The sequence below is a fragment of the Melospiza georgiana genome, chromosome 19, assembly GCF_028018845.1.
Source record: "Melospiza georgiana isolate bMelGeo1 chromosome 19, bMelGeo1.pri, whole genome shotgun sequence".
Taxonomy (NCBI): Eukaryota; Metazoa; Chordata; class Aves; order Passeriformes; family Passerellidae; genus Melospiza; species Melospiza georgiana.
This window is the reverse complement of record NC_080448.1, coordinates 10,197,423-10,260,845: the sequence shown is the minus strand read 5'-3', so window position 1 is coordinate 10,260,845 and position 63,423 is coordinate 10,197,423. Positions and strand designations below refer to the sequence as shown.

General features: G+C 47.4%; 7 protein-coding genes across 11 annotated transcripts in view; 3 read left to right on the top strand and 4 right to left on the bottom strand.

Annotated features, from left to right (window-relative positions):
- Window positions 1-8,746: 8,746 nt before the first annotated feature.
- TRPV1 (transient receptor potential cation channel subfamily V member 1) lies at window positions 8,747-20,836 on the bottom strand. 2 transcript variants are annotated; one of them, XM_058037379.1, is made up of 18 exons: window positions 20,413-20,836; window positions 19,380-19,563; window positions 18,717-18,747; window positions 16,915-17,230; window positions 16,197-16,363; window positions 15,758-15,910; window positions 15,252-15,392; window positions 14,485-14,783; window positions 13,708-13,884; window positions 13,342-13,506; window positions 12,988-13,083; window positions 12,610-12,680; window positions 12,064-12,229; window positions 11,272-11,338; window positions 10,553-10,869; window positions 9,863-9,990; window positions 9,492-9,607; window positions 8,747-9,072 (listed from the first exon to the last, which is right to left on the bottom strand). In XM_058037379.1, the coding sequence occupies exons 4-18, from the start codon at window positions 17,214-17,216 to the stop codon at window positions 8,903-8,905; spliced, it is 2,535 nt and encodes an 844-aa protein (XP_057893362.1). In that variant the 5' UTR covers window positions 17,217-17,230; window positions 18,717-18,747; window positions 19,380-19,563; window positions 20,413-20,836; the 3' UTR covers window positions 8,747-8,902. The 2 variants fall into 2 exon arrangements, with proteins under 2 accessions (XP_057893362.1, XP_057893363.1); XM_058037380.1 differs by lacking the exons at window positions 8,747-9,072; window positions 9,492-9,607 and having other exon boundaries at window positions 9,870-9,990; window positions 10,692-10,869; window positions 19,380-20,836.
- Window positions 20,837-20,930: 94 nt separating this feature from the next.
- Window positions 20,931-29,354, bottom strand: SHPK (sedoheptulokinase). The gene is made up of 7 exons (XM_058037382.1): window positions 28,813-29,354; window positions 27,463-27,604; window positions 25,050-25,233; window positions 23,737-23,889; window positions 22,541-22,716; window positions 22,223-22,423; window positions 20,931-21,386 (listed from the first exon to the last, which is right to left on the bottom strand). Exons 1-7 carry the CDS (start codon window positions 28,978-28,980, stop codon window positions 20,992-20,994), a joined length of 1,419 nt encoding a protein of 472 aa, XP_057893365.1. The 5' UTR covers window positions 28,981-29,354; the 3' UTR covers window positions 20,931-20,991.
- A 57-nt stretch (window positions 29,355-29,411) lies between these two features.
- On the top strand, window positions 29,412-36,203 carry CTNS (cystinosin, lysosomal cystine transporter). 3 transcript variants are annotated; one of them, XM_058037384.1, is made up of 11 exons: window positions 29,412-29,485; window positions 29,893-29,966; window positions 30,716-30,794; window positions 31,324-31,408; window positions 31,495-31,598; window positions 32,460-32,591; window positions 33,338-33,437; window positions 33,533-33,652; window positions 34,713-34,883; window positions 35,083-35,200; window positions 35,525-36,203. In XM_058037384.1, the coding sequence occupies exons 2-11, from the start codon at window positions 29,903-29,905 to the stop codon at window positions 35,653-35,655; spliced, it is 1,104 nt and encodes a 367-aa protein (XP_057893367.1). In that variant the 5' UTR covers window positions 29,412-29,485; window positions 29,893-29,902; the 3' UTR covers window positions 35,656-36,203. The 3 variants fall into 3 exon arrangements, with proteins under 3 accessions (XP_057893367.1, XP_057893368.1, XP_057893366.1); XM_058037385.1 differs by lacking the exon at window positions 29,412-29,485 and adding an exon at window positions 29,561-29,631; XM_058037383.1 differs by lacking the exon at window positions 29,412-29,485 and adding an exon at window positions 29,645-29,714.
- Window positions 36,204-36,495: 292 nt separating this feature from the next.
- On the bottom strand, window positions 36,496-40,179 carry TAX1BP3 (Tax1 binding protein 3). Its single transcript, XM_058037378.1, has 4 exons — window positions 40,118-40,179; window positions 38,669-38,788; window positions 38,310-38,387; window positions 36,496-38,089 (listed from the first exon to the last, which is right to left on the bottom strand). Exons 1-4 carry the CDS (start codon window positions 40,154-40,156, stop codon window positions 37,952-37,954), a joined length of 375 nt encoding a protein of 124 aa, XP_057893361.1. The 5' UTR covers window positions 40,157-40,179; the 3' UTR covers window positions 36,496-37,951.
- A 223-nt stretch (window positions 40,180-40,402) lies between these two features.
- On the top strand, window positions 40,403-41,128 carry EMC6 (ER membrane protein complex subunit 6). The gene is made up of 2 exons (XM_058037670.1): window positions 40,403-40,469; window positions 40,572-41,128. Exon 2 carries the CDS (start codon window positions 40,614-40,616, stop codon window positions 40,944-40,946), a length of 333 nt encoding a protein of 110 aa, XP_057893653.1. The 5' UTR covers window positions 40,403-40,469; window positions 40,572-40,613; the 3' UTR covers window positions 40,947-41,128.
- A 1,910-nt stretch (window positions 41,129-43,038) lies between these two features.
- Window positions 43,039-52,343, bottom strand: P2RX5 (purinergic receptor P2X 5). Of its 2 annotated transcripts, none has more exons than XM_058037602.1 (12): window positions 51,968-52,343; window positions 49,251-49,401; window positions 48,720-48,896; window positions 47,803-47,878; window positions 47,326-47,422; window positions 46,892-46,972; window positions 46,302-46,440; window positions 45,214-45,350; window positions 44,857-44,950; window positions 44,285-44,350; window positions 43,860-43,942; window positions 43,039-43,485 (listed from the first exon to the last, which is right to left on the bottom strand). In XM_058037602.1, the coding sequence occupies exons 1-12, from the start codon at window positions 52,102-52,104 to the stop codon at window positions 43,410-43,412; spliced, it is 1,314 nt and encodes a 437-aa protein (XP_057893585.1). In that variant the 5' UTR covers window positions 52,105-52,343; the 3' UTR covers window positions 43,039-43,409. The 2 variants fall into 2 exon arrangements, with proteins under 2 accessions (XP_057893585.1, XP_057893586.1); XM_058037603.1 differs by having other exon boundaries at window positions 48,825-48,896; window positions 51,968-52,340.
- A 7,904-nt stretch (window positions 52,344-60,247) lies between these two features.
- Window positions 60,248-63,423, top strand: part of HASPIN (histone H3 associated protein kinase) — a 3,742-nt gene continuing 566 nt past the window's right edge. Inside the window, exon 1 of the mRNA XM_058037650.1 lies at window positions 60,248-63,423. This exon is cut by the window's right edge and continues 566 nt beyond it. Within this exon, the coding sequence (XP_057893633.1) occupies window positions 60,248-62,986 (2,739 nt within the window). The 3' untranslated portion in view covers window positions 62,987-63,423.

Genomic DNA, 63,423 nt, shown 5'->3' with positions numbered 1-63,423 from the left:
CACTGTCACCAGAAATAGGATGTGAAAAACTCCCATGTCTTTGCAGTCAGACCTGCAAGGTGTATTTACAGCTGCTGGTCTTGAGTTAATTATTAGATAGGAGTTTAGGAATAACTATGTAGGCAGCAAAACAGGAATCTTTTTTCAGCTTGTCTACACAAGGGCAAAAAAAAGTCAAGTTTGGGTGGAGGAGTTTTGATAAGAAGTAGGTAAAAATTTGGAAGTAAAACAAAAATACCTTTGGACACTATAACACAGACATTTTAATCCAAAGACTATGGCATTAATCTACACACTTAAGGTAAGCTCCTCCTGATCATAAATTATCTTTAAAACCAGGTCTGCTGGGTGTTACATTTGCCTCAGACCTTGTGTGAAATGCCAGGAGCACTGCACAGCTCCTGCTCATCAGTCAGCTCCCAGGAGCTGTGTGGGGAAAGGGCTGTGCCTGGGCTGGTTGGCTTTGGCACCAGGGATCCCTTTGCTTGGAGGGGCTGAGCACACATCCAGCTCTGCCTGACAAATTCCTGCTCTGCTCCAAACCCTGTGCCAGGAGATGTTTTTCACATCTTGCCAAATGCCTGAGCTCAGCTGTGACAACCCAGGGGCAGATGCTTTGATGGCCTTTTAATGTAAGAACCTGGAATAAGGACTGGATCCTGCCATTCCCTCCTGCCTGGGACTGCACCAGCTTGGTTCTCAACACAAACTGCAAGGAACTGTTTAATTGAAATCACTCTGAGGGTGGAAATAGGCAAAGCCACAGGAAATCTGGGTGAAGGTGCATTTGAGGACTCTTGCTTTACCTCTGATCAACCACAGTAACAAATCCTTTTGCTAAGGAGGGGAAATGAGTTTGGCAGCAAGCAGGAGTTTGAATTTGGAAAGCAGCTATATCTGAAAGCCCCCAGATCTGTGGGGTTTAGCAGAACACAGCACCTAGCAGCAAGGTCTATTTATAATGTTGTGGCAGCCATCCAGAGAGGAAAATCCAGGACAAGCTGCAGCAGGAGAGGCAGAGCCCTGCTCCCAAGCTGCCCAGGAAAGGTGCAGGGACTGCAGGAGCTGTGAGCAGCTCACAGCAGCTCCTCTCCATCCTCCTGGGAGCAGCTGCTCCTTGCACTGCCAGGGCAGCCTTGACCCCCTGAACCCCAGTGTGGCCTTTCCTCTCAGATTTGGGGAGCAGCAGCCCTGCCTGGCTCTGGCTGATCTCCCTGCAAACAGAATTTTGGGGTGCTGTGAGCCTGAGCTGGGCAGACTCGAGGGGCAGGAAATGAGAGGCAGAGCTCCAGCCAGTCACATCTGTGCAAACATTTTCTTCCAGTTTTAATCATTAACCTGCTCAGCCTTTTTGTTCCCTGCTCCACCCTGATGTTTCTGACAAGGGCAGCATTTTTCAGGAGCCATGGAGGGTTTTGCAAGAGGATCTGTCATGACCATTTCGTAGAGTTTTACAGCAGTCACCAGCTGCTGCAGCTACTGAAGAGATGCCAGAAGGGCCAAGAAGATTATTAACATGCATCTCCTATTAAAAATTACTTTAAAATTCCAGCTTTGGACAGTCTGTGCAGCACAAATAAGCAGCAGAAGCCCTATGTGGCATTATTTTGTTTTCCTAGGAAGTGTTAGACTCAGTAGAAACCAAAATGAACAAGATGAAGGAAAGCCCAGATGGGAGGGAATGAACATTTGGAGATCTTCCATCTGACATCAGCGAGTCAGAGCAGCATTTGCTCTTCTGCTGATACAGGACACCATCCCAGGAAAACTCACATTAAAAGTTATTCAGATTTTGTATTTAATTCTGTGATTTTCAGTACCCCAACAGAGTCACTTAGGGGAAAAGCCACACTCTAGATGCATTTTTGACCTTGGATAACATCAAGAATAATTGTAAATTACTTGTTGCCATCATTGCATTCACCAAGCTCCTTAAAAATAATCCAAAATATGAGAAGTAAAACACTGAGCATACCAGTAGCATCCCACTTCCCCATAGCATAGTGTTTAATTGATTCACAGGAGTCTCCCATGATTTTTCACTGTGCTCTCCTCACCCCTCCCCTCAGAGTTAAACTTGTCCTGGGATCACCTCTGTGTGCTGCTACACAAAGAGCTTTTCACACCTCTCCAGACAACTGAGTAGCACTTGCAAATATTTATACATGATGCTCATAAATTGCAAGATAAGAGGCTGCTTTATGCAGCTGAGCAACAGGAAAATGAATTAGCCTGCAAGTGTGTGACTGTCACCTACCAGGAGACAGCCTTGTGGGAAGTCATTCCAGGAAAATCCATTCCAGGGATATCACTTACCAGTTGGTGCAGTCTGGCTGCAGGGACAAGTCAGCCTCTTTAGCAATGCTGGGATGGATTTCTGCACTGGAGATATCATTCCCAGAGATCCCTGCCAGAAAAGAACAGCCCCATGCACAAGGGGATGGAGAAGGTTTGCTGTAGCCTCCATCACAAATATATTCCCTGCAACTGTGGCACTGTGTTTACTCTTTCTCTCTTTCTGCTTGGGAAACAAAAAAAAAAAAGTTATCCTAATTATTTTCTATTTTTCTTCCACACTATACATCCTGAACCCAAGTGCAGCTGCTGCCCTGAGAGTCCTGCTCAGCACAGGGAGAGCTCCACTCATGGCACTCCTCAGTCTGTCCCTGCTGTTTTCTTCCTTTCTGCAGCAGGGAAAAGGAAGATTTTTATTCTGCATTTCAGCAGTGCCCTGCAGCAAGATCAAAGAGCCTATATCTCAACCTCCACCCACTCCCTCCAGCCAAAAACCCCCCAAACTGCCTCCCTTATTATACCCTCCCTTCCCCCTTATTATACCCTCTCCCACCTGACAGAGTGCTCACTCCCACCTGCAGCTGATTCCCACATCTGTGGCCAATTCCCTCTGCAGGCATGGGCTCAGTAATGATTGTTGAAATAAGTGCAGTAAAACCCCACTTGATGTTAGTGGCATCAATATTTGACTTCAGGCCACAGTTCTCCCTTCTCCTGGCAAAGTGTCAGGGCTACCTAAGCACGAGATCATGATAAGCAACGGCAAGAATGGATTTGTTATTTTTTTCCCAGTGTGTTTTCCTGCATTTGTGCTGTTCTCAGTGTCCCCTGCCACTCCTGAGGCAAAACCCAACAGCCCAAACCTACAGAGTCCTTTTCAGCCCTCACTGGGCAGATGTGCAGGTCCAGATGTGCAGGGTGGTGGCTGCTCCTCTTGTCCCTGTCCTGTGAGCATGTCCTGCTGCTGGTGCTGTGGGTCACAGGCTGGGCACAGGGGGGAGGCTCACCAGGCCATAAAACCTTTGGAGGATAAAATAAAATCAGTTTTAGGGGCAGGAGAGGGGCAATTTTCCTACAGTTGGCTCTTGGCTGAGGGAGCCAGGCCTCCTGTGTGACACATCCCAGCTCAGAGAGGTCTCCCAGGGCACAGACCTCCCTTGGCTGCTGAGTCTCACCCTCCCAACTAGGTCAGGCTGTTCTGCAGCTGTTTCAGCCTGAGTTTGGGACTCCTCAGTTGTGGTGCAGAGTTTCTGGTAACGCTGAGCAGCGCTGGGGAATGAGGCAACATGAAAATGCCTCAAGGAATGCTCAGTGAGGAAAGCAGGGCCCCACCTAAATGCTGCATTTTTTTTGGCTCAGGTTTGTGCTGCCACTGCTTGACTCAAGTAGTTTTTGGAGGGTGAGCACCAAAACTGGGGAGGAACTTTTTCATGTTCTAAGAAATTCAGGTTGAACTAATGGTTCAGTCATTTGATTTTTTTTTAAAACATCAAACCTCCCTTCTTAGAATGGGGATATTTTTATCTGTCTCATCCATCTAAATCTGGGGAATGGTTCATTTCCATTCCCTCTCCAAAGATCTGTTTAGACCTGTAAAACACAGAAGGGGAACAAAAATTCCCTCACTACCAGGCCTTAAACTGAGAGCTAAACTTTGTATCAGCTGCAGCTCAGGAGCTGTGGCAAACTGAAGTCCCTGCAGGCCCCTTCCACTTTTTGTCAAGTTCTTTCTGAAGAATAAATAAATGAAGAATTGAAGGTGAACATCTTCCAGTTGAAATAAACCCTCAGATGCTTTGGGTCCCCAAAACAAGAGCTCCAAATTCTGCAGGTCCCTCGTTGCTGCAGTCAGGAGGGCACTGAATAAATCTGGTTTGAAACTTCCAGTGATTCCAAAGGGAATTCTTTGGGCAGACATGTATCATATGTACCCCAGCATCTTTCCAGAATACATTTTCCCTGCCTCGGTTTCAACCCATTATTCTAATTAAAACCTCTTTCATTATGCAAATTATCTCCTCTCTCAGTTTTCAGTTATTCTGTGCATATTTCAAAACCAGCTGTTTCTATCTGTCCCTGCAATCATCCTCTAGAGAAAACATCACCTTTTTCCAGCCCTAAACTCCTGTGATGAGGGATGTGGTGCTCCTTGTGTGTTCCTCTTTGCCCCTAAAGCCCTCCAGGCTTTCCCCTCTGACAGGAGCTCCCTTTTTCCTGGGTGGGTCATTATCTGCATTCTCCTCTGGAAAAAGAGGAACTGTCTGGGTTAAACCTCCTCTGTCAGCTTGGAGAGAAGTGAGCTGGACTGGTGGCATGGCTGGAAACTGCTCTTTCTGGCCCAGTGCCTCAGACACTTCCTCCAGTTCCTGGAACAGGGAGCTGCTCCTGCTGCCTGACACAGCAATTCCACCTTCCATCCCAACATCCAGGTGAGTAAAATGTTGATTTTAGAGGCTGATTACAGCAATGAGTGAGGAACACAGCTCTGGGTGATGATGGAGCATGAAAAACTTTGATGATGCTGTGAGTGTTGGCGTCTCCTGCCCTGCCCACAGGAACAGGGAATGTTTCAGATGGAGATGGAGCCACAGCATCACCAGCACAGCAGGAGGAGAGCAGTCCAGTGAGCTCAGCTGGATGATTTCTCCTTCCCAGAGAAATAAATGCTCCCCACCACGTGTTTAGAAGATTAACATCTGCTGTGGGAGAAACTGGATCCAGATTTCCTCTGTGGAAGCTATTCCATGGTGAGAAGGAATCCCAGTCTGCATGGTGGGGCTGATGGGAAGCACTTCAGAGCCCCAGAACCACATCAAGGAGAGCCAGGGTGTCTGTGCTGACTCTGGCAGCATCAATGGAATCCTCTTCCTCCCCAGGCCTGGTAAATCCATGCCTGTGCCCAGTGGAGCAGACAGGGAGACTTGTAAGAAGCATTTTTAACTGGAAGAGGGTTCTCAAATCAGCCTGATCAAAATCAAAAGCCTGATCCCCAGCTTGCCTGGGATTTTTAATGCAATTTTTTTTGAATTTGGAAGATTTACCACAGTGTTTTGAACAGAAACAATAGGAATAAAATTCCTGTTGGTGTGATTCTGAACACTTGAAGCCTCAGAAGCTGAGAGCACTGGCTTTATCCCTTAAAACTGGGCTTGGCAGATACCCTGTGTTTTGTAGCACAGCAGCACCTGCTGAGCACACACCTTGTGGGGTTTTGAGTGTTGAGTATTTAGGTATTGAGTATTTGAGTGTTTGAGTATTTGAATGTTGAGTATTTGAGTATTGAGTATTTGAGTATTGAGGCCTCCAGCAAAGATCCTCGAGTGAGTCTGATATCCAGGCCACACAAGAGTGACAGAATGAGCTGACATGTGACGAGTTTATTTACAAAAATAAGTCTGATTGTGTGCCATGAATTTGAGCAGAGCAGCACAGCAGGACAGTGGCATCAGAGGGAGAGGGGTCTGCCACAGACCCCACTAAAAGCTGCCTCAGAAGGGATTAACATTGGTGTTTAATTAGGATATTCACACTCCAGTGAATGTGGCAGAGGCCACATGAGCAACAGAATGTGTGGCTCCAAGGTTTCCAGGCAGGGTGTGTGTTTTTCTCAATAAATCAGGAGAAAACAAAATAATTACTGGAGTTTGAAAAGCAGCTCAGTTTTCATGGCCGACTCGACCATTTGCATCTCAGGGATGGGAATGCTGACAATACTGAGATTGTGTTTTGTTTTTCCACATGTTCATGGATCCCTTCTCACCCCCCAGGGAAGCTGAGCCCAGCTCACCCCTTCCTGCAATCTCCATCCCCACACATTTGCAGTCATTGTTAATTACAGCTGCCACCCTCTGATGGGAGGGGAACACATCAACAGCCTCCATTTCTTTTGCTCCAGTTCCACTGTGGTTATTGGGAGCTGGGGGTTATATATATATATGTTTATATACAGTTGTCCAACCTGATCATCTCCTATTAAGTGTAGACACAAATTAATGTAATTAATAACTGTGAGAAGACAGATTTTTACTCCCTGCAAGCCTCAAAAACAGCACAGGAGCCATGTGCTGCTTCTAACCCTGTTCAGTGTGAAATAATTGCACAAACTTCAAGCTAAAGGTGAGCAGAACCTCCACAAAACAGCCCAAATAAAGATCATTTATTGCAGGGCCATGCTCCTCCTCAGGGGAGGTGTCAGCAGTAGGAACAGAAAGGTGCTGGTCCTAAAGGACAAACTCTTCCTGAACTGGAGTCACTGCCAAGCTGAACCTCCCCATGTGTGGGAAATAAATATAAATCTGTGCCCATTGCAGGAACTGATGATTTAGCTGGAAATTCTGAGAGTTTGGTAATAACTCCCTCTAGAAAAGTGGGATAACTTTGTTTGCTTCCAAGAGAAGATTAAGGGATTTTAGAAATGCAACCAAAACCCCACCAGCACCACCCTATCCCACAAATATAGGGCATTTACATTCTTAACCACAGCATCATTCTGATGTATGTTTTCAGCCTGAATTTCAGCCTTTCTGGCTGTAAGAAGTCCTTTGCAGTCTTGGTGATCTTTTGGAGCAGGAAGGACAGGAAGGCAGAGGTATAGGATGTGTTCAGCTCACCCAGGGCAGTGACCAACCCTTCTGGACTGGCTCTTGATGGAAATCAGGGTGGATTTTAAGCAGTGAATTAGGTCTCTACCCAGGCTGATAATTATGAAAAATGGATTCCTCCCAGGGAAAATAGAAATTTCATTAATGCATTCCAGCTATATCATAATCCTGGTGTCCCTCTAAGCATAAATTTGCTGTGGCATACAAAGCATGGAGACAACCAACCGTGTTTTTCTGGTCAGCTCCTTTCTATGTTTATTCTTAGTAGTTTAAATAATAAATTATGTCACTGTCTCAGCTTGTCTGGCCTACTCAGCTGTGCTTGTTTTACATGTGGATTGTCTCTTGCCATGCTCAGAGTGGAGCATAATGAAGCCTTGAGTGGTACCTAGAGACTGCTACCAAGGGTTTAGAGGTATGAAAATGAATACACCTACTTTAAACATCTTCTGTGGCTTCCTTGTCCACCAGAGACACTGAATTCTGATTATTTCCAGTTCAAATTCTGACTTCCTTCAAGTAATTCTTTCAAATCCTTTGTCAGTTTTCTCTGTTTATATCTACGACTCTGTGAAAATAAAATTACATTTGTCCTGAGTGATGTTAACCAGAGAAACAAGAATTATTAGTCCTCTAGATGGTGCTACTATTTCAAATAAAGCAGCTGGATGTTTAGAGATTTCCTTGAAATATATTCTGTAGTGCCCCATGAGAAAGGACCACGGTGAGAAATCCTGACTCCAGTAAAAGAAATGATGTCACATAACCCAAAATTTCATCTCACAGGGCAGCCTGTGCACAAACACACTGACTGCTTCTCTTTCAAAGCAGGGGATGTCCCAGGATTTTAGTAAATGCAGCAAAATTACAAGATTTACTGATGAAAATGATCTGCACTTCAGTGAAAGCCCAGGAGCAGCTGCAGGCCCTGGTTAAACACCTGGCTGACTCAGGGAGTTGTGTGTGCTCTCTGTTAAAGGCTGTTTACTCCAAGTGCTTTAGGGATATAAGGAAAGAAGGTAAAACCATTTACTTTTCTTGCCCAGCACAGCTGCACTGTGGCCCAGCACTGAAATATGGGGCCAGCTGTCAATAAAACAAATTTTCTTGTCCTTAGCTCCTCTATGCCCACTCACTTTTCAAGAAGATGCCAAAGTTCCTCTTATTCTTTCCTCTCTTTCCAAGGCTCCCATCTGTATTTTCAGAACATCTGCCTATTTTCCCTCTGATATTTTTCCTTATTCTCTTTATAGATCCAGCCAGATGGATTTTCAGCACCAGATTTTTCCCTGTTGCTGTCAAAATCAAGAACAAAAACTTTCTAATTTCAAGATTATTATTGTTGTACATTGTTATACATCTGACCTTTGAAACATATATTGTCTATAACCACAATCTCTTACTTTGTGCAAAGTTCATCTGTTATCTAAATAAATGTCAAATTTGGGATCTTGTTAAGCTTTTAGCTTCAGTAAAATAACTGTGAATTTCTGGAGTTTACTCAGGCAATGTAAAAGAAACATTTATTTCATTGATTTTGACTATTCAACCTTTAAAATTTCAGAGTGTATTTGTTCTTGTGTTATGAGAAAATGATTTTGTATTCTTTCCATGTCCCCATTTATTTATCTGCTTTCCAAGAAAGTTTCCCCACAGGAACATCTTGGTGACTTTTACTGCTCTTTTATGAGTGCTTTTCCACTGTCATAATAATTTGGTTGGTTGGTTTTTGAGGCAGCAAAGCCACAAAATCAGGGCCTGTGCATGCTCACAAAAAAGATTTTTTTAATACAAGAGATTCTAAAAACAGACAGAAGGTTGTATTAAAAAATAACCATGAAGACATGAGATTAAACAACAAATAGTTTATTTAGCACACTTAGTGTAATAAATAAATCCTTGCACATGGTAATTCCCTAAGTCTCTGACCTTTTTCCAGAAGTCCCTGTCCTGTAAATGAAGTGCTCTATTGTCCCTTTTGTGAGGACCAGCACAAGCAATCAGAATTAGGCTGACTTTGGAATTGACTCTTTCAACTCCTCAGAATCTTCTGCCTCAAAATAAGGTTCCAAAACAGGTTTTAATTTGACTTCTTCTGGTGGCTTGTGAGGCTCTTCTCTCCTCTTCTCTCCATCTTTTAGAAGTGGAACCAATGTTTTCCAGTGCTTCCCTGAAACTAAAAAGCAAAGGAATGGTTAATTTCTTTCCCTCCACAGAAACAGAATAAAATATTCAAGTGGTTTGAACAGGAAGCTGCTAAAAGAAGAAGAAAGAAACAGGAAGAAATGACTTTGTGGTTTTCTTCCCCATCCTGTTCCACAAGTTTTCCATATTTCAGGTGGTAAGTGCTGTCTGCACAGTGAAATGCTTTGGTGCTGGATGCTGAGCTCCCAAACTCTGGGGCTGGGGCTTTGAGTCTCTTTTACTCCAGAGAGTCTAACTGTGAGAAGTGAGCCCATTTCATCCTTTGCTTTTTGTGCTGGCTGAAAATGCCATCAGCTCAGCCACTGCATTATCAGTAAGTGCAAAGCACTGACTGCCCTCCATGCTGCTGCTTTCACCAGAGTGCAGGATTTGGGTCCCTGAAAGCCTCACCTCTGCCAGGCTTAATGGAGAAACTGAGATTTCGTCTGAGGTCCCCGGAGTACCCAGGGTCTTCGTTGATGATGCCCAGATTGGTGTTCCACGTGGACCAGTTCACTTCATCAACCCTGGGGAGACAACAACAAACCCAGGATCTATTCTAAGGATCACCAGACAGCTCCAGGATCAGTTTATACCACAAAATGTCACCTCTCAAGCCTGAGATCTGACCCAAAACCCAGATTAAACTGACCATTGCAGACACTATTAGTGTACTATTCTTCAGAGTGCTCCAGGGGGAAAGTTCTGCTTCCTACCACCAGATACTTGAAGCTGTTTGTCTACAAAAGCTTGTTGGCTTGATACACAAACAAAGAGGTTACCTGAAGCACCATCTGTAATCATCTTGGCCATCAGGGGTGATCCCCACCAGGACTTGCTTCCCAGAGCGGAACGAGTGCCTCAGACAGTTCAAGTAGCTGTTCTCAATGTCCAGGATTGTGATGGCTCTCTGCCAGGTAAAGGAAAGCAGAGCACTGAGGGACTGCTGGTCAAAGTCAAACAAATCCTGAATTCTTTCTTTGTTTTAAAAAGAAAGTTTTTATCATTGTCAACATCTTAGAGCAGACACTGTAACTCTGCAGCATCACCCTTTGTTAATATGTCACTGAAAATGCTGAATTACTGCCCTGAGAATAAAACTGTGAAGTTCCTTTCTTACCTCCAACAAAAACTGATTCTGGTAAAGATTGGTTTTCCCCTTGCATAATCTCTTCCTTCATAGTCTGACCAGGATTTTCCATCATACAAAGCCCAATAATTTAATCCAATTACAAAAATACTTCTTTTCTTACATTCTGAAAATCTATGGAACACTGGCGATATCTGCTTAGTCAAAACATTAAATATACATGGAAAAGCAGCTAATACACTTTTTCTAGGAGCTGTTCAGGTGAATCAGGAAGAAGCAATGACCTGCTATTTAGATGTAATCTCCTAAGGATTCTTTCTGAAATCTCTTCTGATTCCCCACACCTTTTTTTTTGGACAGCAGCCTGACAGAACCAACACACCTGGAGTTTCCAGATGCTCTTGCTCTCCTGTGCAATTTTGTTGACAGTTTCCCCCATCAGTGCAATGAGCATGTTGAGCAGGAGGATGTAGGTGAGGATGACATAGAGCACCAGCAGGATGACAAACACAGACTTGAACCTGTAATTCTCTGTGAACTCCAGGTCCCCCATGCCAATGGTGAATTTGAAGAGCTCCAGGCAGGTGTAGTAGAGGCTGTTGTAGGAGGTGCGGCCCCGTTTCAAGTGGCAGCACTTGGCATAGTCAGAGATATTTGTTTCCTGCCCCTCGTTGTCATCTTCAATCAAAGTCACCACAGCTGTGGCAAAAAGAGAATTCACACAATGGAAACACAGTTTGAGATCATAACTTCATTGCAAGCAGTGAAAAGGAGCAGAGAGGTAACACACGTTCCCTGCACGGCACATTGACCCCAGGGAAATTGCCCTATAAAATATTCCCCAGAGCTGACACCCTCTTAGCAGGTTCTGCCTCAGTTTTCTCCACATAAGAAAGGATGGCTGGTTTTCTATTCAGCTTTGCAACTTTGAAAAGCTGTATGAAATTACAACAAATAATTGTTATTTTAAAGAGATTTTTCCTATTAATTAGGTTAATTTGTTAGTTTTTTGTTGTGACCAAAAATATCTAAGCAACTTAAAAAATAAAATTTTCTGAGATTCTTTTAGCTAAAAAAAAGTAACTGCTAGTAGAATATTACCTGTAGAAAATCCCAAGAGGAATACAAGATAGACAAACATGAAGCGACATAAATCCCTAAGGATCATCTGTAGCATGGAAACAGATGAAAAGATTTTAAAACTTGAATGTAAACTGCAACAAAAACTGGTAGAAAATATTGCTTTGGCTCAAGAATGCATTTGCTCTGAACTAGCTGTTCATGCATTAAGCATTATTATCCAGCTGAGATAATAAACTTTAATACAGAAAACATTTTTCTCTTATCCATGCAACAATTTACACACAAATGCAACACATACACATGGGAACAGTTTCTTCTTTGTGAGCACAAGCCACATAAAGGCAGTTCCACTTCTCTTCCCCTCTTGGGCTGGCTGGCTACATCACAGAGAGGTTTATTAGCCAGCTACTGCCTCTTGGCTAATTGCTCTGGCAACATTTTATTTATACCTGGAGAAATTTCCAGCTGGTAGAAAGCTGGGCCATCTCCCACCAGAGCAGACTGGAGAGACTGCTGAGGCTTTTCTCAGTCTCCTTGCATCCATGCCCACCCAATTATAGTTATTTTGAAGCATGGCAGGTAATAAAAATAATAATAATCATCATCATCCTATCAAGACTGCTATAAAACATATGGGTGAAGAGCAGGTGGGGGGGGTTTAACATCACTTACATTTTATCACTTCACTCAGAAAATAATAACAAAGGGTAGCAGAGTCATATGAGAGGCAGGCATGGCCTGGAAATGGGGCTGCTGCAGAAGCTCCTGTGGTGAGGCTCTGCTGCCCCCTCAGGCGCTCCCTGCACTGACCTTGGCGATCATGACCGAGTAAATCCCCATCTGCTGGAAGCCCCGCGTGTAGTAGAGCATGTTGGCCCAGCCCAGGGCCAGGGAGAACACCATGGAAGCCACGTAGAGCTCCTGGCCACAGAAGTAGAGCACCACAGAGCTCAGCAGGAGCAGGGAGTGGACAAAGCTGGAAGACAAGAGTGGTGTGAGTGCAGAGGGCTGAGCTGGCCACAGGTGCTGGGAGCAGAGCAGCCCCATGGGGGAGAGAACAGAACAAGGGATTGTCCAGCTGGGAAGAGAAAGGGCCTTGGAGAGGCTTTCTGCATAAACAATGTGTAAATCCCACTTGGAAATCTATTCCTAACTCCTGCATGACACACTGAACATTCAGACACTTAATTTGCTTTACCTCCACAGGAGGTCACTGATCCAGACCCATCTGTTCAAGGATATCCACTGGCAACTCTAAAGACCCAGGGAATTATAGCAAAGCTCCTATCACAGGTGGCTTCAGCCTCAGTTACAGATGCCACACAATGAAATGCAATCAAAGATATTGGAGCTTACAAAAGAACCTCACTGTAGCCATCAACTATCAGTGTCCTCAGTGATGGGCGCCTCTGCACAAAATATTGGATCTGAAAAGAGAATAAAGACCAGGTTTGCATCAAGGAAATATTAATATCCCCTGTGAATTAATTAACTAAGCACTGACCCCTGTATCAGGGAGCTGGTACCCATAAAACACCTCACAAGCTCAAAACCAGCACTGGTGTAAGATCTATGGAGGACCCTTCCAATAACATCAGATCAAGGAAAATGATTTGTACCTCTTGACTAAAACATGGATTATCTAAGCAGCCAATGCTCACTAATAGGAAAAGCTTGTTTGATTCTCTCCTACACCTACCCAAACAGCAAAAGGAAAATTTTCAAATATCTTACCCCTCTGAAAAAAAAATAGAGGCCTCCCAGTACACTCAGGATCTCTCCAGTTACTCGAAAATATTCCCCAGTGCTGTAACCAAAGGTGAAGGGAGGCTGTAGAAGACAGAAAAGTAGATATAGTTCTGCTGAGCTGCTGGCCTTGCAGTTGCTGGAAGCAACTCCATTTTGGGGGAACAGGGGGTGGTTAAGTTTCTCAATGTGCTGCAGCAAGGGGGCAAGAGTGGGAAGCAAGGAGGGTCAAATCTCTCTCCTGCTTTTAGGGAAGGGGAAAATTTGGATGCTAAGGGCATGCATTCAAATTGGGATATCGTGCAGTGGGTGGTTCCCCTGACACAGGACAGGATAATGTACCTTTTCATTCTTCTGTACAGGTCTGTAGTAAGCAGCTGCAGTGAGGATGGTGATGTGCATGGTGTAGACAAAGAAGTTGAAGTAAAACAAGTGCTTGACAAAGCGGTCCCACTTGTCCTGCAGCAGCCTGTTAAGGGGCTCCACCAGCAGCATCTCGTGACGGTTCTGTGCAGGAGCAAAACAAGAATTTTGTTAGGACCAGAATATACTGGACTTTGAAAAAACCCATATTCTATAAATCTTCAGCAAATGATCCCTCTAGTTCCCTTAAGCTCAGGATGGAGGTTGCTGTTTTATGGAAATGAGGGAGAAGATGCTCTGTGTGGAACATGAAGCTCTCCCCAGGAAAGGAGGTGCAGTACTCACTGGTGTCTCACTGCTGTAGGCAAGGATCTCCAGCACTGAATTTTTCTCACAGGTGTCTATACAGGACAGGTCATAAAGAGAGGAGTGGACAGGTCCATAGGCCCATTCAGTGAACTTCCTGGACAAGTGTCTGCACTCGGGGTCTTTGATCTCCCGTCTGAGGATGTAAGCGAAAATCTAATTGCAAAAGAACAATACAACCAAGGTTTCAGTGCTCATGGACTTGTCACTCCTCAGTCTCTCCACAACACAGGAAGGGTCATTTCTCCCTAGTTCAACTGAGCTGAAGCCAAACCACTGGAGCACTGCAGAGATCACAGTCTAAAATAAACACAGTAATTTTCTCACTGTGTGATGGGAGATGGGAAATACAAACACCTCTTACAACTTGGAATTATCTGTTTCAAAACTGCAAGAGAAAAGCAGAGATGTTACACATCTCTGAGCAGCCACTTTGAATGGGGACTGCCAGAAGATGAGTTACATCAGCCAGCGTGAAATAAAAGAGCTCCAGTGGTTCAGATGATATCAGAGATCCACTTTCTTGTGGAAAGTGGCTGCCTTGCATACCAGTGGAGTGTGAATAAACCAGCTGGGCACAGACACACTCACTCTTTGTAGCCTTTGAGGACTGTGCAGTTAAACTGCAGCACCAGTTCCTCTTAACTAAAAGACCTCAATAATAAAGTCCTAAAATCCATTCTGCATGAATGTTTTACATGTTCTCTCTATAGTGTGACACAGCAATGGGACAGTCAAACACCTCTGTTCACCTACCCCTATCTTCCCTGTTTTGGCTGCCAGAGTTAGAGGAGTCAGCCCTTTCTTGTTGGTGAGTTCTTCCAGCTTGAGGATGGGATTAATTTTGGCACCAAGGATCAATATGTTATTGTACATCTTGGTCACAAACTTGGTGTTATCCTTGGTGTTATCTGCAATCTCCACTAGGGTGTGCAGGACCATGTTGCCCATGGAGTCCTCAGCAGCAATGTTGGCTGCCTGGTAGGGATTCTCCAGGAGGAATTTCACAATGCAGAGCTGGTTGGTGCAGGCAGCCAGGGACAAAGGCAGCTCTCCTATGGCAAGCAATGGGAAGGAGTGGTCAGAAAGCCCAGTACCAGAGGTACATAAACAGAAACATCACATTGTTTTCATCTTTCACCATGAGAAAAGATTAATTCTTCTGTCTGGAACAGCACCAATTCTTGTGATAGCTGTTAAAATAGGTTTTCTTTAGTTTAACTACATCACAGAAACACAGCTGCTTAAAAAAACCCTGCCAGGACAGGAGCAGGTTACAAAGGATACAGTGCTCAGAGAACAAAGGAAAGCTGACACCAGGCTCACACTGAACACCATCAGCTACCAACTGTGTTTCTTTATAAGCTCAGTCTTTGGGAGGAAATGTTTGGCCTAAAGGTGGAACAGCCCATCTGGTACTTCTGAGCCTCCAGCCCCACATAAACAGGATTATTTAACAGCTTGCACTTGGGATGCTGCTAGGACAACTCCATCAATAAAGACCATACTGTGCTCACTCCTACCAAAATAAAAGCCAGATTTCCCTTTGATTTTCCTGAAGAACTCCCCACAGGCTCTGGCATGAACATCTGCTCCATTCTGGACCAGGAGCTTCACCAGGTACATGTTCCTCCTCTCGATGGCAATGTGAAGAGCAGTCTGGCCTGCAGAGACACCCATCAGACAGAAATCCTCAGCATTTAGTACAGACTGAGAGCTTTCAGCACTGCAATTCCCTCAGCTCCATGTAAGATGCTGGAACTGAGAGCTCAGCAGGCTAGAAAGCTCTACAACTGAACAGGAAAAAAACCACACAAACAGCAAATGCAAGTCATTAAATCACTCTATATAAAAAATGGCAGAATATTGCACCTAACAGGGCACAGCCCCAGCACAAATACACAGATTGTCAATCACACACCAGAACTTTGGTGTGCACAAGGCCTCGTGGACAAGACTTTGAGAGCCCTGCCTGACCCCATTTCAGTCTGAGCACCTAAGCATTCACTGCAGCAGCTGCTTCCCTTACCCTTGTAGTAGTTGTCAGTATATTCTGCATTAACAAACTCCTTCAGAGTTCCAGTTTTCCTTGCAATATCCAGCAGCAAGGGAATGGTATCATTTTTCCCATCATGTAGATTCAGCATGGCTTTCAGTAAACAGGTTTTGCCAGTTTCAGGCTCTGTAAAACAAAAAATTGCAGGTGTAAAGAAGTGATTACAAACCCACCACCTATACCCAGGCAAGCAGGAATTAATGAGGTTCTTTTCAAAAGACAAGAAACCTCATTTAGTGTTTCACAGAAAATTTCAGCTCCTGTAACCTTCCAATCAATGGGTTGCCCAATCAATAGGGCTATTAAAGGACCTCCTGCAGACATGGAACATAATTATCTTTTTTATTTTCATCTCAGGAGCACTACTGGGAGAAGAAGAAGGCAACTCAAGGTATGTGACACTAAAAGGTACCTTTGAACTCCTCATCTGTGAGATGCTTGAAGGTTCTGTTAAGGTAGAGTAGCAGGTCACTGAGGTCCTTTGTGTTGCCTTGGGCTACAGCATCAAAGATCCTTCTGCGGTCATAAAATCTGAAAGCTTTTTCTGAGCAGCCTGTGATGGAATCTGTAGACAGGAGCCTAACAAGGGGAAATGTCAGTTACCTAAAGTCAGATATTTAGCATGCTTTTTATCAACTACCAGAACACTGCTCTTCATTTGCTCAGGTGAAGTAGTAAATGCTGCAGATCAGAATAGGTACCTCTGCAAAGACTAAAAGAACAAAGTCTGCAAGCAACTCTCCTGATAAAATTGCAATTCTGTTGCTGAAAAGCTGAGAACAAGTGATCAAAGAGGCATTGAAGCTTGGCAGTGTAACTGCAAGCCTGGAGCCAGGCAATCCCTTGTTCTCACTCTGAACCAGGTCCATTCACGGAGCAGCCTCAAGCAAGTGAACTGAGGCCTACTGCCAATTTTGGGCATAATATCCATGGAGACTGAGATTTTTAGAGATGCCAAGAGACAACAGTTATTGTCACTTTCATTTGCAACATTCCTTAATTTGGCATAGAAAACAGTGAAACTGAAAAAATGGTCATGCTCAAGTGGAGAGAACAAATGCTGCGCTAAGAACCATGGCCTGCAGCTGTCAAACTACTCATCACAACCAAATCTCACCAGGCAGACTTACTTGTGAAGTTTGCCCCTCTCCAAATTCACGTGGAATTTGATGACAGAAGGTGCCATCAGGTGATCCATCTGGCAGAAGGAGTCCATGGGAGCCATGTCCTTGTCGCTGTCCCCCATCACAAAGCGGCCCCGTCTTGCAAAAATGTTGCTTTTGGGTGGGTGCACCCTGGAGCTCAGTGGGCCCTGGGTGTTGTCAGGGGCTTCCTGAACAGAGTCCTCCCCATCTGTGTGTTCATCTGTCACTTCAGATTCCTCCATGTCAAAACTGCCAAACTTCTTCATCTTCCCAAGGATGGAGGACATGATGGGCCAGCAGGCTGTGAGGAAGGACACAAACACCTCAGGTCAGCACGTACAGGGCCACGAGTCCCCTTTTGGCCAGGAATGTTTTCCACAAGCAGCAGGGAGTGGATTGGTTGCTCTCATCCCAGAAATGAGGCAGATGGACACGTTCTCACTGTGCCCATAGCCAGAAGAGTTTAGTAGGGTCTTTATTCCATTTGTTTCAGTTCCCATTGCCCTCACCCATTCCAGAATGCAGAAAGCAAACCAGAGCATCCCAGAGCTTCCTGCCCATTTCCCTGCAGAGCTGAGCCTCAGCTACCTCAGCCTAAAACCACTGCCTCATCCTCCAGTCGTCGCTAAACCCTGAACAACCTCAAACCCCCAAAATCTCTGCTTTTCTTCTCTACTTTCTGACTGGTTTGTGCCACAAACCATTCTCATGATTCTATCAGGGATGTGAAAAAAGCCCTGCTTGTGCCTTAACCTGATCTCTGGGGTGCTGAGCACAGAGGGCTTCCTGCACCCAGGAAAATGATCCTTAAGGGCTTTGCCAGAGTTGTGGCAGTGCCTGATGGAAACTGGAGTGGGAGATCCTTGAGAGGTGACTGTCACCCCAGCCACGAGGCACGGAAACACAGAGGAGAGCTCACCACTGATAAGAACAACCACAGCTGATCTTGTCTGATTCACAACCACACAGAACCTGACACAAGCAATAAATACACAATCAGAGAATGCTTTGGCTGGGAAAAGACCTTAAAGCTCATCTCATTCCACCCCTCTGCCATGGCCAGGGACACCTTCCACTATCCAAGGTTGCTCCAAGCCCTGTCCAGCCTGGCCTTGGATACTCCCAGGGATGGGGCAGCCACAGCTGCTCTGGGCAGCCTGTGCCTCCCCACCCTCACAGATAACACACTGCTGAAGGTAAAACAAGTTGCCTTTTCTTTGTTTGGTTTCTTATCAACCTGTTTTAATCAGACAAATATTGTCCTCGTGCCACTGAATGGAAAATAGGCTGGAATTCCAGCAGTGGAGACTTGAACACATCATATCTGAGCTGCTGCACAGCTGGCTTGAGACATGCTCTGAAACCCCACAGTGCTTGGAAATCCTACAGCTTTGAGCACAGGAATGTCACCAAATCTTTAAAAAGCCTCAAATTATAAACCACATTAGGGTGGTCAGTAATTTTCTCTGTACAGTCAGGGTGAAAACAACATGAACACACTTCAAGGTTGTTTCTCTTCACAAGAGAAACATTGCGAGGGTTGTGTGCAAACATGCATTGAAGCTGGATTTTCAGTTCTGTGGGAATAATTCATGTTTACATCAAGGGTCACATTTTTCTGTGAAAGCAGGACAGGGAAGAAAATTTTGTCATTTGCATTTTCTATCATATTGTACAATACACATATAAATAAAACATCAATTTGCAAACTTGCACATTTAGGGTTACTGGAAACAATCTGTCTTAGCACAGATAAAATGCTAATGACTGCAATTTAAATTGCTCACCTTTCAAGTCCTTGGTCTCCTTAGAACCACTCTGAAAAAATAACATAATATCTTATTTACTGAATTGTCCTATAAATAAGAAATAAAAATATTTCTAGTTGGAACAAGATACTAAAATTATAGAAGAACTATTACTACAGTGAAAAAGGAATAAAAACAGATCTATAAAATATAGAAAAAATATACAGGGAATATAGTAATGTATAATTTTAATTTTTTGTCTATTTAAACTCAAGTGGATTGAGCCAAAAACATGAGTGGCTACAGAACACACAATCAATTATTTTCCACAAAATAAATATAAATGTGCAGAATAGGCTCAATCCTGTCTCCCTGGCAATTGCTCAAACCTACATTATACATGCTTTCCTTTCTAAACTCTGGTAATATATTTGATAATGAAGACAAAGCTGCATTTCCTCATGAGTAGGAATTTGCAAGGGAAAGAACCTTCACAAATCTGTGGAAGGATTATCAAAAAACCCCAATAAGCATTATCTAGTTTAAAAATACACAACATACTTGATCTCATTGAAACCCATGTACACAGAAGTTTGATCCAATGAACAAGGAAATATTTTGGCTAGAATGCCTTGCCACATCACAAATAACAGAGTTTAAAAATAACCAACCATGCTACTCAAATATACATGCAGAACTTACAAATATTGACAAAAATCCTCTCTTCTGAGAAATGGTCCAGTCTCAGTGAACACCCACTGATCTACAGGAATTTGGTGCCAGATATTCCTCCTCCAAGGTGCCTGGACTGCAAAGCCCTCAGAGTTTGCTTCTCCACTTCATTTGTCTGCAAAATGTGATGATTTTTAGAACCAAGGGAAGTTCACTGGAAAAACAGAGAATAGAGCAATAAGATAATTAAGAACAATTCTGGAACCAGAAGCATCAGTGGCTTCTATTCCCAGAGGTTTAGCAAAGCTCTTTACAAGAATTGCAGTAAGTTGTTGTTTTTTCCCCTCCCCTTTAATTGCATTTAGTAATGGATATTCTTCTCCAGATTTCCTCTTCATAAATACACTCAAGTTTGCAAAAAAGAAAAAAAAAAAAAAAGAAAAAAAGCACCTAAATCACCAGACAGCAACTGTTTCTGGTGGGGTCACAGTTTCAATTCTTGAATTTCAATTCATTTTAAAAAACTTTGTAAAATCTTTCTCGTGTGGCTGATTTAAAGATAAATATTTTAACAAGGAGCTAATTCAGAACAAAGTTGAGGAAGAACCAGTAAGTCCTAAAGTTTTTTCATTGTTTCATGTTTCTCCTATATTTTATTTAAATTTTATATATATGTATGTAAGAGTCAGCCTCTAAATATTAATGTTATGAGGAAAAAGAACCCCAACTTATCTAACCCTGGATGGATCTAACACTGTGTCATATATTGCTAAATATATCATTTACATAAGATCTTTTTGACATAAACTAGTCTGGAGAAACAGCTTTTCCAGAGGCTGTTAGGCTGGGAGCAGCCCCCCAGCTTCCTGAGATTTTGAGTAGAATATGAAATTATTCAATGAAATTATCAGCCTTTTGTTTTGTAAAAAGTGGCTCTCTGGTCTTGCCTTGAATATATAAAAGAATTATGTATTTACCTATTTAATAGCAAACTAATTAAACTCCTCACATCTGTGGTACTCAGAGTAACAAGGCTCTTTATTAATGCATAAATATAGATTACCAATAGGCATCTCCTCAGGAGCATCCAAAATGCTGCAAAGCTTTTGATGTAACGGCATCATCAGCTCTTGCCTGTTATTCAATAAAAATGAAAGCAGACTTGCTGATAAAAATATATTTATAATAATGCAATGTACATGTAGACAGAAAGTATAAATATTTTAACATTAAAATAAAGACTAGGAGAAGAAATAATTTCTAAGAGCATAAGATAGGGGATAAAACTTGGAAATTTTAAGGGAGTGCACAAAAGCATCAGACCAAGTTACAGGCAGTAGCTCATCTCTCCCAGCCCTTTCCAACAGATTTCCTACCAGGAAAATGAGCCTCACAAGAAGTGTCTTTTTATGTAGAAAGTTAATGGATCTTTCCCAGTCACTCAGATAAATTTAATGTGATAATTACTCCTCATTTCACAAATGGGAATGACAGAGCAACAAAATGTGCAGACCCAGGAGATGCAGACCCAGGAGAAGCAGTGAGAGTGCATGTGGAATAAAGTTAAAAAAAAAACCCAAACAAACATTATAGTGTCAGGAAAAAACCAGAAAGCTGCATCAGGCCACTCCAAATAATGACTTTATTTACTATGGAACATCACCATAGCTGCCCCCACAGCAGCATCCACATCCTTCCCATAAACCACAGGGAATGGAAAAATCCTCTCCACTTCCTGCCTCAGCACCTCGTTCCTGGCAAGGGCAGTGCCACTGCCCAGGACCCTGCTGACCCCCAGCTCCTGCAGGTGCTGCACAGGGAACATGGAGCTCAGGTTCTCCACCAGGCCACGGCACAGGGCTCTGGTGACATGGCCCAGGGACAGCTCAGAGGCACCAATGCTGCTCACTGATGCCAGCAGCCCAGGAAGGTGTCTCTCTCCAAAGATGGTTGGGTGGATTGAGAGCTTGCTGTGCTTTTGGGCCAAGGCTGCTTGGATTATCCTTGGGTAGATGGCAGACTCCTGAACCTGAAATCCTGCAGATGGGAAATATTTTGTTACCAATCTGAAAGGGTCTGGTGTATCTTACATGTGGACAGTTACAACAGACACTGATGCACGTGTTCAGCACAATATTGGATATCTTTTTCAAAGGTAATTGTGTGTCCAAGTTTATGAACCATAATTCTCCCATCCAATTGTACCCAGAATGTGCAATAGCAGAAACTTTTTTCTGATTACAGCAACTGCCTGTCCTGACAACAACAGCTACTCCTCATTGCCTGTACTGTCCCACAAAACAATCTCTTTAAAGGGACTGACAGCAGGGTTCAGCTTCAGTGGCTGGATTCCACGTGAATGCAACATTCACCTCGAGTACTTACTGAAAGAACAATTTCAGAGCTGATTTCTGTAGTGCAAAACTCAAGAGATTATTAAAAAAAACCTGTCAATGCCATGCTTAAAGCTCTTAAAAGATATTCCATGAGTTTGAGTCTTAAAATCCATTAGTGCTGCAAAATATGCACCAAGAGGACTCCTTTGGACTGCAGTCACACAAAATTACAGGCTGCTGTCCTCAAATCTGCCAGCCTTGCCTTTTGAAAATCAACTGGCACAAAATAACTCTGTGCTTGAAACAAAAGAAGGCCTAGAGGGAATATGAATGTGGAGTCCAACCATGACTGTCCCAGCATGTTCAAAAGCTTCAGCAGGAAATTCCAGAGATCTGGGAAGCATGACCCAGGAATTCCATCCTTGTTCCCTTTATGGCATGATGGAACAGCTCCAGGCTTGTCCCTTTGCTTCAGCTTCCTTTTACCTTGATGATCAACCCCAGTTTTGTGCTTCAACTCTCCTTGAAATGACTCACCCAGCTCTTGTGCCCACTGTGCCACCATTCCCACAAATGTTGCAAGCACATTGCCTCCATTGAGTGATGCTGCCACTGCCAGGTAGTCACCATTGAAGTAGGGAAAATAAGTGACAGTTGAGGAAGGATCTGGTGCCTCAGGAGGCTGGAAACCCAGGGGCATTGAGATGGTCAGCTGAGCAGAGGTGCTGATATTAAGAACTGAAACACACCCCAAAAAAAAAAAAAAAGAGGAAAAAATAAAACAATCAGTGTTTTACTACGCTACCCTGAAGGAGAACAATGAGAAAAACAAATCAGATACCAAAATGACCATACCTGCATCAGTCCTCTCAGTCAGACAGGAATAAACAGAGCACTGGAAATCTCCCAGGGCAATTCCCACTTTTGCTCCTTTGGGTATTCCATGCCATGCACAGGTTGTCCTGCCTGCAACACTGCCAGGGTCTCCCACCTCTGGAAGCAAGTGCACAGGAAAGCCAGATTTTTTCAGTCTGGAAGCAGAACAACATTATTGGAATAAAGCAGTTGGGGAATGTGTGGCATTACTACAAAAAACTCTTTGAAGTCACAGATGAACCTGGCCACACATTTGTGGCTGCTGCATTTATGGATGCTTTCACCAGTTTAGAAAGCTTGGTCTTGGACTGGGGCAGCATTGGGCTGGGTAAACCAGTCTGGAAGAACAAATTGTTTTCCTTTCTATGCAATCTGAGCACCTCAGATTATACACTGCATGTTCAGTTTAACCTTCTGATGTCATATGGACAAGCAGGTCCAGGGTGAAGGGACAATCACAAAATCAGCAAAAAATGCAGCTAAATGTCAAAACTTCAGTTGTCATGCAATTAGTAGTTCACAACAAAATCATGAAGAGTTAAGTCCAACAAACTCCTTGCATAATCAACTGCAGGTGCTACAGCAACACCACCACATTAGTAACAGTTCAGTTCAGTCAGCAAAATGCAAATTTCTGTCACTCTTTCATACCTTGATGAGGAGATCTTTCACCTTGGAGTCCTGGCCTAACCTAAGCCCTGCAATATATAAGGCCTTAGCACTCAGCCCTGAAAGAGCAAATCATTAAAATAAATAAGTAAATAAATAAACTGATTCTTTCTAAGATTTCCTGTAGCTCAATAGCTCTTAAGTATTATCATAAGTAAATCTTAGAAATTATGAAGCTCAGCTCAAAGAACTAGAGTGGTAACTGTTTACCATGGCACAGGTAACACTGTGGCTGCACTTGTCCCTCCCACCCCACCACAGAAAGGGAGAGAACAGCTTGGAATCACTGATAAATCTCTCAGCTCTGCTGTGTGTAGATTTTGGACCAGATTTTATCAGATTAAATAGAGCAAATTCTCAATAGCTCCTCAGTACAGGCCACAATTAATTAGGAATAACTTTCAATCCCTTATTATCTGCAGCACATCAACAGTCAGGGCCCAAAGAGGGGCTCACACTGCTGACACAAGCAGTGCACAAACCCCACTGAATGGCTCAGCACTTACATGTCAGTGTTCCAGCTCTTGCTCCTGCAGTTAAAATATCCCCAGCTGGCAGCATTCTGGACAGACATCAGTGGCTTCTTCAGGTCACACAGCATGGCCACCACATAGTCCTGGATGGTGCCAGCTGCATCATAAGCCTTCAGAAAATCTGGACTTTTAAACAAGATGTTTGGAAAAAAAAAATTAAAAAAGAGGGGGTTTTGCTTTAAGGCAGTGAGAGAAGACAATTTTCATTGTTGGGGGAACTTCAGACATGTGGGTCCATTAAAATATCACACAGCCACCTCAGTGATCAACCTGAATTTTATTGGTTTGGTTTGGGTTTTTTTTTTTAATGGAATTTGTTATCCAAGCTGCAGCAATACTTATCTGCAGATGGAAGATGGAGAGAGGGCAGCTTTAAGGAATGGGTTGTCAAGGTTCAAAAGCACAGCATGGAAAAAATTAACAGGAAAGTAGTAATTGTTTGTGTGAAATACATAATACTTTGTTGATCCCAGAGTATTACTGAAAAATAGGTAAATTCCCACTTGCTCTAGATCCACAAATGATATGAATGGAAATGTACCAAATGTGAAGCAAAACAAAGCAGCTGGGCTCATGACTTAGGCAGCTCTAAAGATCACACCATGCTCCATAGATTTGCTGGACACACAGTGAAAAAAACCAAGATCTAATAAAATTTCCCCATTTATTGAACCTGAACTCATTGCAAAGGAAGAGACTGGCTCTTTGAGAAAAATGAAACTGAAGAGCAAATCTTGGTGATGCCAAATCATAAGTGAAAAATTATATCCTCTGCAAGCACGCCACAAGAAAGCAGAGCATTTGTGTCACCCCATGAGGATCTGTCTCAGTGTCTGAGGAAGGAAGGAACTGAAATTCATTTAGAGACTCTGTTTTGGCATCTGGCAGCAACCAGACCAAGCAACTCTGTTACTGTTTTAGGCATGTCTGTACTTTCCACAAAGCAGCACAAGGCAAAATGACAGTGTTCAAACTGCAGTAGTGCTCTGAGCCATGGTACAGACCAGAATTATTCTATGATACTTTAAAGCTTCTGTTCCTATATGGCAAAAACCTCATCCTTTTATTAGTGATCTGTAGTATTTTTACAAGGTCAGAGACTCCTGCATGCTTAATTGCACATAGTTTATATTAAATACTGCCATTTTAAATATTCTTTGACTACTTAATTAAGATTATGATTACAGAGAAGCACAGCCCTCAGCTGTAGCAGCACTAACATGCTACAAGAATACTAATTGTCACATCAACTCAAGATGAGAGCAGCCTTTGGAGCAGCAATGTACCTGTTCTTTGAGTACCAGAAGATTGTGGCACATCCAAATCCTGTAGCCAGGCTCACGTGTGACTGAGGCAGAGGAAGGGAGGAGAGGAAGGTGGGGCTGCAGCGCCCATCCTGCCAGGTGACCAGGTGGCTGACCCTGTCTGCCTCAAAGGCAGGGCCTGGGCCCCCCTCTGACCACCTGCACCCTGAAAACACAACAGAATCCAAGAAATCCAGTGACTCCTGCAGCACAGCCTGCCTGGCATTCCTCATTCCTGGACACACCTGAGAATTTGTTGAATATATCAGAAACAGAGCCAGAAGAGACTGTAATGAAATTAGTCTTAGTTTCCAGCCCTAGATAACATCAGAATGCAAATTATCCTTTGTAGCACAGAGAATGATATCCAAAACCTTCCTTCTCTTGAAGGGAGATATTAAAGATACAACTTAAATACCAGGTGAGCCTCAAAAAAACCCAACCACAGCCTGCTATGGGAGGTGAGCTCTCACATAAAAACCTCAGCTGGGTTTTTTTCTTTAAACCACCACCTGGAGAATTCTGCCTCAGTAATGGACTGCCCAGGATGGGCAGCACAAAGCTGCATCACCTCTGGAGCCCAAGCAACAAGAAACCTGCATCTGAGAGTATGTCAAAGTGCTTAAGAGTAAAATCCACATGCACTACACAACAAAGGTAGGACAGGGTTTAATTCAGTGTTTAATTCAGTTTCCCAGCCCAGCACATTCCTTCTGAGCAGAGAACACCACACCTTTGAGGAAACTTCCCCACTCTTCCATTGAAGAGGAGAGCTGGGCCCAAGCTCTGTTTGCCTGCACATTCCAGGGCCCAGCTCTGACCCCTCCCAGGCCATCAGGGACAGGGCAGGTCACTCAGTCTGCAGCTGAGGCAAACTCTGGGTTTTGGCCACAGAGCAGAGAGCCAAGAGAAAATACTCAGCTTCCTGACTCACACAAGTATAGCTAAAAATGTAATTCTTGTGTTGGATACAGGGCTTGGAACTCACACAGCAAACAGCAGCCCTGGAGGCTGGGAGGTGCCATGAGAAACATGCAAAATAAAACATTTTTTCTTGTTTCCTCAATTCCCTGTTCTATCAAATCTGTTTGAACTGAATTTCCAATTGGCTTGCTTTTCTCATTTTAAATGGATTCTAAGAAATATTATTAGTCATAATCTAACCCTAAAGGACGCTATTAAAATTTTTATTTGTGTCCCAAAGGTCTGGATTCACTTAGTCCACTCAAAACAAATGAGAGCAAACACCCTCTTTCACTTGATAGAAATGAAACTAAAGTGGCATGTGGCTTTAGGACATAAAATATTTACCAATATGACATAAGAATCTGTGCCTGTGAATACACAAGGCTTTGTTATGCAGCTCCTGGGACATCTGGAAAGCAACAACAGCTCCTCCAGTCCATCAGCCCTTGGACTTCTTTCTTTCTGATAATTTTTAGCATTTAATGTAAAATTACAGCCAGTAATGAATAGCACAGTGCCTCCTCAAGCAATTAAGACTCTGACAACTTCTGAGAGGCAGTGACCAGCACTTTTGGGAAATCTGCTCTGTGGTTTACAATACATCTTTACTTCATCTGCATAACTCCTGTTAATAAGACTTGTATAATTATCCAAATGAGCAGATTACAGGGTTAAGTGAAAAGAAGAAATGGACCCACTCTCTGGAAGCCTTAGACTTCAGAAGGTCTATAAGGCATTAGCCAAGAGGAAAATCCATCCCTGTCTCACAGGGCTGGCAGTCCAAGGCCTGGATTCTTCAAATCTCGTCCCTGTCACAAGGATTATCTGGGTGTTTGCACAACCAAGCCCCACATGACTACCTCACTGCAGCTGACTTTGTCTCTGAGGCCTTGGCAAGCAGCTGAGCATCCACAATCCTGACCACAGTTCTTTCCAGCTCCTACTGACAGAAGCATAAGCAACAAAATGAATGCAACATGACATTAATGCGTGACTGGCTAGGAAAAAAAAAGCCTTGGGATTTTGGGAAAAACCAGAGTTATTGAGATGCTGGATAGCATCTAGGTAAGGGGTTTGTGAGGTGAATAAAATTCCCCTGCAAGTTATTCATGGGATGCAGAAGTTCTTTCAAAGGGCAGCAGATAGCAAGTGATGGAGAAACAATTAACAAGGCACAAATATGCTATTCCTCCTTTATATTAATAATTGTGCTGAATCTGCAGGGATATCATTAGGCTAAATCCTTTAACTATAGTGAGTAGCTGAAATTTCAGTTAAAAAACCAAAAATTTCCATAAGAGATCTTCTGTTAATTCTCTTTTAGAGAAGATGTGATGCAATAATTTAATCACAGAATCACTTCCCTGTTAACAATTTGATTTTCTGCATTGTAATACACTGAGCAGGAATGTTAAAGAATGAATGTTACCTTTATCACTTTTCCAAAACACAACCCCATGCATTTGTCCAGAGATCCCAATGTGGGTGACTTGCTGAAGCTGCTGCTGAGGCAGAGCAGCAAGGCATTCATTCAGTGCTCTTATGATTTTCTGGACATCCTGCTCCATTCCCTGCAATCACAAAGCATTATCCTGAGCATGAAGCCATTAGGATTCACTCAGTGTACTTATTAAACCAGGCTGCTTTAGTCAGAAGGGAAGGACAGAACTCATTTAGTTTAATAGCATTTATTAGATATAATATTTATTATGTTACTAAACTCTAACAAAAAAAAAAAAAAAAAAAGAAAAATTGAAAAAAAATCCCACAAACCCACAAAAACTAAAAATCAATACTACCAAGTTGAGCCTCTTAAACTGAAGGCCAACTGATTTTTAATTTTCTAAATAACCACACTCAACCTTAACCTTATAAAAATCCATGACCACTGACTACAAGTTTTCATTGTTTCACCTTATCCATTGCTCTTCATTTTCCTAACAAAGAGACAAATCCATGTGTTCTGGCAGGTGTGCAGTCTCCCCTGCCTTCTCCTAAAGCTCCTCCCTGTTTACTCACTGATGATTTTGATGATGCTGATATTCAATTTCTGGATATTCTATTCCTAGAACCACCCAGCAAACTGACCCATCAGTTCCCCAGAAGCTTTCACACTTTCAAGGGTTCAGGTTACTTTGTGACGGACCAGTGTGATGTTTACAAAACTATTGCAACAGAGTCTACAAATAAATGTGAACTTTGTGCATAGGTACTTTAGGCAGCATAAACAGGCAGGAGGAGGGTTGGCCTGTTTGGTATCCTTGGTATCAGAAACAGTGCACGTATTTTATGATTCTGATTAATCCTTTTTTTAGATTGACCAGCACAATGGATGTAAAGAGCTTTAACAGGAACACTTCTTCCTGGTTATTTCCACAGGGAGTTTCCAGTTATAATTCCACCTCACACTGAAGTGTAAAATAAAATTCCCTTCCAGTTGGCAAATGGTTGCTGTTTGCTTACTGGGAGTGTCAAAGATAAGGTGGTGGCTCATGGGAGAATAGTTTTATAGTGTTTTAGGCAATTTTTCAAAACCTGGGTCCTTCTTAAGTCAAGCAGCTCTGCTTGACTTACTTGAACGGTGAGCAGAGGGTGTTTTAATTCTGCTTTTTGATACCCAGAGGCATGCTGCCAATCTGGGCACCAAAACAATCCAGGAAACAATCCACTGCACTCTGCCCAATGAACCAAACTACCCAAGCACTGCAAGGCAAGGCCGGTGTCCTGCAATGTCCCTCAGCACTCCCTGAGGGAAATTGCAGGACAATTGAGCCCTTACCTGCGCTGCAGCTCCGGGGCTATCGCTGTGTGCCTGCGTCTCCCTGGAGCAGCTCTGTGCCAGCGCCAGCCCTCGCTCTGTCCCTGTCACCAGCGCTGCCTTCACCGACGTCGTGCCCAGGTCAATGCCCAGCACACAGGTGGGCCCGGGCCCGCCCGCCGCGGCCATGAGGGGATGGATGGCTGTCACCTTGTCACAGGCGGAACAACACCCACCAAGCTGAGCCCCTCACGGCCCCCGGTGCTGCCCGAGCCCCTCACGGATCCCGCTGCCGCCCGAGCCCCTCACGGCTCCCGGTGCCGCCCTGCGGGCTCTCAGGGACGGGGCAGGACCGCGACCTGGACTTCGCCCTCACACTGGAGGTGCTCCCTGTCCTCAGCACTCCCCGGTCGCTACCCCTCCACTGTGACAGTGACAAAGCGCCCCTTCCCCAGCTAACCTGCGCTACTTTAAACCACGTTTTTTATCTAAACCAAACCACCACGGCGCGCAGCCCGCCCTGTCCCTCCGCTCACGGCTCAGCCCCCCTCATGAACCCGCTCCGCCACACCCAAGATGGCCCCCGGGGGCGGCCGCTGCGACGCGGTGGGCGCTGGGCGGGGAGTCCGCAGGCGATCGCCTCACGTGAGAGCCGAAAAGGGAAGAACCGGGACGGCACGGGGCACTGAAGGGGGTGGGTTGCCACCCGCTCCCCGGTACCGCCGCCTCGGCAGCGGCGCGTTCCAAACCACCGCGCACCCCGCTCCGCCGGAGCGCCGGAGGAAGGGCGGCAGGACTACAAGTCCCAGAGTGCACCGCGGCGCGCCGCCAGCGGCGAGGGTCTGGCGGGGGCGCGGGGGCTGCCGAGATTTGTAGTCCCGCGCGTTGGGGTGGGGCGGGTCCGTCACGGCAACAGCGCTGAGGTAAAGATGTGCCCGGGACGGGGAGAGCGGTGCCCTCCGAGGGGAGCTGAGGGTCCCTCGGCCGGGCTGGGGGCCGTGGTGCTGCGGAGGGAGCTGCTTACCGCGGCTCCCAGCGGAGGGGATGGGCTGTGTGGCCGTGTGGGTGCTGAGGAAAGCTTCTCCCCTGCTTTTTCCGCAGCTTTTCCACCATGAGGACGCGATACCTGCTCCCCGCTCTGCTGAGCCTCTCGCTGGCGCTGCTGGGGCCTGGCGGTGAGTGTTTGGTCAGCCCAGCTTGGGCCCACAGGACTCCGGAGCAGTAAGAGATGGAAAAGGGCAGCTCTTTAGTTATCCCATTACATCTTACAGGGATACCCGTGCCATGCTTCACATCAGCTCTGCTCTCATTCCTTACCTCGGGTTCTTGTGCTCCTACACTGCGCTGAGATTGTGCGCTTCGTGCTCCAAAATCACTTCTGGCACTGAAGAGTGCCAGGGCTGCAGTCAGTGATAAACTGGGAGCTCCTCTGCTCATAACTTCTTACAAACACTGTGTGGCAACAGAAAAAAAAAGTGTCCAGGCCAACCTGTGCAACCTGTGTCTCTCTCTGTTTCTGTAAATGTACATTCTCTTGCACATCTGGGTACTTGGATTGAATTTGTGGCCCAAGAAACAATTTTATATTAAATTTGGGGCATTTATGACTCCTAGATCACCAGGATCACATCAAGAACCAGGGTGGGTTTGCAGTACCTTTTAACCTTCCCTTGGCATGAACTTTTGTTGCACTTCAAGCATTTAAATTACTTCCTTGCAACATGTTCAAGTGACAGTTATATACTTCTCTTTTTAAGTTGCTTGGTTTCCCCCTTTGCTTTTTATTGTGTCAACTTTGTGATTGATCTGATACTGCAGGGACCAATGGGTAAAATGTCTATGGCACAAAAAAAGTAGGTTGTTCTTCTCAAGGAGCTGTTCATAGTAATTGAGATTTGTGTGGGTGTTTTTCTCCCCCCCACAGATGGAGCCATTGTGTTGTCAGTCCCTGAAGTAGTTTCTCTAGAAAGTGGAAGCTCAACAAACGTCACTATCTCTCTGAGGTAAAATTATTATTGCAGCTTTACTTTCCCTTTGGAACACGGGCTGCCCTCCATAAGTGAATTTACAGTTCCTCCCTTTCTAAAAATTGATGCTTAAGAGAAACTTGCATTTCCTAGAAGGATCACGTCCTGGACAAATGCTCAGTGGAGTTCTTTAGAAAGCTGTGCAGGGCTGTGTCACTTGGAAAGGTTTTGTTTGTTCTGTTTTGTCTTTCTGCTGTAATTTCATGACCCCAAGTACATGTGCCTTGTTTCAGCAAAGGGTAATGAGCACCAGGACAGGACAGGGTCTTTTGGTGACTTTGCCATTTGTGTTGAGAAGAGGGAGGTACAGGGTGGCCATCACTGGATCAGATAAAAGAACCAGTGCAATATCACCCAGTTTGGTGCTGGTTCCTCTGAGTGTGAGGCAGCTTCTGTTGAGTGTGGGCTGCTCGTTGCTGAGAGGAATGAGCAGATGCTCCCCTGCAGCCCCAAAGCAACCCCTGAGCTCAGGTACCAGCCTAACTTGTTTTTTCTGCCTTCTCAGGGCTCCACTAAACGAGACACTGGTGATAACTCTTAATATTACACACTCCTCAAAGCACAGCACCATTGTTGAACTTCCTGATGAGGTGAGAGCATAGACTTGTAACCATATGCAAAAAGCTCCTGCTATTATGGTGCAACTCCTCTCTGTTCCCTCTGCTCTGCCTTGCAGGTACAGTTCCCTGCAGGTCACACTAAAGCAGAGTTCCAAGTGAAAGCAGATGATGTGGGACAAGTAACAGTTTACCTTTATCCCAATAATTCAAATTTAACTGGGTGAGAAACTGCTTTTTGTTCTATTTACTGTCCTATAGCTTCCTAAAAGTTGGGGTAACTACTCCTAGGAGTTAAATGGGACATGGGTGGGATGCAGTTAAGGAGATTGGTAACCCTGCAGCAAATCCCCAAGTACTCAGATAAATAGAGGGCACAGAAGCAGAGTGGAGTCTTAGATTTAATTACAAGATAGCTGAGTTCTCACAGCTCCTTAGTCTTGTTTTAATAGTGCCTCCCAAAAGTATGGAGATCACATGCCAGCTTTTCTGCTCTGGGGAGCATTTGGCTGTCAGTGTCCAGTGGGATGCTGTTCTTGCTGTGCAGGATTTGTTCTGGAGTTCCTGGGCTGGGTCAGTCAGGGGAGCCCTCTCCTCACAGATGCCAGTTCTCCCTCCTGGGAAGAGCCCAGCCACATGGAGAAAGCTGGACTGTACTTGCTTGTGGCTCAGATATTACTGAGCAGCAGAGTGCTCCTGTTTTACTTCCTTGTTTTGCTTCTGCTTTTGAAACTCGAGGCAGAGGCGAGCACGTGGAACGCTCACAGGGCAGCACCATCACGAGGGTGAGGATGCAGCTCTGCTCTTGCCCAACAGACCCTGTGCTGAGAGAGGGGAAGCCACAGGCACAAAGTGACCTTTGGGAGCATTCCCAGGGTAAAAGGATGGAAAGGAAAGACTCAGGGAGTGGGAGGTGTCCCAAACATAACAAAGTCACAAATGAAAAGGGGAGGAACTCAGCTGAACCCAACCGAATATTGTCTTGTCTCAACACCTGGACTCTATTTCCTCTCCCAGAACAGAACAAAATAAAATCTTGTGAAAAAAGCATGAATTAACTGATTCTTCTTGCATTAACCATCAGGCCTAGGATTCAATTTCAAGTGATTCACAGCATCATAGTGAGATATGCTGATGAGGTGATTGGCTGGATCTATTTTGTTGCCTGGTCCATCTCCTTTTATCCTCAACTCTTTGAGAACTGGCGAAGGAAAAGGTAAAGAGATGTGTTTGCAAGTCACTAAAGCACTTCTGCAAATTGTGTTCATGGCTTCAGCTACATCTGTCTTGGTTATTGGGAATTATCCATGGAAAGATGGGGAAAAGGCAGAGGGAGGGTCTGAATAATTGCAGCCCCAGTGAGATTTTATACATGCAGGTTGGAGGGAAGCCAAGTGCATGCTACAAACACCTGATCCTAAGATTTGGCATCCAGTATGAATTTGTGATAGAGGAGACTTCCCCATTCCTTTTGGTGCCATGTTGTAAATCACCTGGCTGAGGCAGCTGTGGTGATCACTGTCAAAGATTCCCAGCCTTGAGAGCTGTTTCTCAGACACCTACTTGTAGTGTCACATTAGGCCAGCTCCCCTTGAGCCAAGTGACTCTGAGTAGGAGCATTATCATATATGAGAGTGAAACCATTTGATCTGGCAATGATGCACTTGTGCTTTATGGGTTCAGGCTGGAAGGGCTTTATCAGACAAGCTGGAAGGGCTTTATCAGACAGGCTGAGCTCATGGAGGAATGCAGTTAAAGAGCAGAGACACAAATTGATCCATGAGAGCTCTGTTATTTCACCCAGCTTCCTGATGAACTCACAGCATTGTGTGGTCACAATGCCTGAAGCTTTTGCTTACACCAGAAACTGTTATAAATCAATACATTCCAGGGTCAATTTGTCCCTGGAACTGCCTGTGACTCTCTAATGCACGTTTCTCCTTTTTTCCCCCCCTTCTTTAGTGTTGTTGGACTAAGCTTTGACTTCATAGCACTAAACCTTACTGGCTTTATAGCATACAGTGTGTTTAATGTTGGGCTCTTCTGGATTCCCCTGATTAAGGTGAGCATGATTCTCTCTTAACACGTGCTGGGGGGGTGGGTACGTGCAGAAGGGAGTTAAAACTCGTGCCTGGTTTTGTTTTCTCTTACCTTTAGGAGGAGTTCCTGGTCAGTTATCCCAGCGGGGTGAACCCTGTGGCCATCAACGATGTGTTCTTCAGTCTCCACGCAGTGGCCCTGACCCTCCTCACCATCGTTCAGTGCTGCATCTACGAGGTGGGAGCGGGTGCTGGGCTCACCTGTGGGCTCTGCCAGAGCTCCCTCTGCCGGGCACCTCCCTGCTCCATTTGGGCTCCAAAATCCCAAATTCCCTGCACTTCCACCGGCCTTTCCAGGAGCCAGGCTTCACAGCCCAGCTGCCTTCAGCTTTCCTGAGCTAGGAGCACCTCCACTAACCTTATCTACTTCAGCCTCATGGATGTTCTGAGCTTATAAGTAAACTTCTTAGGGACTCAAAATAACAGAGGCAAACAGCCAGGTTCATAAAGTTCCCAAACAGATCTCTAGCCAGCACACAGATTACAGCTCTTCACAGCACAAATGCTTTGCTGTTTCTTTGGAGCATTCTTCAAGGTGTGGTAGGACCTTAAATACTCCCTGCAATTCAAACACATTTTTTTCAGCTGCTTTCCTAAAACAGCTGTAAATGCCCTTTCATAATTCACACTTTTCAAGTGAGACTGATTGTTACAATCAAGTGATTCTTACTTAATCCCATTGATTGTTCCAGTCAGGTGGTTCTTTGTTTGATTTTCATTGTAAAAACCTCTCATCTGAACAGGCCAATTTTCTCTAGATGGTAACTGTTTGTCTTTTTGGCTTCTTCTTCTGGTCATGCCAAATCTAAAACTGTAACAGCCCATCTGTCATCATTGACAGTTACTACAGAATTTTCTAGTGAAGAATTAGAAAGCAACCATAAATCTTTTACCATAATGGTGTTTATCAGACTTTGGCACATACAGGAACTCATGATCTCATCAGATTGAATTTTGGAGCTTTGTTACAGATTATGCACCATAAATACTCCAGAATACTGCTCCCCCTGCTCAGGGACAGCAGTGTTTTAAATGATTGATATCAAAATTGCTCATCAGCTCTTGCAAACCTCCAGCTGGTTGCTGTAGCACTTGCTTAATTTTAAAGTTCTCCTTGTGGTACCAGCCTGACTGGTAAAACAGGTTTGGAGTGTAGTGCTGCAGGGTCCTGCGCAAACTGTATCTTTGTGTCTGGAGATGTGTGACCTGGCCAAAATGTATCTGTGTTTCTATTTCAGAGAGCAGGTCAGAAAGTATCCAAAGTTGTTGTTGGACTCCTGGCACTTGCATGGATCTTCACCTTCACCACGCTGTTCCTGGCTGCAGCTGAGGTGATGACATGGCTGCAGTTCTTGTTCTGCTTCTCCTACATTAAGTTAGCAGTCACACTGATCAAATACTTCCCACAGGTAAATCTGAATTATTCTCCTTGCATCCCATATCCCTGCCACCCTAAGCCTGCAGTATGTGCTCTTGAAAGTCTGAAGAGACTAAACCACCAATGATTATTTATTAATAGTGACAAACCAGTAGAGTTGTACTGAGAATTGCTTGAAAGTCAATCCTAAATCCTGTACATGACACTCTGACTGCTTGTCACACCCCCAGGCCTACATGAACTTCCGTCGCAAGAGCACTGAGGGATGGAGTATTGGAAATGTGTTACTGGACTTCACTGGGGGAAGCTTCAGCCTTCTCCAGATGTTTCTGCAGTCATACAACAATGGTAAGCCTAGAACTGAGGTGCTGGAGCCTGTCCTAATGGGGTGGGAAGTCCCAGTACAAAGCAGATTATCTCAGAAGAATGGTGTTGTGGGAAGCTGTTCTTATAGGAAGGATAAAGGATCTGTTCATATTCCCTCAAGATATAAAATGAAGTAGCCATCCTGAAGAAACCACAGTTATTAATTAGCTTTGCATAAGAAGTGCACTGCAGTCAGTCTTGGGTTTGTCTGAGCAGTCCAGAAAATAGACATTAACTTCTCTAAAGGGTCTTAAGACAAAACTACACTTGAGGAGTCAGACTTAACTCTGATTTTGTGTTTGACAGATGAGTGGAGGTTAATCTTTGGAGATCCAACCAAGTTTGGCCTGGGTGTCTTCTCCATCATCTTTGACATTGTTTTCATGGCCCAGCACTACTGCCTGTACAGGAGCCGAGGGTATGAACCTTGTGAATAACAAACATCCCTTGTGGAGACTCAAACTTTACACTGAACTTGGCCCTGCCCTCTCTGAGGGCTTTTAAGATTCTTGCTGCCAGTTACCAGAAATGCTGATTCTGATGTCTGTGACCTGATCCTCTCTGGGCTGGAACACAAACACAAACTGTTGCCTTGCCAAGCACTGGCTGCCAGGTGCCTTAAGGACAGCAAGCCCTCAGCTGCACACAGGGGACTCGTGCCTGTTGGAGCTGCACACACAGCTCAGAGGGAGCTGTCCAAGCAACACATGGCTCTTTTTTCACCAACCACAGGGAAGAGAAAGACCAAAGTGATGTCTTTCTGATTGGAGGTGAAGCACAAAGAGCAGAGTTCTGTCTTCCAAAAATCTGAGATGATGTTTAAGCAACCACTTCATATCTTTAAGTAATGACTGAAGACTGTCTGTGGATCCAAGTGCTGCTGCTGACCTTTCCCAGACAGCTCACACTCCACCACCACTCAGGCTGGCCACAGTGGTACATCACAATAATGGAGTTGGTAACAAATGCACAAATATTACAATTTGAACTCTTTATTAAAAAAAATTCTAAAAACCAGAAGCTGTATTCTTATTTCACTGAAAGCTCTTTCAAAGGTGCTAAGACAAGCAATTAGAAGGGAATATGTGCATTTCTACTTGAATGTTTAGAACCTAATGTGTCTTTCTAGATCCCAGGTGAGGTTTGACAGCTCCCCCACCAGTGAAACCAGACCTTACTGACCTCAGGAATTCCAAAATCTACCCTTGAGCCAAAAATGGTCACAGCTAGAGGCACCCAAGTGACGTGGCACTCCTAAATAAAAGGAGAAACAGTTCAGGAAAACCAACTTTGTTTTATTGTGTAAAATCAAGTGAAAAAAAGCAGTACAAATAGCAGTGTATCTTTATAGTAACAAAAATAACTCCAACTTGAAAGACTTATAATTTACTACTGAATTCTTAAGTAACAAAATTCCAAAGCAGGATTGTAGTAATTCCAGAGATACAAAATTGTTAAGCAGGCATCTGCTGGTGCACACAGAACAGTCTGAGATGCATCAATCACAAGGTCCATGGCACAGCAGTCAGGTACTGAATAAATTAGTCTGCCACCTCCTTGTGCTCTATTTACAACAGCTTACCCCAAGGCTGCTTAAGGAAACTATAGATATGTCTAGATCAACTGAAGAGGATTAAAAACTCCAGGTTTTGGGTAACTGTAAAGCTAACTGGCTAACAAACCACAGGATGCTAGATCATGGACTTAGTGTTGCAGCAAGGATCTTCAGCCCTGTGGCATGTTGATTTAAACCACTTAGTGTCCCACTAAAAGTTTAAATTTCGTCAAGAGGCACTTCTGCAAAGTTACTGGCATATTCATCTCTTCCATCCTAATTTATAAAAAATCACTGATTTAAGCAAAGTCTTCTAAAAGACAAACCAAAATCCCTCCCATTTCAAATCTGATAGAAGTGGAATGAAGGACTGAAAACTCTACAGTTACAAGCAGCATTTCTGGTAAGTTCAGGAACATTGTTTTGTTTCCTGCTCCATATTCCCTTCAATTAAACTCAGTTCATCTGATGGTACAAATTGGAAACAAGGAGAATTCAGGTTTTACCCTGGCAGTGAGGCTGAACTGTAGTGACCATGAAGTTGTAGTGTATTTCACAGGCATTGAGCTAACACTTGTGTGTTCCTCAGTTGTTCCTTGCCTGAAGAGGATGCTTTATCCAGGGAATCTTTGCAGGAAACTGTAATGCCCCAAACCCTTCAGCCACTCTATCTTGCACACAGTGATTGATTAGTACAGTGCTCTTCCCCACAGCACTGTGCAGCTCTCAACTCTGGCATTTCAATTTGGTAGCACTGTGAGGGACAGGACAGCTCCCTTCTAAAAGCTTAGGCACAGCAAACCCTTGGGTCTCCCATAGCAGAAACCACATTTCCTCCTAAAAGAGGAGGCTTTTGTGCTACAGAAGAATCCTGTCCAAGTTAAGGCTTTTCCAGTTGCTCTTAGATAACTTGGGTCTGTCCTGTCCTGGAAGCCAGGACCACAGAAGTCTTGCCATGTACCTGCAGGGCAGACTTTAGAGAAGCACTCTGCTGAGGGGAGTATTGTCTTACTACTGCCAGTTACACCAGAAGAAGTTAAAATAAAAAAAAAGTAGTGTTTACCACAGGTAGGAACATGCACTCCTTCCACACAACCTGTTCCAGTCTAATAGTTGCTTCTTTCTTTGATACCAGTCTATAGATCTCCCTCCCACCCCCTCCCCAGCTGGATGATGGATTAGGACATCATGGATTGCTGCACAGCCTTCTGCAGGGACTGCCTGGTCACCAGCAGCCTGACCACCTCCTCATTCCTTTTGGTCAGCCTCTTCCTGGCCTGGTCATGGGTCACCATTGTCATATCCCAGCCATTCACCTGGGAAAAACCATAAAATAAGGCAGGTGCAGGGGCTCACAGGTGTCCTGTGACTGTTCTGTCAGAACCACGTAGTGGTTATGGTTATGCCACAGCTCAGTTTATTTATAAACCCCACAAACTATCTTGGGAAGTACCCAGAAGATTATTTTCCCCAGCAGATGTTTCTCTGCACTGTGCAGCTGGTACTGCAGCAGTACTGTCTTATTTTGGTGCTTACCTGCATGATCTTATCTCCAACCTGGAGTCCTGCAACTTCTGCTGGGCCTCCTGCTGTCACTCTTGTTACATAAATACCCTGGGAAAAAATGGAGAGTTCATTTACTAAATGTGGGAGGATTCAGTACTCAAGAGCCATTTGACTGACAACACAAAAAAAAACTCCATAGTGTATTATGAGATTTTAGTCAAAAACAGGCTTATGCAATGCTGGAAAATAGAAAAGGTGGAGAAGTCACTTAAATAACCTCAGCCTGCAAGTGATAATGGGGCAGAGGGTAGCTATGATAGAGGGCAGATGATGATTTGGGCACCTCAGCCTTTGGGAGAGGGAATTGCTGCAGAAAAAGATTGCCTGACCTTGTCAGTCTTGTCTTCAGAGAAAGGATTCTGAGTAGGGTCCTGATCAATGCCACCCCCAATGCTGAATCCCAGAATCAAATTGTCACCGTCACGAAGCTTATGTATTTCAATTCTTTGCTGGAAAGAGAAAGAGATCAAATAGCTGAGCATTGTGACGAGTGGAAGAAATTTCAAGTACATTTCAGACACTGGTACTTCAGATCCAGTCAGATTGTTTTTCACAGATATCCCACGACACAGCCCAGCCCCTCAATTACTCAGAGCTCTCCTGCCTGTCCAGAAATAGAAAGGAACAACACTAAAACCAGAGCAGGTCTCTGTAAACATGACTCATGCCTTGATAAGCAGCAGTCACTCATGCCCAGCCTCATCTTGCTCATTACCCACATGCCTTATGTTCCTGCTAGTCCTATCAGCAGAAATAACAACCTATTATTAGGATGGTTCTTTTTCAGGATAACTTTTGTAACCCGGGGCAGGTTCCTCACTGCCCGATGCACAAAGGCATCTGAGCAGCTTTGTGCACTGTGTCAGCACTGTAGAAATGCCAGCTGCTGCAATTCCTGAGCCAGGGTGAAAAGCCACGGTCTTAACTGACACAAAAACCTCTCAAAAGGTGCTTCCACCCTATCTAACGGAAGATGTTCCTGCTCATTCCAGCGGGCTGGATGTGATGACCTTCACGGGTGCCTTCTAACCCAAACCATTCAGTGATCCTCCTGTCACACAGACCTTGAACTGCCCTGCAGAATTCCAAACTCCCCGGATTCCAAACATCCGTGTCCTCAGCGGGAGCACCCACGCAGGCACAGCCCAGACACAGCCAGGGGAAAGCGCAGAATGCCTCCCTCGCACTGCGCGCTGATTAAAGCCATTATCTCACTGTGAAGCTCTGCTTCCTAAACCGCACCCAGACACGCAGGTGCTTATCCTGCCCTCAGAGGGGATCCGCACGGTACCGGTACCGGGAGAACGGCGGGTTCCCTCCCTCTTCTCTCGAGCAGCCTCGGTCCCTCCGCCCGGCGGAGTTTCCCCTCCGTTCTCCCACCCGGTATCGCGGACGGACAATCTGACAGCGGGGAGCGGCCACCGGGCCCGGCGGCGCTGAGGACCGAGCTGCCGCACCCTTCGCCGGCGGACCGGGGCTGCCCGGGCACCTCCGCCCTCCCACAGCCCGCGGGGCGCTGCCGGCGGCACCGGTACCGGCACCCGTGTCCCCGTCCTAACCTGCGCCCTTCGCCCGCTCCTTCCACACACCCGCGAACCGGAGCTGCCCCGGGGCGGCACCTCCGCCCACTGACATCGCCCGGGCACCACCGGCATCCCCCGCTCCATCCCCGCCAGCGGCCCCCGAGCACCACCGGCATCCCCCGCTCCATCCCCGCCAGCAGGCCCCGGCACGGCATCCCCCGAATAGCGGTGCCCGCCCCTCCCGTGCCCGCTCACCACCACAGCGGTGACCGGCTGTCCCGGTACGAACGCCATGTCCGCCCCGTCGCCGCCGCCGTCCGAACAAAAGCGCCTCACCCGGCCCCGCCCCTCGCTCCCCGCCAGCCAATCCGGCCCCGCCCCTCTCTCCCCGCCAGCCAATCCGGAGCCGCCCCGCCCACGGCGCGCCGCCCGCTCGGCCGCATCCCGTCGTTCCCCTGGCCAAGATGGCGGCCGGGCGGTGGCGGCGGCGCGGTCGGGGAGGGCCGGGCCCGGCGGGCGGCCCGCGGTGACGGGCGCTGTGCGGGGACCCTCGGCGCGCTGCGAGGCCTGACGGAGCGGCGGGGCTGCGCGCCGCCGTGGATGAGAGGTATGGAGGAAGGGGAGGACGGGCGGGAGGGCCCGCGGGGCTCTCCCGGCGGCCTGAGGGAGGCCGGGCGGGCTCGTACAGCGCGTGTTTGCTTCACCTCAGTGTCGGTGCGAGCGAGGAGCTGCCCGAGCCCGGCGCGGAGCCATGGCCGCCGTGGTGGCCAAGCGCGAGGGGCCGCAGTTCATCAGCGAGGCGGCGGTGCGGGGCAACGCGGCCATCCTGGACTATTGCCGCACCTCGGTGTCCGCGCTGTCGGGAGCCACGGCCGGGATCCTCGGCCTCACCGGCCTGCACGGCTTCATCTTCTACTTCCTGGCCTCCGTCCTCCTGTCCGTGCTGCTGGTGCTGAAGGCCGGCCGGCGGTGGAACAAGTACTTCAAGTCGCGGAGGCCGCTGTTCACGGGGGGGCTCGTGGGAGGGCTCTTCACCTACGTCCTGTTCTGGACTTTCCTGTACGGAATGGTTCACGTGTACTGATGCACGGAATGTTCGCCGCTGCCGGAGCTGCAGGACTCTTGCCAAAAGTCACTACACCATAGGCCAGCTCACTTTCCAAACTGTTGTCCGTGGCTCGTGTCGTTAATGCTGTTGGTAAATTATGTCCAAGTACGAATTAATCAGTAGCACTGTTCTAATTAAACTGAATGTGAAGCACCGTTTGGATGGCTCCTGTATTTGTTTTTTTTTTTTTTTTTAAGGATAATTTCTGTCCCTAAAAACAGGCACAGCTGTGGGGTTTGATTGATATAGTGCCTTGTATCCTTGGTGGTTTGGATACACACACCAATTACAATCCCCTCTGGGTGTGCTACACACAAATATTGGAGTAGTAACACAGCACCCTGAAAAATGAGATTATTTAAAAATAATTCCACTGACACAAGAAAATAATTAAGTTGATGTAAAGGTTTGGTACAGAAACATACATGCAAATGTTCTCTTCCCTTATTGCCATCAGTAGATGCTACTGGCACAGGTGCTTGTCACTGATCTCCAGAAAAGCCACAAAATGGGATAAATCTATCACCCACCATCCAGGTAACGCCTTTCCTCTAGCCCTGTTCCTGCCAAAATAAGTGATTCATTGATTTGCTCACATCACTATCACCACACCAGGTGGTTTGACCTGAAAAAAACACTTACAGAGCACTCCCAGGGAGCACTGGCCTAAAGTGACACATTTTATTGCTGAACATGAAACACAAGGAGAAAAAAAAGAGTCAAAGTCAAGAGAGGAGCTCCTGAGAAGGAATCTGGTTATGTTTTATTAACAGCAGGGGTTGTAGGAGTTGTGTTACACAGCCTAAAGAAAGGAAACATTCTAGGAGATCTGGGAGGCCTGGAGACTTAGATTCAGGAAATAGCTTCGGTCCTCTCACAGGAGGATGTTTCAGCAAGTTAAAACAATGGTTTCAGCAGAGCACAGTCAGCTTTGCACGTCAGGAGGAGCTGCTTGCTTGCCAGGAATTGTGCCAGGCCCTGACAGCACGCAGGGGGTTCACTCTGTGTTTCACCATCTAGAAATTGCTCAACTCCAATTAAACCCTGGCAGTCAAAAGCCTGGTGGGAACTCTTGTGCAGTTCCCCACGTGGTGACTCTTGTTTGCCTTGAGGAGAGGCTCCTGACATGGAGAAAAGGTTTTGGGTGAGATCAGAGCACCAAAGGTACACAGCTTATCCTAAATGAACTCCAGTGTTTAATTCTATTTTCTAGCCCCATTTTTGGCTCACTACACAGAAGCAGAGGGGAGGAACTAGACTGGGTGGGGTTTGCTGTCAGTGACTGGGTTCAGAGTTTGCCACTAACAGAGGTGAAGTTTAATTTAGGATGAACCTGTACCTCAGAGTAACAACCTTAAAGAAGCTGAAGCAGAAGTGGGTGCAGCTGCTGGTGCCATTTGTGCAGACACTCAATGGCAGCAGCTCCCTGATGCCACCCTCAGATGCTGCAGCAGGAGCATCTTTAACTTTTGGTATTCAAAGCATGCACAGAAACATTTAATCTTCATCAGGACAGCTCCCAGTCTGTGGTGATGGGGCAGCATGTACAGAACACAATGAAATTCCTTAAGCCCTTTTCTGAGATTGGTTACATCCTCACATGAGATAAATGGGCTGCAGGGAGAGTGATTCTGCTGAGAGACAAGCACTTGTGTTTCCTGGAGGTCACTGCTGTTGCAGTAGCAGGCAGATATGTCCCAACTTTCCCTGCTGTTGGTGGATTTGGAGGAGGCTGGCCCAGCCTGTGGCCCTGGCAGAGCTGCCCCTCTCAGTCTGCAGCACAGCCCGGGCTGCTGTGAGAAACAGAGGCACTGAGTGCCCTTCCAGACCTGCCCAGCATGAGAAATCAGGCAGTGGTGCAGCGAGGACAGTCCCAGCAAATGACAGCAGGCACAGGAGGCAGGAGCTGTGCAGGGGCTCCACGTTGCTGCTCAGTGAGTGTCCCCCCTGCCTCAGGCCCTGCAGGACCACAGCCCCAGCTCCAGTGCCACATTTCCCTGCATTTCCTGAGCAGAGCAGTCCTGCTGCTTCACGCCTGATGTCACACCATCACCCAGGCAGGAGCTTGGGTTTCAGCTTCAGCCCTTCCCAAAGTGCTCCCATCACAGCTTTTCTCCACATGGAAGCAAAGCACAGCCACAGGACAATGCTGGCTATTGGCATAAGTACAGATATATCTACCAGTGGATATAAAAACATTCATTTGGTGCCTTCTTTGTCCTTTTATAAAAATCCTTTTATAAATCCATAGTGACGACACGTGTTGCAAGCTCAGGATCCCAAAGAAATCTCAGGGAAGAAAGGCAGTCTTTAGAGAAGGCTTTTTCCTCTGGGAATCCTGATCATAGCAGGCCTGATCTGGGCTATGTCCACCTCCCAGTGCTGGTGTGGTGCCACACCTGTGTGGGTTTCCTGGAGCTGGCAGAGCCTCTGCTGTGCCTAGAGCCCATCGAGCTGCTCCGGGCTCTGATTCCCGTTCAGCGTAGGGCTCGACAGGGACTTCCTGGAGTTGGACCTGGGGAAACAGGCACAGGGACAGGATGAGCAGCTTGGGATTGTTTCAGGAGGCAAAAATGTTCCCAGCCAGGCCTGGCTCACCTTACCCAAAGACCTCTCCACATTGCAGTTTCAGAAGGCTCTTGGAGCTGCCCCAATTCCACCCTCGGTCATGAGGGACCAACAGCACGAGGCCATTGCCAGTCCAACCATGACACAGCAGCTGCCTGTGCTCCCCAGCTCACTGCAGCAAGGAATTACAGAGGAAGCCAATAACTTGGCCAAAATCATTTGGAAGAAGATAGTTCCCTGGAACTGTGCTCCTGTATCTCCTCTTTTCTATCTCTCTTAACAAAAAGCCATGATTTTTAACACAAAGCCAGGCTCACTTACTTGACTTCCTCGTACTTTTTGCCTCGATAAAAGTTACTCTTCTTGATCAGGTATATCAGCACCAGGTCACAAAAGAAAGCTCCCTGCAAAGGGATAAAACTTTTGTTTAATCTTTGAAACAGAAGAGGAAGTGTTCCTGATGTCATTAGAAATAAACATTAATGAAATAATAATTTATGAACACTGTAGAAGCAGTGTTTTCCTTCATTCTCCAGGATATGTATATATAATATATAGCCTGTGTGGATGTTTAGACTACCAGGTTTATTAACAAATGGTTTTAAGATAGGACACAGACACACACCTGGCTGAGTAATCCGAGTAGTAAAGATTCTGCTGGAGAAGGTTTAAACCCCCCATCCCATTCTCATCCCATTTGGAATCTGGGTCCCCTGGGGTTACTTTAACACAAAACATTCACTTACAGCTCCCATGAGTGCCAGCCCCGAGCTGATATTGATAATGGTGGGAATGATGTTAAATTTCCCCGCCTGGAAGAACAAAGGTCATGAAGTCACCACTGAGATTACAACCCACAAAACAAACCCAAGGGTGTGGCACTGCCCTGGGGAAGCTGCTGCTGCCCCTGGGTGTGTTTTGTTCCCAGGCACAACCAGGGGGCATTTGCAGTGAGCAATCTTGGAGGCTGAAGGTCTGTCTGTGTGTCTTGGGTCTGACTGTCCCTGGCTGCATTTCTGAGCTTGCATCATACCTGGATTAGGCTTCTTTTCTCTCTGCAGTGCTTGCACATGGAAAACAAGTCTCTGGGGCACATTTATTTCTGTTGGGCTTTACACGAGCCTGGTTTTAAGTAGAGGAGATGCAGGCCCAGCTGCACTGCAGGTGATCTCTCTTATATAGGCATTGGATCCTCATGGATGGATGGGAAAAGCCCTTTCCTACAACAAGCCAGAGAGGCTGTCCCCACCTCAGAGCTGCCTCCCCCTACTTCTTTCCTTTCTCTGCAGGCTCTGGCCCACCCTGGCCTGGCCCTCACCTTGCCATTCACCATCACATCGAAGCGGATTCCGTAGGCTTTAATGAGCGTCCGGTAGTCGACCCCCTCAGCATCCCGGTAATACTTGGCAAACCTGGAAAACAGCAATGCTGGATTTAATTCCACCTGCCCATCTGAAGCCTTTCATCCCTTCAAAGAGATCTGTTCCCTTATCAAAGCCAGCTTCATCCTGCCAGGAGCACTCTCTACCTCCCTCCCTCCTCTGCGGCGCTCTGTGCTCGGCTGCAGCAGGGCCTGGCACAGGCTGGTGCCACTCCACTGCCAACCTCCAGCACCTGCAAGCTCAAACAGCCCAGCCCAGCTGTGGCACTGCATTGTGCCCTCCTCTGTACCCACCTGAAGTTGTACCCAGAAGAGATGGAGGTTTCTGCAGACTTGTTATCCAGCCGGCTAAAAGAATAGTGAGGATTACATTCAGAAGGGGCTTTATCAAGATCACAGTTCCATTCAATCTGAATTCCTATCACACCACCCTTAAAAGAGAGAGACAGGGGGAGTTGTTTAAGCTTAGCTCAGTTAAAGTGTCTTCAAGTCTGTCAGACCCTTGGGCAGATTTTCCCCAGGGGCAAGAAGCAGCTGCACTTCTGGTCAAACAAGGGGGCACACTCCTGCCTGGGCTGAGTTCAGGTGTGTGACATTAATCCCAGTATTACTCTACAACTCCACTTCTCCCTGAGGTTCCTCCTCTCAGGACATTGATTTCATTCCTTTCCACTCCACACTTCAGTGGGGAAGATGATCTTTTATGCAGGGGTGGATTTCCAGAGTTCTGGGTTTAATCCAACGCTGTAGTAATAATGTTGAAATTAATAATAATCCCTGCTGGCAGAGCAGCAGTGTGGGCAGCCCTGAATAGAAGATAAGTGACACAACTGTCACAGACATCTTTTTATGAAAATCCTTTTCTTGGGAGTTTTTCTTCCTGATAAGCTGTGAGGCCTCAGGGAAAAAATGTAAATAATGTTTTTCTGCTGCTGTGGAATGCAACAGGTGGATCTGTGATTGGTCTCATGTACTTGTTTGTAATTAATGACCAATCATGGCACAGATGGCTCTCTGTCCAAGCCACAAGCTTTTGTTATTCATTCTTTTCTATTCTTAGCTAGCCTTCTGATGAGAACTTTTTCTTCTATTCTTTTAGTATAGTTTTAATGTAATACATATATAATAAAATAGTAAATCAAGCCTTCTGAAATATAGAGTCAACATCCTCGTCTCTTCCCTCATCTGAAAACCCCTGTGAACACCATCACACACAACCAGCTGTTTTAGAGAACCCCCGTTCCCTGGGGACAGGAGAAATGGGACCAGCTTGACTTTAGGCACCAGTGCAGTTCAGTGCAGGAGGCAGCTCGCAGGGCAGTGACTCTCAGAGCCTCCCAGGGATCCAGCTGGGAACACCCAGGAGCCCCAGGCACTCCTACCTGCAAGGCCATTTCCTGGAAGTCGCCCCCAGCCCAGCGGACGATGTTGCCCAGCACGAAGATGGGGCAGTAGGGATGCTCCTGGCTGTACCGGCAGCTCTTCAGGTAGGACTCGTTGTCAGTGGCCAGCACGTTCATCCTGCACGTGGGAAACGGGGAAATCCACCTTGGCTCCCCCTTTCCTTGCCTTCAGAGCCTGCAGCACAGGACTGCAGAGACAAGAGGCTTCTCCAACACCCTCCGTGCACCCTGAGGGTGTCTCTGCTGCTGGCCTGGGGAAAGCAGCCTGTCCCACAAAAATGATCTCCTGGCCAGCTGAATCTGGGCTCAAGAAAGGACTCACACGGAACAGATTGCCAGACTGCTCCAGGGTGATCTATTTTTCTCAAGAAACACAATAAGATTCTAGAAATGCCTATCTGAGCCAGGACATGCATATTTCTACACTGCTTTAGTTTGTTCACATTGCATCAGCAAACTAATATTTTTTAAATTTGCATTTTTTGCCAGCCTTGTCCAGGCACTTTACTTTTCTGGAGGAGGGGGAATGTCTGTTAAGCAGGAGCAGCCCGGGAAGCTGTGGCACTTACTTGGAGAACTTAAACTTGGGGAAGCGAATGGAGTTCTTGATGTAAACAGTGAAGTTTTCTGCACTGCCCAGAAGTGGCTTCCTGCAAGAGAAAGGTTTGTTCTCTGTCTTTGTCCCCTGCCCACATGTGAAATCTTGAATTGCCATTTAGAAGCAGCTTTATCCAGTAGGCTGGATGGCACCAGGCCAGCTGTGCCACTTCCCCCACAGTGCCAGCAAGGGGTTGGTGAGGACATGCAGGTCCAGGGGACACCCCCAGAGCTGGGAGCAGAAGCAGGGGGAGCAGAGGGCCAGTCCTGCCAGGGGGAGCCTTGCAGAGCCCCCTCCTGCACTGAGCAGCCAACATTCCAGCAAGCACCCAAGCAGAGGGGACGCAGGAACTGCCCTGGGTGACACACAAGCCGAGCAACTCAAGCTTGGAAAGCAGACACGTACTTGGGCTTGGATCTTTTCTCCACTGGGCACCAGGCCAGTATCTCACAAGTCCCTCTGATGCTGCCCCTGTCTTTCAAACAACGGCCAGTCTTAACCCCTGTGAGCAGACAGCACAGAAAAGGTCACACAGCAGGCACCTCCTCTCCTTGCCCACAGGGCATCTGAGAATTCAGGATTTTCCCTCTCCTCCCTGCTGTGAAAGGGCCTCTCAGCTGGAACAAACACCCTCTTGTTGTGCCTCTCAGCAGCCTGGGGTTCCCTGGCCCAGCCAGCACAGAGCTGTGAGCAAGGCAGGGATCTCAATAAAAAAAGGGGAAAGGAAAAAGGGAAGGGGGAAAAGGGAAAGGGGGAAAAGGGGAAAGGGGGAACGAAAGGAAAGGCCTTGATGCTCTCTGCAGTCAGAGATCTGGGGGCTGTACCCAGGCTGAGGGCTCTGAAGGACACCAGACACAGCTCAGACAGGGACATGTCCCTTACCATTGCCAGCCACCACTGCTTCCCCTTCCAGGCAGTCCGTGTCCCTGTCACAGAGGGCATCGGGAATGCTGGCACTCTGCAGAGGGGAAAGGACACAGGTGACAGTGTGACAGGACACCAGAGACACAGAAAGGGGGGTGGGTTCTGTGTGGGCACTAAAATCACACTGCTGAAGTGGTAACTGGGGGTCATGCACAGGTATCCCACCACCAGGAGCACCAGCACTCAGCCACACCCTCCCAGTTTTGGGTTCTGCTCAGTCTGGAGAGGGGCAGACTGGAAAAACCAACATTAGTTTCACCAAAGCCAGGCAAGAGGCCGCTTTGCTGTAAGATAACCCTACCTTGGATCTAAGCCACAAAATTCTCTGGCCCAATGTGCCCCTGTCCTGGCCACCAGAGGACAGCAGTGCCCTGACCAAGCCAGCTGTGCTCCTGGTGTGACATAGAAAATCCTTCTGCTCCATGGACAAAAATCCATCTGCTCCATGCACAGCACTCCCTGCACGGCCACACACCTCCTCCCCGGGCTCCAACCCACTCCAAACATCTCCACAGAGGATATTCCACAAGCACCTCATGCCTTTGGCCTTTAGGGAATGTTCTGGAAGGAGCTGAGCAGCCACCCCGTGTCTGGGAGGAAACCAGAGCCTGAATGTTCAGCACTTTCCAGGATGGGGCTCTTAAAAAGTCTCCTCTCCCCATAACTACCCTGAGTCACATCAAATTTGTTTTCCCAGGGCCTTTCCTAACCCTGAGCAATCACTGCCTGGTCTCATCTCCAGCTGGGCAGAAATTCAACACCACCTAAAGTCAGGAAGTCTCTGCATGATCAATGCCTCTGGAAGTTAAGACAGCTGAGCCTCCCAGATTTACAGTACTTTCCCAGATTAGCTTTTACACTACAGGAAAAAATACTTGTCTTCCATCCTTCCTTTCTTTGTGGCTCCAGAAGTGTCCTCTGTCAGCTCCTAGCCCCGGTTTTGCAGGGGTCTGGGGGTCAAGGGGCTCAGTTCTTCCTACCTCAGCACACGTGGCTTGTCTCTGGTTTGGGGTCACAATCAGATTTGTCATGACAAAGAAGACACTTTCACCCTGCAATAAACAAAGAGTAAGAAAACTTGGTTTACTCTCAAAGTACTTGTAAATAAGGAGCATGAAGCTCTCTTCAGAAGAGAGCAACCCCTTCTCCCCGTGGCTTTTCAGCCTGAGATACAACACCACCCTTCGTGTGGGTATTTGGATGAATTCCCTCACACTGTGGGTGCAAACACAACCATGAGAGCCATCCCACGGTCCTGGGGGGAGGCAGAGCACCCCCAGCATCTCCAATAAAAAACTCACAGCAGAAAACCCCTTCCAGCATCGCCTTCCTGTACCCCAGCTCCTGCTAATTCACAGGGAAGAGCTGGACAGATCCCTTCAGCACCCACAGGGGGTTTTGCCAACCTGGGGAGGGATGACATAGTCTGCAACATCCCAAATCCTCTCCCCCAGCTCCGAGGTGTTGGTGAAGGCCACCCCTTTCAGCTTGGTGATGACAGAGCTCTGCAGGGACGTGTCTGTGTCCTGGTAGCCTTTCTTGACCACAAACACCCACCTGTGTGAACACAGCAGCGTTAGGGAATGAGTCAGACAGAGAAATTCACACTGAGGTCAAATCAAAACATGCCAATGGCACCAAACCCTCTGACACTGCTACTAAAGGATAAAGTTCTGGACACAAGCTGTGCTTGCCAGCAGTGTAGGAATGTGTAATAACAGGTCATGAGGTAAGAAACCAAAGGCTCCATCTGTGCCACACTCAGCAGCCTCAGAAAGTGAAAGGAAGAGCAGGGCTGTGTCTTTCTCAGGAGGAAAAACAAGAGAGGCTTTTGCAGGTTCACAAGGGCAGAACTCTCACTTCAGCACACAGAGCCTGAGCCACACACCAGGCTGGGACAGGGAACCCCTCAGCTGAGCTGGCAGGGGCCTGCAGGGATGTTCCCAGCTGGATCCAGCTCCTTTGTGAGCCAGGGTGATGGGAACAGCCTGGCTGCACCCTGGGACAGCTGCTGCCTTGCTGAGCCATCCAGGGAAAGCTTTGCTCCCTCCTCTCCTCTGGAAGCAGCAGGAATTCCATTGCCCTGGGTGAAAACCTCTGGATCAAATGAAACACTTCCAGCTCCCCCACAACACTGCTAAAACCACCTGCCAGGACAATAAATCACCCTTGAAGAAGCTGAAGGTGCTGGGGCAGGTTGGGAGAGGGACAGAGGCTGAATCTGTGGCACAGCTCCCCTTTTCAGGGCTCTCCTGCCCACAGAGGCTGAGCAGCACTGGTGGCACCCAGCCCTTCACCTGCCACCTGTGACAAACCTGCACATGAGCACTCCCCACTGTTATGAACACATATTATAATACTGGCTTTTCACAAATATTGAAATGGATGCTAAATGTATAATGTCAAAGTAACTTTGCTATAAAGATAGTTTATATTTCTGTTAGAGTGGTGAAATAGCTGCTAGAAGTATTTTTGTGCTGGGGTAACATTCAATGAACACAAGAAGACCCCTGCTATTGATATTCCAACTGTCAGCACTTACCATCAACAGAAAATATGGCCCAAAGCCCAAACTGGAGGTGATGATAAGAATGATGAAACCACAACCAAGGAATAGAGATGCTCTGAAAAGGCAGCCCTGAGGATGAGCCCTGCTCAACAATTCCTAGAACATGTTAACTGGTTTGGGGGGAAGTTTCAATATGCCCAATTGTTTATTAACATGCAACAGGCTGATGCAATAGGAATGGTACATAAAGGCTGGTTCTGAAATGGCCAGGGTGCTCTTGGTGGAATGCCAAGAGGCACCTGGCCGTTAAACCAACTGCTTTATTGACTTTGTCTCCTATTGTCCGTTATTAAACTTGTACATTTTCACGGGAGAGTCAACTCTGTTTTTCACACCCACCCTGGGAAGTTTCCTCCTCTCCCCTTTTCCCAAGAACACTGATTTCTCCCCTCCCAGGAGGGCTCAAAAGCAGATCCCTGCATTTTCTGCAGCCAATCAATGAATCAATGGCAGCTGCATGCTAGAAATAGCCCAGAAGGGTTTGCTGATCCCCACCCCAAGCCAGGATGTGAACAGGGACGTGTTCCTGTAAGCCCCAGGCACGGAGGGGTCACTGCAGGGACCATCAGTGACACTGCCAGGGGTTTGCAGGAGCCACAGATGCCAGAGGAGGAGCAGAGCCCTGCCCTGTCCATGCTGTATCTCCCTCAGCAATGCTCTGCACAGGATTCCTCCTCCAGCCAGCCCGTGCCAGAGTGCTGGGGAGCTGCTCTGCTCCCTGGGACTGCACAGCTTTCTATAAATACCCCCAGCACCTAAAAACGACTCTGCTATATTTAACCAGTGGAAACACGAGGTGTGGGAAAGGTGACGGGACCAGGAGCACAGACAGTGAGGTGTCACCATCTAAAAAGCCCCAGAAACTCAAGAATCAGCAGCACAGGGTGGATAATTCCAGGTCTGAGCCTGCAGGGACTGGTCACACACCAGTGTGCCCAGCGTGCTGCAGAACTGGGCCTTTCCCAGGCTGTCCCTGAGCCAATGCCCTGCTCTGAAATGAATGCAAAGCAGCTGACATTCCTGCTGCTGCTGCCTCAGCCCCCACAGCCTGGCTGCTGCAGCCACTCCAGCACAGAAATCCCCCATTTTCTGCTTTTCCCTCCCATCTGCACCTGAGCAGGTCCTGGTGCTGTGCAGAGAGCACAGGTGTGCCCCAAGGCTCAGCACCAGGGCTGATAATGCTCCTTTGCCCTGAGGAGTCACATAGCAGGGTTTGGCACCACTCCCACAAAATATAGAAATAAAGGCATAAATAATGCAGCACAAAGCCATAGACACTGGGTCTATTTTTAACCCAACCTTAATCTGAAGGGTAGAGCTGAATCTAGCCATCCCTAGCAGGTGAAAAATCAGACATAACCTATTAGACACAATAAATGCAGCTGTATAAACCTGTCTGATTACCTGCACTGAAATCAGGCTGTCCCTGTGTGCAGAGTGCCCTAATTTATCTTTATCACAGCAAAATATGTCCTTATCGTAGCAAAACCCATCCTTATCACAGCAAAATCCACCTTTACCACAGCAAAACACGAAGCAGAGTGTGATTCTTACCCCACCAGGTAAGCCAGGATGGAGAGCTGCACCACTCGGTAGAGGACCCCAACCTTCTTGTTCTTGGCAATGACGTATTTCTCGGTTTTATAATCGAAGAGAGACAGAAATAAAGCCTTCCAAGCCACCTGCCCCATGCTCCCAGCTCGCTCGGTGGCTGGAGCAGCCTCAGCTCGCACCACCCACACGTGCAGTGCATGGAAACCTGAGACAGCAGCCCTGCTCTCCTCCTCCTCCTCCTCCTCCTCTTCCTCCTCCCTCAGCTGCTCTCAGCTCAGTGAGGAGCCAGCAGCTGCACTGTCACATCCTTCCTGAGCTGCTTTCCAGCTGATTCATCCCTGGGGATAGCCCCTGGCCCCCTCCAGGTTTCATTTTCTGCCCCTCAGGAAATGTTTGGAATAAGCACAAATCGTGTATCACAGTGCTCACACAGGCACAGAACGGGCTGGGCTGGAAGGGACCCACAGGAACCACCCAGCCTAGCCCTCAGCCCTGCACAGACAGCCCAAAAATCCCACCCAGTGTTTGCAAACAGTCCTGGAGCCCTGGCAGAGCAGAGGATGCTCAGCATTTTCCTGATCCACCCTGACCCAGTTGCAGCCCTTCCCTGGGTGCTGTCACTGTCACCAGAGCTCTGCAGCATCCAGGGGACACAGGGACGGCCTCTCACCATTTCTCAGTGATTAAAGCCTTTATTCAGCCCTTACAGGATGAATGCATTGGGGTAAATTTTTGATTTCTGACACGTTTGCATGAGCAATGAGAGGCAGAGTCCTTGAGAACCTGTCTGGTTCCCACTCCTTCCCACCAAACCCCAATTTGAGTAACTCATTAATAAACTCTTCATGTGCTTTAGGACAAATCAATGCTCTCCAGGAACTGGACACGAGGAAACAAGCACAGAGGGTGAGCAGCCTGGGTTTGTCTCAGGATAAAACGTGGGCAAGAGCTCCCAGCCAGGCCTGTCTCACCTTGCCCCAAATGTCCCTCCGTGCAGGAAAAGCTCCAGATCTCAGCTCCATGAGGCTTCTGAGCTGCCCCAATTCCACCCTGGTCATGAGGAGCAGCAGCAGGGCAGGGGCAGTGACACAGCAGCTGCCTCTGCTCCCTGCAGAATGAATTACACGGGGAGCCAGCAACTGCTAAACTCATTTCAAGAAACATAATTTCCTGTAATTGACCTCTGTTTGCCAATAACAATTACTGCACTCCTGTATCTCCTGTTATTTCTGTTAGGCAGAAAAATGAAGAAACTGCACAAATCCCTTCCTTGGGAAAATCATTCTTAAGAAGATCTCAGGCTTCATGAAATTGTTAATCCTTCATCCTCCTTAAATTCCATATCAAATTTGAGCAGAGTGTTCTGGTTTTTAATGAAGTTACTCCAAATCACAAGAGAATCACAACCAGCATCATAAGGAATGAAGAACTCATTTTATCCCTCATCCCAGAGCCATCCCTGGAGTTCCTCTGCAAAGGGAAAGAAACCTTTCTCCAGAAACGTTCTCCATGCAAAGGGAAAGAAACTTTTCTCCCCTTTTCCTCTGCAAAGGGGAAGAAACCTTTCTCTTCTCTCTCTTTGTTCTCTGCAAAACTAGAACACAAACCTGCCTGTGGCCTCCTTGAAACCTGGTGGCTGCCCGGAGCCTTTGCAGTTATTTTTCAGGTCAATTAATCTGAGACAGGTTAAAAAAAAATAAATCCCTAGAGTGAGAAATGTTCTGCTCTAGGCAAGGCCTGAAGGTATAAACCACGTTTGATCACTGAAATGAAAATAAAATTAGAATGCAAAACTGATATTTTCTTGTGGTTTTGGAGGCACCAGCAGAGGCACAGGTGGAATGGCTGTTTTGGAATTAAAAGTTTCTATTTGTGTCAAATGTGCCTCAGAACACTGCTCAGCACAAGCTCCATTTTTGCTGACAATGCTGTTGCTGCAGAAGTTTAACTTGTACTGAGCTGCAAAAACAATTTAGCTGGGACTTTGTGGCACAATCTTGGGTGTTGCTTTTGTCACCTGGTTTTCACAGCCTTGGGTTTTAGGGTTTTTTTTCCCTGACCTGGAGATCAATTCTACTGCTGGGTTTGTCAAAGAATTTGTGGACATTCAAACAAAAGCAGTTTTGTTCATAGCAAGGGACTAAATAACCCAAATTGTCACCAGTTAAAGATGCAAATAATGTAGAATCTCTCAGTTCTTCTTACGGGACAGAGGCTGAATTTTCTGTGCAAGGTATTTCCCTTTTTGACTTCCACACCTTGAATTTCCCATGAAAAAAAAAAAACAAAAACCCCCAAAAACCTCCATTCCCACCAGGGCTGTTTGCTCATTCTGGGAATTCTCCCAGCAAAGATTTCTCCTCCACAACCGAAACTTCTCCTTTCTCTTTTTTTCCCCCTTCAATTCCTGCCATGTCACACCTGTATTTAATTCCTCACACTGCTGACAGTGATTGCCTCCTCATAATTCACAAATTCTCACAGGATGCACATCCCTGCCTGCCCAGGCTGCTCATCATCTCCTTCTCCTCCACCTGTCACTGCTCAGAGCTGATCTCAGCCTCTAAAGCCACCTGCAGGGACTGTGAAAATCAAACTTTCAACCTCTGCCCTGACCCAGGGACGTTTGAAAGAGTCACATCTGACCCTGGAAAGATTTGAAGATCAGCCCAACAATATCTTTAAATTACACCCAAACAGAGGCTGTGCTTTGCAGGCAGCGGCAGACAGCCCTGGGCAGGACATTGTGATTCACCAGAGCTGGTTTTGGGTTTTTGGGCGCTCATTCTGGTCATTCCCAGTGCCAAATGCTCCCTCCAGGCACCCACTGATCCCCACCCTGACTCGGAAATGCTGAGATCTTCCTCCAGCATTGAAAAGCTCTTGCAGTAAATGTTTGAGTGGTGCAGATCCATCTTGTGTCAGAAACAGGCGCCAGAGCAGAGCCTGAAATAGCAGAGACGGGGAGGAAGGAAAGAGGGGATTTGGCAAGGAAATGACCAGGGAAAAGGCAGAGGTCACCTCCCTACATCAGTCATTTAGTTCTTGTCATGCTTGTAAGCAAGTATGTGCAGAAAAACAAGGTGGGGAGTCAAAGTTGGGAGAGGAAGTTGCTTCAAACCTCAGTTCACGGCCACAGATATCAGCAATGCCAGGCAGGAGCTGCTCTCTGAAGGTGAGGGGTTTGGAGGCAAGAACAGAGAAATGAAATGTGTGGAACCCATGGAGAAAAATGCTCTGTTCAGCTCCTCTTGTAATCTTTGGCTGGGTCAATCAGCACAGCTGCACACCCAGCCCTAAGGGAAATGGAATTGTGGGGAGAACTTCTGTCCCAGTCCACAGAGCTGTCTGTAGGAAAGGGGAGAGTGCTGACATTGCAGAACAGATTCTCCATTTCCAGCCTTTGAATGTGCTCCATGTTCCTCCCCAAGTGCTGAATCTCCCATTCAGAGTGCAGGAATGTTGTTATTATTAGCTGGGACATTCACCCACTGCTCTCCCCCTACCCAAGGAGGGAAAGTTCTTGAGGAAGAGGATCAGAGGAGAAAAAATAGTGCACATCTAATGAAACCAAGCCATCATGCCCTGTTCTGTGAGGGAGCTGGCACAGGATCAGATAAGAGAAATTAATAAAAGTGCACATAAAACACTGCTGAGAGACTGAGTGCAAGGAGAGCTGTGCTGTGTTGCCCTGAATTCACCTCCTAAGGTCAGACAATAAAAGCATCACTGGGAAATAAAAGAGTGTTGAATCAAACCCTGAAAGCTGAAGGGGTTTAATAAAAAGTGTATTCACATTAACCACTGATTTAAAGGTGAAACCCTGCTCTTGAATACACCCAACAGAGCAGCATTTACTTCTTTGGTAACACAGAGACATGAAATTGGTGCTGGCTTGGTACCTCTGCCAGCTCTTACCTTGCTGCAAGTCCTGAGGAGGAAGAACCCTTCATCCCCTTTCTTCAGGGAAGTCCTGAGGAGAACCCTTCACCCCCTTCCTTCATGGAAGTCCTGAGGAGAACCCTTCACCCTCTTCCTTCATGGAAGTCCTGAGGAGAACCCTTCACCCCCTTCCTTCATGGAAGGCCTGAGGAGAACCCTTCATCCCCTTCCATCAGCCTCCTCACAGTCACAGCCAGGAAGCCTGGGATGTGTCCCCACCCTGGTTTCCCAGCTGGGAACTCCTTGCAGCCACAGGAAAACACAGCAGCTGCTCAGACCTGACCCTCCCAGAGGAAAAAGTGTCAGCCTGGCCCCTGAGCTGCCCTCAGGTGTGCTCTGAGCCAGGCCCTGGTGCTGTCACCAGGTGTTCCCAGACCAGCTGGGCCCAGCTTAGCCAAGCTGGGCCTGGGGGAGCCCAAGCAATCTGTCTGTGGCACTGCAGCCTCACTCAGCTCTTCAGCCTGCTGCAATGAGCACAGGAAATGTCTCTTTAGAGCTGCAATTCAATTACCCTGCAAACAAAGCTGCCCCAGCAGGCCCTGGAGCCCAGCAAAGCTCTGCATGGCTCCTCTCTGATGCCCTTACCCTGGTGCCTTGTGGAGGCTGGCCTAGAACAGAGACTGGACAGAGTTAAAGAATAAAATAGAGATTTATTAAAAGGATCTCCACAGTGGATGCACCTTGGGCAGCACAAGAGCCCAGCCAGGGCTGCACCCAAGATGAACCAAAATGGGCACAAAAATGAACCCAAGATGAACCAAAATGCACACCCACTCACAGGGTCTCTCACTTTTATTAAGTTCTGCTCCATTTGCATATTGGAGTTCATTGTCCAATTCCAGCTCCAGCCCATGCAGTCCCACCCTGCTTGTTTTTCTCTCTCCAGCCCACCGTGTTTGTGCTCTTGGGCTGAGATTTGGATCATTTGTCCTTGGTCTCCAGCTGGAGCAGGAATTGTTTTGTCTCCCTGCTCTGTGCAGAGAGCTCACCATGCCCTGATATGAAACTAAGAACTACACACTAAAGCAGCAGAGAATCTGGAAAATAAATATAAAATATAAAATATATAAAACCTGAGGCATCAATGCCAGTGCCCTGTGATTTATAATGAAGTACTGATGGCTTTCTCCTGCTGAGCTGAGCTCCCTTTCCCCTGCAAACACCCAGCTTGCTGCATTGCCCAGCTCTGCCCACAAACCTGGCAGCTCCTGAGCACACTGAGGGAAACCCAAAGTTTGGGGATGTTCCTGCTGTGTGACAAAGCCACCAGCAGCTGGTGTCACCCCCAAATGAAGCAGCATCACAAAACACGTCCTGTTCTCCTGTGGGAGGCACAAAGCTGTGAAGAAATGCAAAGCTGGATAAATGAGGGGGCCCACAGAGATGAAAGCAGGAAATTGTGGCTCTGCAAACCCTCTGCCACCTTTGCATGAGGCAGAAGGAAAGGTCATGAACCGTGCTGGCAGCCCCAAGACTGCTCTGGGACATCTGCAGCAGCTGCTCTGCCACCACACCTGGCCCCAAAGTGCTGCCAGCTCCTTTACCTGCCTGGGGACAGGGGCTCCTCACCCTGAATTTGCCAATTTTCTGAAAATTTGCCAATCTCCTGTCCCTCAGGGAGACGCCACAACTGTGCCACAAAGTCAGGCAGGCTCCTGCACAGGGCACTTTATTCAAAATGTGGATTGCAAATAAATTTAGCAGCAGACACGGCCAGGCTCCCATGGAAACTCACAAAAAGCCAGCTGTGGTTTGGGTGAGGTGGGTCTTGGCACTCTTGGCTAATCCCTTAAGTGCCATCCAATTACTGCAAAATGTGTTTGGCATCTGCTGCAGTGATGGCAAAGAATTAAATGGTCGATGGAACTCGCCGGAAATTACAATCACAGAGCCCTGTAATGCATTTAGGAGAAAAAACATCTAAAAAGGAAAATAGCATTACCCACTGCAAGAGCTGACCTCCTTGAGAGCCATGAGGGACAACAAAAGGCATCCAAGTAATGAAGGAAGATTAATTCAGAGAAGAAACTGGAAAATAAAGGAGAGAAGGAGATTGTTTGTTCTTTTTGCACCAGGCAATATTGGTTAGGCCAAAGGAGACAGGAGCCCTTTTGTCTTCTGAAGGTCTGAATGAGAAATCTTTGTTTATTCTGCTGCTGTCTACAAACACACATTAGGTCTGTGGGGTTTATGGTCAACCAAAGAGAACAAAAATAAATAAAACAACCACAAGAATAGGAGACAGAGAGAGGAACATTACCAAGTGTCCATCCTTGACTTTGGAATCCACAGAGGGGGAACTGAGATCATTTCACTGGGAGAACACAAGGCCTGGCCAGGCATCTTCTTTCCCCAAACCCTCCAAACTGCAATTACTGATAACCTGCAGCTGATAAATCACCAGGGTCAGTCTCTCAGATTACAGAATTAAAGATTTCCCTGTGTTCAGTGGGGAAAGGGGAACATTCAGGATAAAATCTCTGAAAGAATGAAAGAACAGGAGGCCTCTGCTTTATCTGCATCAGTACAAGAGTTCCACACAGAACCCTGAATATTCTCTGCTCTGCAATGACAAACATCCTCCCTCTGCTTCTGCTCCACAGTCACAACCTGATTTCACTAAACTCAGAGGCAGAACAAAAGGTGCAGAATTTAACTCTGGGGCTTGATTGCTTCTCTGTGCCCAGCAAACCCCTCTGAGGTCCCACTTGTTGCTGCCCCAAGGGAAGCTCCAGGTTGCCTGTGTGACCCTCAGGTTCTTCTCTTTCAGGTGGAGCTCTTTGTTGGAGATAATTTCCCCCTGGTTTTTTTGTTTGTTTGTTTTTGTTTTGTTTTGCTTGGGGGTTTTTTGTTTTGTTTTTTGAGGTTTTTGGGGGGCTTTTGGTTGGTTTTTCTGGTTTTTTTTGTTTGTTTGTTTGGTTTGGTTTGTTGGTTTGTTTTTTTTTTTTTTGTGTTGTTTTTTCCCAGGGATCAGCAGCACAGCTCTTTAAGCTTTTTAAGAACAGCAGAAAACAGAAACGAAAGGAACCAACCACCAGCAGCTTTCCAGCAAGGCTCAGCTGCAGGATCCCAGTGCTGTGCTGCCACCAAGCTGCGTCCCTGTCCCCAACCCGAGCGACAGCGACACCGAAACCTGCAGGGCTGGAAGGGTCAAACAGCGGCCGGAGGGAGCAGGAGAGCTGCAGGAAAGACATTTTTGTGCTGCTCTTGTGAGCCAGAAAAGGCTTTCTGAAGATAAGGAAAGTTCCTCTCTCGAGGAAGGTACCAAGGCTGTCACCATGGCAATGTGAAGAGAGAAAATAAAAATATATGAACTAAAATTGGGTCACAGAGTGATGCGGCTCCTTTACACCTATTGAGAGTTTTGTTTCTTTTTCACGCCCAATGGGCAGTGTATGTGTTTGTTAAGCAAATGTAAATATGCTGTAAAACTATAAAGGAACATGTTGCTTTAATAAAAGAGCCCATACAGGCTCCTGATGGAGTGCTGGCGCCACATCGAGCTGCAGAATCCCTGCTGAGCTCAGGAGAGCCGGGCGTGGATAAAACATGGATACAACATGGAAAAAAGATGGATAAAAGGAAACAGCATCACCTGTGGTCCTGCAGGGCAGGGCAGGGCACACCCTGACCCCGGGCACGGCAGCTGAACGCGCCCTGGAGCCTCCCTGCGGTGGGAACACCTGAAAGAAATCCTATTTTCACACACAGAATTACGGAATACCGGGGTTGGAAGGAATCGTCAGTTCCCGAGCTCTCTGCCATGTGCAGGGACACGTCCCGTTATTCCAGGCTGCTCAAGGCTTTGGCCAACCTGTGGCTTTGGCCACTCGCATCCTCCCCGCGAATCGTGCCGGTGTCCCCGAGGCTCCTGCTGGAGCGTACGCGGCTGTAACACACACACACGGGTGTAACACAGGTGTAACACACACATATACAGGCGTAACACACACATATACAGGCGTAACACACACACATACAGGTGCATTCCGTGCAGAGGTGTACAATACAGGTTAAATAATTAATTCATTAATTAATTCATTCATTCATTCTGCCGTCGCTGCCACGCGTCCCAGAGCGGGCATGGAGCAGCGCCGGCACCGATCATCCCGGGGGTCCTGAAATGCCACGGAAACGCTGCGCAGCGCCGGGACACGGCGGGACACCGGGACACCGGGAGCGGCACCGGGACACCGGGAGCGGCACCGGGAACGACAGCAGGACACCGGGGGGCGTGTCCGGGGGCGTGCCCTGTCCGTTAGCCCCGCTCTCGCGCGCTCTCGCGATACCCGTTCGAACGGGCGGCGGGCGGGCTCCCTGCGAGGGCCCGGCCCCGCCATGCCGCTGCAGCCGCGGCTGCTCCGCACCTACTCGCGGCGCGCCGGCTACCTGCGCCCGCTGCCGCCGCCCGACCGATGGATCTCGCCGCCGCAGGACCGCAAGCGCCTCTTCAGCTCGACCTCCGCCGCCTCCAGCGCCGCCTCCAGCGCCCTCTCCGCTTCCAGCGCCGCCTCCACCCCCTCGGACGACCCCGACTTCTCGCCGCCCGGCAAGCGGCCCCTGCAGGCCCTCGGTAAGCGCCCCGCCTGTGCCCGGCGGCTGCGGACCCGCAGGAAGGAGAACCGGGGCCCGGCCGGGAAGGAGAACCGAGAACCGGCCGGGAAGGAGAACCGGAAGCCGGAGAACCGGGGGCGGGAGACGCGGGGCCGGGGAAAGGAGAACCGGGAGCCGCCGGGGAAGAAGAAGCGGAGCCAGAGCAAAGAGCCCCGCGGGCGCAGAGAGGAGCCCCGGCGCTCGCCGCCGTCGCTGTCCTCGGCCTCACCGTGCCCGTCACCGTCCCCGTCCCCGCCGCGCGGTTCGCGGCGCCGCCGGCAGGGCCCGCTGTGCGCGGCGCGGCCGCCGCTGCTGTGCAGCACCCCGCAATGGGCCCCGCTGCGGCTCAGCTCCACCGCCGACAGCGCCTCGGCCCCCGGGGACAGCCCCGTGCCCCGCCGCCGCCGCTCGCCCCTGCGCCTCAGCTCGCTGCTGCTCAGCACCACCATCGAGGGCGGCTCGGAGCTGGGCGAGCCCCGCTCGCAGCACCGCGGCTCCCCCGAGCGGGGCTCCGGGCAGCGGCCGTCGCTGCTGAGCGCTGGCGAGGAGGTGCCGGAGTGGTTCCGAGCGCAGGGCTCGGCTCGGAGCTGTGAGCCCCAGCCCGGGCTGCGCGGGTCCCGCCGTGTTCTGAGGTCGGCGGTGCGGGGACCCTGCCCGGCCCAGGCTGTCCCGACCCCGCTAAAAGCCCCAAGCACTTCCCCGCCCCTGGAGGGGGAGCCGCAGCGCCTTGTGTCCTGTGACAGTGGCACTCGTGAGGAGCCCTCTGAGGTCCCATCTCATCTCACAAGAGATTCGGCAAAAATAAGCTCGAGCTGTCAGAGAGACCTGGCCAAGGAGTACCAGCTTGTGCCAGTGGTGGTGCTGGACCCCCTGGAAGTGCCAATGAGGTTGAAGAGCATGAAACTCAACAACCAGGCTGATGTTCAACCTGCCTGCCTGCAGCCAGGATCTCCCGTGGGCCGCCAGGGGATCTTGGAGAACAAGCACAAAAGGACCAAGGGCGTCCCTGGGGAGGGCAGCACCTGCAGGAAAGCTTGTATCAGTGGCTTCAGTGCCAGCCGCTGGGGCAGGCACACCCGCCTCCGGCCCAGGAGGCGCAAGAACAAGAGGCAGCAGCAGCCCAATAGTTCCCTTTTCAGACTCCAGCCAAGGCAAAAACTAACTCGGAGGAGAGCTCTGGAGATGTCTGTAGGTGTCAGAGACAATGACTCTTCACTCCTCAATAACTCTTATTCCTGGGCTAGAGTTCGAGCGTCTCTGTCCTTCCATAAAAAGAAGAAAGTGACCACAGATGAGAGTTTCTGCAGCAGCAGCCTCTGCACCCCCTCAGGGAAATCCCAGCTTTCGGGGTACCAAGCCAGCCTGTCTGCTGGCAAAGCTCAGGGCTGCTCCTGGTTTGCTTCCTCCATGGTCCTGCTGGCTCCCAGGGATTCCTCCTCTGTCCTGGAGCTGCTCCTTACAGATGCTGAGAAAGTGTTTGGAGAATGCAACCAGGAGGGCCCTATTGCTTTTGAGGACTGCATTCCTTTAAATAAAATGAAAGATTGCAAGAAAATTGGAGAAGGGGTGTTTGGAGAGGTGTTCCAGATTGACAGCGAGAGAGGACCTGTGGCCTTAAAAATAATTCCCATTGAGGGGACTGAAAAAGTAAATGGTGAAGCTCAGAAGAGCTTTGGGGAGATTCTGCCTGAGGTAATAATTTCAAAAGAGCTCAGTCTCCTGTCTGAGGGCTCTGTGAACAGAACTGTGGGCTTTATCAGCCTCTACTCTGTGCACTGTGTCCAGGGGGCCTATCCCAGGTATCTCCTGCAAGCCTGGGACAAATTCCATGAAGAAACAGGCTCGGAAAACGACCGGCCTGACTTTTTTGGGACCCAGCAGCTGTTCATGGTGCTGGAGTTTGAGTTTGGGGGCCGGGACCTGGAGCGCATGAGGAGCAGCTTCTCCTCGGTGGCGTCAGCCAGGAGCATCCTGCACCAGGTCACTGCATCCCTGGCGGTGGCAGAGCAGGAGCTGCACTTCGAGCACAGGGACCTGCACTGGGGGAACGTGCTGGTGAGGAGCACAGAGCTGAGGGAGCTGCAGTACGTGCTGGATGGACAGACACACTCCATCCCCACCGCGGGCCTCCACGTCAACATCATCGACTACACCCTGTCCCGCCTGGAGAAGGACGGGCTCACCGTCTTCTGCGACCTCTCCACCGACCTGGAGCTCTTCCAGGGCGCTGGGGACCCCCAGTTTGACACCTACAGGCAGATGAAGGAGGAGAACTCCAACAGCTGGACTGACTACCACCCCCACAGCAACGTCCTCTGGCTGCACTACCTGGCTGATAAACTGCTGAAGGCCATGTGCTACAAGAGGAAGGCAACAACTCCTGCCCTGAGGAGAATCAAGATGCAGCTCAGCAAGTTCCACAAGGAAGTGCTGACCTTTGAGTCTGCCCTTGATGTTCTGCACCACAGCAGCCTCTTCCAGTGAGCAAGGACTGAGCCACTGGTGCTGCCTCTCTGCTTTTTGTATGTGTTGGCACAATGATGTGTTTTGATTAGTTCCAAATATTTTTAATACATTATCAAAAATGTCCTAAAAAATCCCCCCACTATGTCTTCTGCTCTAAGATATTTCCATACCTGCTGGTTTTGAGGGGAGACAACAGAGCTGACTTTGGAGAAAGGAGGGGGAAAGAGACTTCTTCAGACAAAGTTAATACTCTGAATTTCACATACATTTTCTTACCATTTTAGCCTTAGATTATTAAAAGTTCTTTTCTTACTTTTGTCTTTTTTACAGATTCTTTTTTTAAAGGTAAAAACTCTTCAGGTCTGGACAGCGAGGACAAGGATTGAATATTGTTGGCTCACTGGAGACAGAAGGGAAAATCCATCCTTTGATTTAATTTCGGCTAAATTTATACC

What these genes read in the sequence shown, in the direction of transcription:
- TRPV1 (XM_058037379.1), bottom strand. Translation starts at nt 17,216, where the DNA reads ATGTCCTCCATCCTTGGGAAGATGAAGAAGTTTGGCAGTTTTGACATG. An exon ending in TACTGACAACTACTACAAGG is followed by an intron (nt 15,393 to 15,757) that starts GTAAGGGAAGCA and finishes GTGTCTCTGCAG; the next exon opens with GCCAGACTGCTCTTCACATT. An exon ending in GATTACAGATGGTGCTTCAG is followed by an intron (nt 9,608 to 9,862) that starts GTAACCTCTTTG and finishes TTGTCTCCCCAG; the next exon opens with GGTTGATGAAGTGAACTGGT.
- SHPK (XM_058037382.1), bottom strand. Translation starts at nt 28,980, where the DNA reads ATGGCCGCGGCGGGCGGGCCCGGGCCCACCTGTGTGCTGGGCATTGAC. An exon ending in GCCCCGGAGCTGCAGCGCAG is followed by an intron (nt 27,605 to 28,812) that starts GTAAGGGCTCAA and finishes TTGTGATTGCAG; the next exon opens with GGAATGGAGCAGGATGTCCA. An exon ending in ACAGTGGGCACAAGAGCTGG is followed by an intron (nt 21,387 to 22,222) that starts GTGAGTCATTTC and finishes TCCCATCTGCAG; the next exon opens with GATTTCAGGTTCAGGAGTCT.
- CTNS (XM_058037384.1), top strand. Translation starts at nt 29,903, where the DNA reads ATGAGGACGCGATACCTGCTCCCCGCTCTGCTGAGCCTCTCGCTGGCG. An exon ending in AATAATTCAAATTTAACTGG is followed by an intron (nt 31,599 to 32,459) that starts GTGAGAAACTGC and finishes ATTAACCATCAG; the next exon opens with GCCTAGGATTCAATTTCAAG. An exon ending in GAGAACTGGCGAAGGAAAAG is followed by an intron (nt 32,592 to 33,337) that starts GTAAAGAGATGT and finishes CCCCTTCTTTAG; the next exon opens with TGTTGTTGGACTAAGCTTTG.
- TAX1BP3 (XM_058037378.1), bottom strand. Translation starts at nt 40,156, where the DNA reads ATGGCGTTCGTACCGGGACAGCCGGTCACCGCTGTGGTG. An exon ending in AGCCGGTCACCGCTGTGGTG is followed by an intron (nt 38,789 to 40,117) that starts GTGAGCGGGCAC and finishes TTCTCTTTCCAG; the next exon opens with CAAAGAATTGAAATACATAA. An exon ending in TTGGAGATAAGATCATGCAG is followed by an intron (nt 38,090 to 38,309) that starts GTAAGCACCAAA and finishes GGTTTTTCCCAG; the next exon opens with GTGAATGGCTGGGATATGAC.
- EMC6 (XM_058037670.1), top strand. Translation starts at nt 40,614, where the DNA reads ATGGCCGCCGTGGTGGCCAAGCGCGAGGGGCCGCAGTTCATCAGCGAG.
- P2RX5 (XM_058037602.1), bottom strand. Translation starts at nt 52,104, where the DNA reads ATGGGGCAGGTGGCTTGGAAGGCTTTATTTCTGTCTCTCTTCGATTAT. An exon ending in AGCAGTGGTGGCTGGCAATG is followed by an intron (nt 47,423 to 47,802) that starts GTAAGGGACATG and finishes GTCTGCTCACAG; the next exon opens with GGGTTAAGACTGGCCGTTGT. An exon ending in AAAAAGTACGAGGAAGTCAA is followed by an intron (nt 43,486 to 43,859) that starts GTAAGTGAGCCT and finishes CTGTTTCCCCAG; the next exon opens with GTCCAACTCCAGGAAGTCCC.